Here is a 72,089-nt window from a genome sequence, read left to right as displayed (position 1 = left end):
GATGTCATTTTTGAAGGACTTGGCTCAGGATTCAACTGAGTCCTCTGATCAAGTGTCCTGATGTTAAGTCGTTTTAGTTGTTCTTCAACTGTATTCTCACCTTCACATTTTTCTTAATGATCTCCCTGCTCATCATCACGCGACCCTCGTTCAGGTCGATGCCGGACAGTGGCACGAGTGTCTCCCCGATGACCTCGTCGCGTGAAAACCTGTCGAAGCTGAGCACCATGAAGTGAAGCGACAGCTCGGACACACGGCTCAGAGGCAACCCGTAGAAGCTGAAGGTCTCGTCAAAGGTGGGGTCCAGTGTCTTCCTCAGGACCCTGGTCTTCACTCGGTGCTTCTTTTCTGGCAGCAGGGTCAACTTGATGTAAGGGTCAGAAGTCAGGGACTGGTCGTCGGTGGGGCTCAAGCCGTGGGCTTCCTGGATGGAACAAGCACAACGTTGAAGTTAATTACAGACTGAGTCAGTGAGAAGAGCTTGTTTCATTCACCGAGACATCCCTATCTTCGGAAACTCAAAATTTTTGACCTGCTGAATCTGAGACGTTTCCTAGCCAGACTGGAGAGTATAACACCTAACTTTATAATCTTTTCACCAAAATGTGGTTTATAAGTGTCATCGGAATATTGAATGGTTGAATCTAACATATTTTTATTGAAATATTCTTGTTGTTTAAGCATTATAATATTAAAGATGAAATACCTTGATGTGGACAATAAATGCCTTCTTCTCAGGCTGATACTCCAGGGCAAAGTGCAGTGTTCCCAGTCTCGCCTGCAGCTCCTCTCCCTGGGGCTTTTCCACGGCAGGGGTTGGGGCCTGACTGGAGAGGGCGCTGGCTGGTGACGCAGGCTCCCGGCAATCCATGACTCCGGGTTGAGTGAGTCCAGCGTGCAGAGATGGCTGCTCCAGCTCGGGAGAGCTACGCACCTTCTGGTTGTGGTGGTGAAATGGTTTGGTGGTGAAGTTCCCGTTCAAATCCCGCTTCTCCAGATCGAGATGTAGCGCCGCCCGGGACTCGCTTGGACTTGAGGCTAGTTGTCCATTCCCGGTCAGGTTCGCGGCCACTTGGCAGTTGCCGTTGACATCGGTTTTGCATGCGTTGCCAGCCGCCATAGCGGCAAACTTCTTCTTGCTGCTCAGGCTCTCTGGGTAGATGTCAACACCTTTCAGCATGTGGACGAACTTGTACGATGGTGTCTTCTGGGATTTGGTGTTTTTACGTTGGCAGCAAATCCATGCGAACGCAGAGACGGTGAAGACGAGACCAAAGACGCTCACCACTGCAACGCTCACTGGTGTTGCCACTGGATCGAGACAGAGAGACGTAGGAGGTCAGCGAAAAACATTCTCCATCTTTCACGATCTAGTTTCACATGAAAAGTCTCGGTCTGACCTGGGGAAAGTGAGGTCCTAGGCCACATACGGCCCCTTGACAGTTTTTATGTGGCCCTCAAGAGGTTAAAGATCATGTAAAAACAAAATTATTTGGTATTATTTCTATTATTCATTGCCTTTCTCTTAATATGACTTTATGGTTTATGATTAACTGGCTTTCACATTTTTGGGAGTATTTATAGCCCCTCATAAATATTTAAGGGAATATAAACAATCATTTGGAGAAAAAGGGATTTCAAAACAGATTTTTCTCAGTTTCTATTTTTAACTAATGTAAAATACAATACATTTTTCCCCCCATATTTCGCTTCATTTCTATCCATAATGCTCCTTCTCCCTACAAAACAACCACTGTATAAAATGTGGAAATTGAATTCACCTCCCCATAGAAATCTGAGAGTTTCTGATAACCCTAGAATATTCTGACCACACCCACATATATTAACTTAAAAGCACCAGAATATTTGTTTTGTACATTATTTTAAAGTTACACTTTAGGTTATGTAACTAAATTCGATTGTTTTTAAAAGATATATGTCAGATGAGTGTCATTAAAGTCTTCAATCCAGTACCTAGACCCCACCCATGTGTGATGCGTGGAGCCTCCATTAATTTAGTTATTTATTTAAATATTTGAGTATTCATAAATATCATGGTGAGGTCCATTTAAACCGATTCAAGATGGTGATATTCTCCTGTTGTTTCATGCTGTCCTTGACACAAGAGAGGAAGTCTAATTACATATAACATATTATGCGACATAAGATCATTATAACGTATGTAACATACCCAGCTGAGCTCCATCCTCCGTCATTGGAGCCATGGTCGCTGTCCCTGGTGCTGAAATAGAGGAGCCGCTTCGCTGTCCGAAGATTCTGGATGATGCTGGATCTCTCTGGATGCTGAAGGTTAAGCTTGTCGGTCGACTTTGATTCTCCTCAATAATTCAGGTGCGACTGAATAATTCAGGTACAGCTGTGGAGCTGGCGAGGTTAAGATGCTCTCTGTCTCTGAGGCGGCGACACCCTGTTCTCTCAGTCCTGCTGCCCCCTCCTCCTCATCTCTCTTTCTCTCTCTACTCCCATCCCCCCATCCCATCAGCACCGCCCTTTCTTACAGTGCTGACTTCATCGCCGCTGACGCAGAAGTGACGACTGCTGGAACACAACAACTCTCCTGTCAATCACTGGACTAGAGCTCCACCACAATTTCCCATTTATGTATATCTGTGTCAAATAATAGTCTTGACGATAAATCCTGCTTCTCAAAACAACAAACCCTCCTCCCTCTTATCCTTTTTTTTTAACCTTTTCTTTTCTTCCTGTGGTGGTGTAGTGCTGCTTAGGTCACATACAACCCTTCATATGTACCATCCATGTAAGGGCGATGCAAACACAGAACTCATACACAACATACGAAAAACTATAATGTTTATTTCTTTTGGACTGAAATCTGGTGCTGACCTTCATCTCCTAGGGTAGTATTCCACAACCAACAGGCCAAGTAACAGGCTGCGATGTATTTTATTAACATATTCTTTTACAACTTTCAATTCTATTTATTTCTGTCCTACAGGTTTTTTATTTTGGAAAAAAAAAACAAGATTGACAAGACATATCAAGACACTTTTACAGCAGCGATCCCCAAACCTTTTTTGCACCAAGGACTGGTTTCGGAGTTTGACAGCACTCTAACAGCCCGGTCTAACATGCTTTCAGTCAGATCAAAGTTTGAGCATGCGTTTCAGCTCTGACAGCAATATTGCTATAGTAACGCTATGGTTAGCCATTACCACTGTGACTGGCCCGGGGATTGGGGTCCCTTGTTTTACAGCATCAATTAATCCTTAAAAACTTTGAAAATAATAATTAATTTTGTTACAGAATAAACTAACCAGGGCTCTTTGCGATACAGGATTAGAATTATTTGTTTGTTTTGGCATATTTTTCTTTTTTCCCCTTTTTATTTAAGCCCATCTAAGTACTTGAGTACTTCATTTCCTGCTTAACGGCCCGTGCAAAAAGTCAAGGCATATAATGTGGCCCCTTAAGAAATGAAACTCTCCAGCTCTGGAATAAGAATAAGACATACTGAAGTACTTTTTGGCCACAAAGCTTTTGGTGGTACAATATATGAAGTAAAATGGTGCAATTATTGACCTCGGTTGACTTCCGATCATTACAGCTGAATCAGTTGGATCAATGGAGAAGTTTTGGGACAAATCGTCTTTCATATTTTGGGTAACCAACAATTGTTTAACTTATCTTTGCTGTTATCAGTATTTCAGTATGATATGTTAAGAACTACAAAACTAAAAGCTTCTTTAAATGGTATCTATATCTTTTCCCATAATTATTTTATTATTTGTATTGGTAAATTCATAAACTATTATCTAAAAAAAAGATTTTTGATTTGGGAAAATGATTTTGATGAAATATCTTATCTCCACCTAGTGGCATCATAACAGCATGACTGCACCCTTGGGTGTGTTGTGATCCTGCCTAAACATTTTGTTTAAATCTGAATCATTCTCTGTGTGGAGAACTCTAACAGCTCCCTGAAGAAGTCCCCTTCATCTTAAAACAGTCTATGATCATTCCTGTTCCAAAGAAACCCTCCATCGCTGGACTGCACTGGACTAACATGACTGGAATACCGACTGGCGGCCTTGACATCTGTGGTCCTCAATTCCTTCAAAAGACTGGTGTTGAGCCACATGGCTACTATAACAGGACCCTTGATGGACAGCCTGCAGTTTGCCTATAGTACCAACAGGTCTGTGGAAGATGAAGTCTATCTTTCCCTAAACCACACTGCAGTTGCATAATACATCTGGGTGAAGCCTTGGCCTGGGAGAGAGGTCAGGTGGTCCCCAACCTTCACTGGGTGTTTCGACCGTTAACCACAATGCCCTCTAGTTGGTGGGTCTGCAGTGACTGGCCAAGTCACTGCCCCTCTCCCCCAGGCTTCCAGCTTGTGTCCTCTCTTTTTTCCAGAGCCAACAGGAGGCTCTTTCAGACGCTTCTCCCAGCCTGTGAACTGCTGCTTTCCTTAAGTGGCCTCTCAGTCCAACCTTGGTCAATAGATCCCACACTGATTGAGCTGGGAACCCTCAACATCCCACTTCATCCGTAGCCACCGGCATCTTATGACTCAAGAAACTATATCAGAGTCCTCTTTGTGGATTGTATCTCGACCTCCAACAAGATTATCCCTGGAATTCCCACCCTTAAACTCTCAAAGCTGAAAGTGTTTGATTCCATCTTTCATTTTATCCTCATTTTCTGACAGACAGGAGTCAGCAGGTTAGACAGGGAGATGTTTCCTTAACAATACAAACAGTCACTGCTGGCACCCCTCAGGGATGCGTCCTGTCACCACCGCCCTTCTCCCTCTACCCCAACGACTTCACCTCCCGAAGACACAACGGTCATCAGCCTGGTCCCGGAAAGAGGCGAGTCTCTATATTGGCACTGGCTGGTTGGTTGGTGTAGCAGGAAGATCACTTATTGTAGATCGCTCATGCCGTACAGATACCAAAACCCAACACACACAGGAAACCTTATCAACCTATTAAACTCTGAACAAATTTTAACCATGTAGTGAAACAAATCTAAAGCATATCGAACATACGTTACAAGTTACTGCAATTTGTATTTTTATCACAGTTTGTACAATTTTTGCATTGTTTGTTTATTTTTTAACGGGTTTGTTAATTTTGTCAGAGTTTAACCATTTGTTTCAATAGTTTGTTCCTTTGTTCAGTGAGTTTGCCTTCCCAGCCACAGTAGATAGACCAGGTATGGACACAAATTTAAAACACTCCAAAGAAAGCTCGACAATTTTAGAAGGTTGAGTTTTGTAAGTTGGTTTATTTTGGTCACACAAATACATCTCATTTCATCTTCAAACCCAAGAGGTTTGACACTGATCTTATCAAAGTCTACACAAAGTTTATTGTGTTGATGGTTATGAGGAAATCTACATTTCTCTTCATATATTTACTTTCTGCCGTTGACAAGAAAGTGTGATGACATGGTCGACTGAATGCTCTGCCATTGAAATTGTGGATGTGATGTGAACTGATGACAGTATCAGTTAGAGCTCTGATAAAAACTCCTTAAATTTTTTTATATTTTCTTCAGTAGTGTTGAGTTCAGCCATAGTTTTCTCCAGACGTTCTTCAAAAACAAGGGATAAATTTAGAAAGGAGATCCTCAATTGGTTAGTCCCTTCCAACACGTGCAGGAATCTTGGGTTGTCCTTAAACAGTAGCAGGGTGGCATCAAACAGTCTGATATGTTCCTGGAGGAATCCATTGTGGGTCTTCCATAACCTGAGGTCATTCTGACAGAAAAAAGCGGAAAATCTAACATATACAGATAATTTCAGTGAGAGACACACATGACCACTGATGGCTCGACAACCAAAGGAAGAGATTCCAACAGAGGACTAAACATACAACATCAAAATACTTTCAGTCTCACTAAAACCGTACTATTGTTTTTCTTCGTCAATCAGGACGATCAAGACTTAATACAGAAATTACACAGTACAAATATTTTCGAAACAAAACAAAACATGGATCATTCAAGTATTGTTACTAGTTAGATTGACATGTGTGTGATTATAACGTTCAAGTAAACAAACAAACCTTCATTTCTTTGAGCTTCTCTTCCATTTCTTTCAGTTTCCATCTTGGTTTTTGCTGCAGTAACAAAAATTAACATGAAAACATGTCAAACATAATATTAGGCATATGTACCTGAGTGGACGTTGAGGATACCACCGAAGCCACGGTCAACAGAATGAACATGACCACAACATGTCTGCTGTGGCCTGAAGGTGCTGCTGCCATCGCTGCTGATAATCAAGTTTGAATCCGTGTGCAGGAGACTTGACAAGTAGCTGGTGCTGAGTGACAGTCCAATGATGAGCCTCGGCCTTTTATACGTTCCAACCACAATTCTTTCACTTTCACTATTCAAAAGACGAAACAAATACCTGAAATGGGTGTTGGTCCATCAGAAATTGTGATGACAAACACACACACACACAACTCCTCACTGGAGAGACGTGGAGGAGGAATTCTGAAGATACGTTGCTCACTCAAATGGCCCCTCTCACGTAGAGCAACAGTGCTTCTACTCTGGAACTCTCCTGGATCCTGAGCTTCTGAACTCCTGGACTCACATCTAGCTATGCGAGACATTCCTAAAGCAGAAGTAGAGGGTGAACCTTTTGCACTTTCATTTACTTTGAACACCTAAAGAAGGTGTGGAAGTGTATCGGAAACAAAAGTAAAAGAGTAAACAATTCGATTATTATTTAATTAAAGTGAATCACCAAGAATCTGGTTCTTTGACATTTTGCTTTTATCTTATTATAGAAATAGAATAGAATAGAATAGAAAAGCTTTATTCATCCCCAGAGGGGAAACACACTTTCACAACAGCGCAGTTGGAAAAAGATAAAGTGCAAGGAAAGAAATAATAAAAGAGATAATACAAAATAAAATAAAAACGATCTTAAAAATATACAAATTATTTACAAAATTAGAAATTGACACTATTAACAAAATAAAATAGAATAAAAATAAAATAAAATAGAAATAAAAACGAAAAAAAATAAAATAAAAAACACACGAGAAGAAAAACACACTACGGATTAGCATCAGGATATTTAAAGTAGAGAGTTAAATATCCTTACACCAGTTGGGATGAAGGACCTTCTATAACGCTCCGTCCTACACTGGGGGTGCCTGAGCCTGCCACTGAAGGAGCTGGCCAGCTCCTCCACGGTCAGGTGCAGTGGGTGAAGAGCGTTGTCCCTGATGGAGGATAGTCTGGAGAGTGTCCTCCTCTCTCCCACCTCCTCCACCGAGTCCAGCGAGCGGCCCAGGACAGAGCCGGCCCTCGTGACCAGCCTGTTCAGTCTCTTCCTGTCCCGGTCCGTGCTGCCTGCTCCCCAGCAGACCACAGCGTAGTGGATAGCAGAGGCTACCACAGAGTCATAAAAGGTCCTTAAAAGTGGTCTGCACACTCCGAAGGACCTCAGTCTCCCCAGGAGGTGGAGGCGACTTCGGCCCTTCTTATACACGGCGTTGATGTGTGTGGACCAGTTCAGTTTATTGTTGAGGTGAACACCCAGGTATTTGAAGCTGTCCACCAGCTCAATGTCCGAGCCCTGGATGCTCACCGGTTGATGTGGTGGAGACTTTTTCCTGAAGTCAATCACCATCTCCCTTGTCTTACCGGTGTTTAAGCAGAGGTAGTTGCTCTCACACCAGTCAACAAAGTCCTTGATGACTGACCTGTACTCCAGCTCGCCCCCCCCAGACACGCAGCCCACAATGGCCGAGTCGTCAGAAAACTTCTGGAGGTGACAGCTGCTGGAGTCATAGGTAAAGTCCGCCGTGTAGAGGGAAAAAAGGAAAGGTGACAGCACTGTCCCTTGAGGCACCCCGGTGCTGCAGATGGTCACCTCAGACCTGCAGTCCTGCAGCCTCACATACTGCGGCCTGTTGGTGAGGTAGTCCATCGTCCATGCTGCCAGCTGTGTCCCAACTCCTGCGTCCTCCATCTTCTTCCTTAGCAGCGCCGGCTGGATGGTGTTGAAAGCACTTGAGAAGTCAAAAAACATGACTCTCACAGTGCTACCGGCGGCTTCCAGATGAGACAGTGCCCGGTGCTGCAGGTAGATGACGGCGTCGTCCACCCCCATCTTTGGCCTGTAGGCGAACTGCAGCGGATCAAACGCAGAGCTCACCGTCGTGCGTAGCTCGCGGAGTACCAGCCTCTCCAAGGTCTTCATCAGATGGGAGGTCAGGGCGACTGGTCTGAAGTGGCTCGGCTCCTTCGCGTGTACCGCCTTGGGAACCGGAACCACACAAGAGGTCTTCCACTGGAATGGGACCTTCTCCAGTTTGAGGCTCAGGTTGAAGATGTGTGTGACCAACTCACAAAGTTGATCAGCACAGTCCCTGAGCAGTCTGGGGCTGAGTCCATCTGGTCCAGCAGCTTTCCTGATCTTCAGTCGCCTTAATTCTCTCCTCACCTGTTCAGATGTAACAGAGAGAGGTGGCTGTGGGGGGTTGGGCAGCTGAGGCAGTAGGGCTTGTTGGGGGGGAGAAAGGTGGCTTGGAGGTGAGAACAGTTGGGGGGAGGGGGCTGAAGCAGGGGAAAAACAGCTTTGTGAAGAGTGGGGGGCAGAGGTGGAGGGGGGAGGGGGGCCCTGATCAAACCGGTTGAAATACTGGTTCAGTTCAGTGGCCCATCTTTGGTCTCCCCCTGCTGTGGCTCTGGCTCCACTCTGGCCATGACCTGAGATGTTCTTCAGGCCTTTCCACACATCCCTTGTGTTGCCCTGCGCCAGTTGCTCCTCCAGTTTCCTCTTGTATTCGTCCTTGGCCATCCTGATCGCCTTCTTGAGCTCTCGCTGGACCTCTTTAAGCTCCTCTCTGCTCCCTGAAGCAAACACCCTCTTCTTCTTGTTCAGCAGAACTTGAAGTTGAGGGGTTCCAAGATGGCGCCGCACGAGCAGCAGCTGGTTACAACAGCTCCCTCTTTCTTCTTACTTTTTATTACACTTTTTCCTTTTTTTTGGCGTCTTTTTAATTTTTTCTTTAGAGTGGTCGGATCTTGTTGCCGTTGTGCACAAAACGAGACCACTTTTACAACTTTTGCATACGGTTTTCTGCTATTTTCGTCACTTTTGGGAACTCCGTCGGCAGACACGCTCAGCGGGTCTATTGTTTACACAAGGGATCAGCTGTTGGGGTTGCGCAACACCGCTCTCTCTCTCAGCGCGGATTCAGATTGCTAAAAGTAGCTAACATTATTGAAATTATACGTTTTTAATATGTATTCAATGTGGGAAAATGTAATTGAAATTGAACTTATATAAATTTTGAGGTGAGTCTTTCTCCCTTTCAGCACACTTACACATACATTATGTAAATCTCCCTTACTTTCTATATAATACATATGATTACATTGTTTAAAGAAACTCGATGTGTAAAGTTTTATTGGTCTCTTCTGACCCATTTCCCTGGACCTGGGGGTCAACATGTCTTTAAGACACACAAACGATGATGTGGGTTACTGAGAGTGTATACACTGAGAGAGAAAGTGTTTTCAACTGAATTTAACCTCATCTTGTGAACCTGATGAGGTCTCACATCCATCAGGGTCGGTGTACGATGCAACTTGGTTTAGTTGGTTTGCGAAGTGAGAAATGAAGTTCCGTTCCACTACGACTACTGTTTCCTCACAATTACCACAATCTATTATACACTTAGTAACGGAGATCTCCATGATTTTAGGATTGGTTTGTTGTAAGGTGCGTAAATAAGGCAGAAGAAAATATAAATGTGTCCGATTTTAATAAAAGGATACCATATTATATAATTAACGACAAATTCAATAATTGATAGCTTATATAACCCTTAGGTTATCTCTGGGTCATGGTGACCCAATGGCAATTACCACCACTCTCTTAATCTACTGTAAGGAAATGACAACTTTACTGTAATCAATAGTCTAGATTTAACACACATTTCAAATAGTCACTTGATTAACTGATAATCTTACATATTTAATTAATATTAAATAATCATTGTCTTGCATTGCATTCACTCACTGTAACAACTCACAGGCCAGGGCCCCAAAGCTTGCACACACACAGAAAGATTAAACAATCCCAGATTCCCAGCAATTCTGTGGACACCTGTTTGAGAACTCACACTGAAAGACACAACAGGCCAGCAAGTCGCTGGGAACAGATTCTCTCTAGAAGACAACAACCTTTGGTAAGTTTCCATGACGACCACGTGCGACGGCCATCTTAGAATCAAGTGTTTACAGTTACTGACCAATCCTACATGTACAATTGACTAGAGGCGTTAACCTGAATATTCTACTATAAAGATCCACCATTTTGTGAGATCTTTGCGTTCTGGCATTTGAAGACGTCGATAGATCTCTCTGCTTGCTAGCGCCCGTGTTCACGTAAGTTTGTCTCTGACTTTTGCATAATTCACTAAAGGAGCACTTTTCTTAAACTTATCCATGTGTCTGTCCTTCATTTTCCACCACCACGTACGAGACTGGGGAGGGGTCGGTTCACCGGAACACAAAATCCCCACACTACTTCCCCCTTTTTCTTGCCTTTGCCATGTGTCAACATCTTCCAAATGTTAAGTTATTAGTTGTGTCCTTGGGCCTTTTAGTTTATTCGTGTCAGTTGGTTTTGTGATCGCCTTTATGTTGAATACTTGGCCACTTACCTGGCCCTCCAGAGTTCACAGAGGACTGTGACCTCCATGTTAGACTCAAACCTCAGGTTCTTGATACGGACTATGCCGAGATTTTATTGTTTCCCACCTTCCAGGACCTTTAGCGGAGTAGGACCTCTTCCCAATCTTTGAAGAGCTTCATCCTTTTTTGATTGAGCAAACCCAGCGACGGAAGCTGTCGGCGCTCTGGGGAACCAGTGTCAGTGTCACGGTCACACCTGCAGGGGGCACAGTTCTTCACTTAATTAGATCTCCATAATGCCTGGCACCTAGTAAGGATAATGTAAGGGGATAATGGGAAGACAGCTCATCCAGCCATTTTAGTAGTTACTGATGCCAAAGGGGATATCATACTCTCCATCCACTTTTCAGAACATGTTTCAAATAGTTCTGCAGGAGTTTTGTTTCATGTGAACCAGGTTTTTGGCACACTGTCAGCAGCTGAAACTATTGCTTCGTAACAAAAAGTTACTGCTGATAGAATAGATGAAGCACAAATATGGTGAGAATCCAGCCCCTGTCCATTCGAACAAACTATATGTCTCGGAGAGTATGAGGTCACAGGTCATTAGTTAGCCTTTGATATCACTACCTACTTGTCACCTGATGCAACGCAGAACTATGTCTGTTGTACAACACAACTTTTAGGTGTTAAAGTAAATGAAAGTGTTCCCAGCCACAGTAGATAGACCAGGTATGGACACACATTTAAAACACTCCAAAGAAAGCTTGACAATTTTAGAAGGTTGAGTTTTGTAAGTTGGTTTATTTTGGTCACACAAATACATCTCATTTCATCTTCAAACCCAAGAGGTTTGACACTGATCTTATCAAAGTCTACACAAAGTTTATTGTGTTGATGGTTATGAGGAAATCTGAATTTCTCTTCATATATTTACTTTCTGCCGTTGACAAGAAAGTGTGATGACATGGTCGACTGAATGCTCTGCCATTGAAATTGTGGATGTGATGTGAACTGATGACAGTATCAGTTAGAGCTCTGATAAAAACTCCTTAATTGTTTTCAGTTTTTCTTCAGTAGTGTTTTGTTCAGCTATAGATTTCTCCAGACGTTCTTCAAGAACAAGGAAATTATTTAGAAAGGAGATCTTCATTTGGTTAATCGCTTCCCACGTGGGCAGGAATCTTGGGTTGTCCTTAAACAGTAGCAGGGTGGCATCAAACAGTCTGATATGTTCCTGGAGGAATCCATTGTGGGTCTTCCATAACCTGAGGTCATTCTGACAGAACAAAGCGTAAAATCTAACATATACAGATAATTTCAGTGAGAGATACACATGACCACTGATGGCTCGACAACCAAAGGAAGAGATACCAAGAGAGGACTAAACATACAACATCAAAATACTTTCAGTCTCACTAAAACCGAACTGGACTTGTTTTTCTTCTTCAATCAGGACAATCAAGACTAAATACAGAAATTAAACAGTACACATATTTTTGAAACAAAACAAGAACATGGATCATTCAAGTATTTTTACTAGTTAGATGTATGTGATTATAACATTGAAGTAAATAAACAAACCTTCGTTTCTTTGAGCATCTCTTCCATTTCTTTCAGTTTCCCCCTTGGTATTTGCTGCAGAAACAAACATTAACATGAAAACATGTCAAACATAATATTAGGCATATGTACCTGAGTGGACGTTGAGGATACTACCGAAGCCACGGTCAACAGAATGAACATGACCACAACATGTCTGCTGTGGCCTGAAGGTGCTGCTGCCATCGCTGCTGATAATCAAGTTTGAATCCGTGTGCAGGAGACTTGACAAGTAGCTGGTGCTGAGTGACGGTCCAATGATGAGCCTCGGCCTTTTATACGTTCCAACCACAATTCTTTCACTTTCACTATTCAAAAGACGAAACAAATACCTGAAATGGGTGCTGGTCCATCAGAAATTGTGATGACAAACACACACACACACAACTCCTCACTGGAGAGACGTGGAGGAGGAATTCTGAAGATACGTTGCTCACTCAAATGGCCCCTCTCACGTAGAGCAACAGTGCTTCTACTCTGGAACTCTCCTGGATCCTGAGCTTCTGAACTCCTGGACTCACATCTAGCTATGCGAGACATTCCTAAAGCAGAAGTAGAGGGTGAACCTTTTGCACTTTCATTTACTTTGAACACCTAAAGAAGGTGTGGAAGTGTATCGGAAACAAAAGTAAAAGAGTAAACAATTCAATTATTATTTAATTAAAGTGAATCACCAAGAATCTGGTTCTTTGACATTTTGCTTTTATCTTATTATGTGCCTTCAGATTGCTAAAAGTAGCTAACATTATTGAAATTATACGTTTTTAATATGTATTCAATGTGGGAAAATGTAATTGAAATTGAACTTATATAAATTTTGAGGTGAGTCTTTCTCCCTTTCAGCACACTTACACATACATTATGTAAATCTCCCTTACTTTCTATATAATACATATGATTACATTGTTTAAAGAAACTCGATGTGTAAAGTTTTATTGGTCTCTTCTGACCCATTTCCCTGGACCTGGGGGTCAACATGTCTTTAAGACACACAAACGATGATGTGGGTTACTGAGAGTGTATACACTGAGAGAGAAAGTGTTTTCAACTGAATCTAACCTCATCTTGTGAACCTGATGAGGTCTCACATCCATCAGGGTCGGTGTACGATGCAACTTGGTTTAGTTGGTTTGCGAAGTGAGAAATGAAGTTCCGTTCCACTACGACTACTGTTTCCTCACAATTACCACAATCTATTATACACTTAGTAACGGAGATCTCCATGATTTTAGGATGTGTTTATTGTAAGGTGCGTAAAGGAAGGCAGGAGAAAATATAAATATGTCCGATTTTAAGAAAAGGATACCATATTATATAATTAAGGAAGAATTCAATAATTTATAGCTTGTATAACCCTTATGTTTTCTCTGGGTCATGGTGACCCAATGGCAATTACCAACACTCTCTTAATCTACTTCCCCCTTACTCTTGCCTTTGCCATGTGTCAACATCTTCCAAATGTTAAGTTATTAGTTGGTGTCCTTGGGCCTTTTAGTTTATTCGTGTCAGTTGGTTTTGTGATCGCCTTTATGTTGAATACTTGGCCACTTACCTGGCCCTCCAGAGTTCACAGAGGACTGTGACCTCCATGTTAGACTCAAACCTCAGGTTTTTGATACGGACTATGCCGAGATCTTATTGTTTCCCACCTTCCAGGACCTTTAGCGGAGTAGGACCTCTTGCCAATCTTTGGAGAGCTTCATCCTTTTTTGATTGAGCAAACCCAGCGACGGAAGCTGTCGGGACTCTGGGGAACCATTGTCAGTGTCAGGGTCACAACTGCAGGGGGCACAGTTCTTCACTTAATTAGATCTCCATAATGCCTGGAACCTAGTAAGGATAATGTAAGGGGATAATGAGAAGACAGCTCATCCAGCCATTTTAGTAGTTAGTGATGCCAAAGGGGATATCATACTCTCCATCCACTTTTCAGAACATGTTTCTTATAGTTCGGCAGGAGTTTTGTTTCATGTGAACCAGGTTTTTGGCACACTGTCAGCAGCTGAAACTATTGCTTCGTAACAAAAAGTTACTGCTGATAGAATAGATGAAGCACAAATATGGTGAGAATCCAGCCCCTGTCCATTCGAACAAACTATATGTCTCGGAGAGTATGAGGTCACAGGTCATAAGTTAGCCTTTGATATCACTACCTACTTGTCACCTGATGCAACGCAGAACTATGTCTGTTGTACAACACAATTTTTAGGTGTTCAAAGTAAATGAAAGTGCAAAAGGTTCACCCTCTACTTCTGCACATACGGCACATAATAAGATATGAACATAAGATTAAACAAAAGGATAATTGACTCTCATTACAAAAATATTGTTTTGAATCTAATGACAACGAGTTTCTTGGTGATTCACTTTGATTAAATAATAATTGAATTGTTTACTCTTTTACTTTTGTTTCCGATACACTTCCACACCTTCTTTAGGTGTTCAAAGTAAAGTGTTTTATTTTGTGTATAGTTAAAGTGAAAGAATTGTGGTTGGAACGTATAAAAGGCCGAGTGACGTCCAGGTCACCGTCACTCAGCACCAGCTACTTGTCAAGTCTCCTGCACACGGATTCAAACTTGATTATCAGCAGCGATGGCAGCAGCACCTTCAGGCCACAGCAGACATGTTGTGGTCATGTTCATTCTGTTGACCGTGGCTTCGGTGGTATCCTCAACGTCCACTCAGGTACATATGCCTAATATTATGTTTGACATGTTTTCATGTTAATTTTTGTTACTGCAGCAAAATCCAAACTGGAATCTGAACGAGAAGCTCCAAAAAATTAAGGTTTGTTTATTAATTACTTACTTACTTCATGTAAACGAAAGTAGTAAAATTACTTGAATGATCCATGTTTGTAGTTTGACTCAAAATATTTGTATTGTGCAACTTCTGATTTTCTTCTTTGTTCTGTCAGGAATTGAAAGGATACGTTCACGAACGTCTCGGACTGTATGATGACCTAATGTTGCTGTGGAAGGACGACACAAAACTCCTGCCTGTGGTAGAAGCATTCAAGCAACTGTTACTACAGGTTAACCTTTTCATGGAAGACCTCTTTGAGGAAGTTGAAGCTGAAATGAAGAGTTCTAAGGAAGATGTGAAAAAAACGTAAGGAGAGCTCTGATAAAAAATCAGAGCTGTAACTGATACTGTCATCAGTTCATATCACATCCACAATTTAAATGGCATTTGGTCGACCATGACATCAAACTTTCTTGTCAACAGAGGAAAGAAAATATATGAAGAGAAATGTTATTTTTTTCAAGAAACATCAGTTTATTTCCCCATAAACATCAACACTTTGGATAACATCAGTGTTCTCTTCTTGGGTTAGAAGATGAAGTGAGATGTACTTGTGTGACCAAAATAAACAACTCAACCTATATTTGTCAAGCTTGCTTTGGAGTGATTTAAACATGTGTCCATGCCTGGTCTATCTACAGTGGCTGAGAAGTGCCAAAAAACTCATGAAACAAATTAACAAACTCTTGAATATAATGAAAAAACTCTGAGTTCTATAAAATTGAGGGCTATAAAATTACAACCCCATCAACCATCACAGTAACGCACTCAAGACTGGCACTACAAAAACCATCTCTATAAGGCAGAATCTTAGTAAAGGTTTTAGAGGGGAGGTCAACTGCTTAACAAAGAAATATAGAGTTTTAAAAAATGTTAGTATACTTGGATTTAATGGTGTACTCAAACCCAAAAAGTAAAACACAACTTAATGATACAACCTTCCTGATACAAATAAGATGTTCTGACATCAGGTCTGCACTCTATGAGTACTTGTTCTAGTTGAAACTTAAATATACTCAAAGGCCAAATAGTAAAGTCTGGTCACTTTTGAACTGACAGGAAAAGAAGGGAACATCATTTTTCCACTTTTTCCTACACAAAAGTTTCTTCTTGATCCCTGATAAAAATTGTCGAGTCAGTTTGATCAAGTTGTGTTGGTCCTGACTGACGAAAACATCATTTTATTTAGTCATAAAACTGAAACTAAGTTGGCTTAAGTGTAGTGCTGATATAGTATGTGAACATACATTTGTAAAAATAGTTGTGGTTATTAGGGGTATATCATGGAGCTGATCATGATTCTGACCATCTATAAATACCAGCTTGATTGTTTTGATCATGTAACTGACTTTCTCACATGCAGTCTTCTAATCCTGCTCTCAATTGACTCACTATAATTTGAACAACTTGCTTCTCTTATCGTTGGCTGTTAATTAACTCACAAGAACTCTTTCATGGAAAACACTATATGTGGCTGTAAATAGACTTTGAACACTTCGGTTGACAGATGGATCACACACCCTTCTTATCCACGCCTTGAAGTTATTTGCTCAGGTTTTTTATTTTAATTTTCTAGGCAGGAATAGCGTTTTTTCTCTTCTGCGTCGGTAAGTTTTTCTTCTAATTTATAAGAACTCTTTCTACTCGTCTGCTCTCCCGATCATACATGCTATTTCATTTTTTATATTCTGTCTACCCACTGCGACAAATTCCAGTTTTTATTATTTTTAGTATTTGCAACACTGGCCATAACAGTTTTCAAGAGTACATTTCTGTGCCGACGGTGAAAGACAGATAAAATTAACAGTAGCAGGAAAAGGCATTCAAAATACAAAACATTTTAACAAACATTTACTGGTTAAGCAAATACTTAGGATAAGTTTAGGTGGTTTATATGCAATTATAAGTTATATTATAATTTAGTTTAATTTTACAATAGGTTTTTTTCACTGTTCTGAGATCTATGTGTGATAAACAGGTGACTTCACCTGAATGAGGAAGCAAAAACGTGATGATCATTGGAGAGATTTGCAGCTGTATAAATGAGAACCTTGACAAGAATCTTCTCTTTCTCAACACTCAGATGGCTTTGTTACGACTCTGTGGCAGATTTTCATTATACCAACAAGTTCTGCTCGTGATTCTGGGATGCATTAATGTTCTGATAGTTCTTTCCTTGGATTGGAATACACCAGGAAAACCAGGTGGACATCTAACTTCATAAATCACATTGTAAACAGATATTTGAAAGAGAAAATATTCTTTAGTAGTTGTGCTACAGTAATACATACATTTAATGTTATTTACAATGATAGAAATGAAACAGTATTTATTTCATATAAGTGAAATCTACTTGATTTTGTGGATTCTTCTTTGTGACAGTGGAGGAGACACAAGAGCTCAGAAAGTCCTTGTTCAGAGATTTCTGTGACAACAACGATCCAACTGTATCTGAAGGGAAACTTAGTATCGACCAGATGAGCAATGAAGACCTGAAGCACTTCCTGGTGGACGACAATCATGAAATCATCTTCTGTTACATCCCAGGGGTAAAGTCTGGTGTCATCATCATCGAGAAAACTCTCAGTGCCGTTTAATTAAAAAACTAGTGTATATTACATAAATAGAAAACTCAAAATCAAAGCAATTACATAACACTTAAATGACAGGATAATGTTTTACTTTATTCTAATATAAGATTAAACGTCACACGGGAAAATAATATTATGGAGGATAAAATAACTTGTGTTATTCGTATTTTATCAGTGATCTACACTATTGATTATAAAATGTGTAGAAAAACGGTGAATATAAAAAACCAAATTTGTAATGTGTAAATCCTGATATCCTGAATTATTAAGAATTGATTTGATCAAATGCTTAAAAAATAATTAGGAAAATAAAACAAATCAAATTTCTGAAAGTTCTATTAAAACAGCCTCTAAATAACTGAATACGTTTGAATATTAAAGGTTAAATAATGATAAATACAGATTGATGCAGTTTGTGTAGGTAGAAACTTGGATTAAAAATGTAAAGCCTTTCACTCATTATCTTATACTTATGACCTAAATTGTTCGCAAGAGGCTTTTCAAGAGGCAGAGGACACACTGGAAAGGGCTGTAGTCCCTCTCAGACTGATGACGTCTCAAACAAACACACAGCAATTTAAATGAATTTCTGAAGGAGACTTGAGCAATAAATTAACTGAACTATTTCACACTGAAGGTGTCGAGCACCAACTGGAAAAGGGTCAAGGTCGTTTTAAACCAGAGCCAGCCATACCCTGACCCCTCGTCCATCGCAGAAGACCTCGTCCACATGCCTGATGAGCTCGTGACGCTCACCAGCAGTTCAAGGGACCAGATGAAGGTTGAGATGTGTGATGGATATGGAAGTATATCAGTGCCGTCAGAATATCAAATAGTTGAATGTAACATTTCAAATGAATTTTTCTATTGATGTGTTGTTCTTTTTTTAAGCATTTTTAAAACATGTTTATCAATACTATATCAAAAGTGTTTTTGTTGTTTTTTAATATATATATATATTTTTTAATCTTATATTTTCAAAATGAGCTTTTTTTTAACACATGGAGTTTGATATTCTAATTACAATAATTGAAAAATTAAATAAAAAATGTATTCTTAGCCCCAAAAATTTAATTTACAAATGTTGGTATAATAGTGCTGCCGAACTATTTTTAAGATTGAATTAAAAATGCTACAGAATTTAAAATAAAATAATAAGAACGATTGGAATTAGAATATTTAACTTGATACTTATTTATGTTATAATTCCAATCATTCAAAAATATATATTTTTAAATCAATACTTTTTAACTTATAGCCTTTTTACTTTAGTCGTTACCTTTAGACCTCCCTGGCATAAGCAGTGGTTGGGTCATTCACCTTGACCCAGAGACAACACAAGGGTTAAAAATAAAAAGTTAACTTAAAATGTTAAATTCAACCATTTAAAATGCTGTTGTCACAGATATACTTGATGTAACTATCAAGTGTAAAATATCTGACCTCCTCATGTGATTGCAGATAAAGTTGAAGCACTACACCAAGTTCATGTTTGTCCAGAATCCTCTTGTACGTCTCGTCTCTGTGTACCGGGAGAAGTTTCTTAAGCCCAACGGTGACTTTCACCAAAGGTTTGGCAAGAAGATCCTGCGTCTGTATGGCAGATGGATAAACCCTCCCCAAACACTAGAGGACTCAGTCAATCTTGGCATCAGGCCTTCGTTCTACAACTTCATTCGGTACCTGCTGGACCCCCGGACCGAGAGAAACGTTCCCTTGGAGCCCCACTGGAGGCAGATGCACCAGCTCTGTCACCCGTGTCACATTCAGTGAGTTCTTGAAGTCTCTCAGCATCAACAGACTCGCTGACGTGTGTCCTCCTCTCTGCTCAGCTACGACTTCGTGGGTCACCAGGAGACCCTCCGGGAAGATGCAGAACATCTGTTGAGAATACTCAACCTGGGAGATGAGGCCAAATTTCCGCTGCCCAACGTCACCCCCCCACGACTCTCAGTCATGGAGTGGTACGAGACGATGTCCGTGGAGGAGAGGAGGAGTCTGTACAGGCTGTATGAACATGACTTCACACTGTTTGGATACACACTACCAGAGGCCTTTTTGAAGGATGAGGTCAATTACAGTTAAGTGTTTACAACATTGACTGTTGTATAGAAAGTTGTATATCATGCCGTAATTATCCTTTATTTGATACTTTATGATGACATTTGTATTAAACAGAAGTCTCATCTGATTAAACATCATTAAAAAGTAAAATATTGAACGGTTTGTGGGTCAGAGTGAGTTTTTACAAGCAAATTCCATGAGCTCTCTTAGTGGAAGCTGAGATGTGCCACATATTATTACTTATTACTTCATGTGTGGGAAAACAGCACAGGGAGTACACAAGTCTGTTTTTGGGTAACTTCATGTCATAAATTTTACAAGAAGTCCAGACTGAACAGCAGAAATTAGCTGGCAAATGAATGGCTTGTAAGACCGGAAATAAGATAATAATAATAATAATAGCGAACTAACAGCTCTGTGCTTCAGAATGGTTTCAGACAGGCATTCATACTCTGTGTAGTAAAATGTGTGTTTTTAAACCAGATCTGATACTACTATTCATTGTTTAAAACAGAAATGATCAAAGACAACACACAGTTTTACAAATGCCTCATTTTACATCACTTTGTGAACACACAACATCAAGTGTTTCCTTGTGTATCGCGGGTGTTAGGTTGCAGGACTGAAGAAGACATGTATTTTCTAATTTACAAACATTTTAGACATTGTAAATGTACAGTAAACAGAGTAGGAATATAACTGTATTCACCATTGAAGTCTGTGATGAAACTTTAATGATGATGAATTTGAGTTGCAGTAATGATGAAGATGTTTACCGCACAGTTAATTCTAGCTTTGTTGAGCCGTTTCATCAGCCGATGGTGTATCTTTGGCTCTAAAAGGGTGATATGCAGCGCTTCACGAGCCATCATGCCAACAGCACTCAAGATACAGAACTGTTAGGGGTTTTTGTGTTTCCATGAACAGACCCCTCCCCAGCCTCGTACGTGGTGATGGAATGAAGGACAGACACATGGATGAGTTTAAGAAAAATGCTCGTTTAGTGAATTATGCAAAAGTCAGAGACAAACTTACGTGAACACGGGCGCTAGCAAGCAGAGAGATCTATCGCAGACGTCTTCGAATGCCAGAACGCAAAGATCAGACAAAATGGTGGATCTTTATAGTAGAATATTCAGGTTAACGCCTCTAGTCAAATGTGAATGTAGGATTGGTCAGTAAGTGTAAACATTTGATTCTAAGATGGCCGGTCGCACGTGATCGTAGTGGAAATTTACCAAAAGTTGTTGTTTTCAAGAATCTGTTCCCAGCGACTTGTGTCCTTCAGAGTGAATTCTCAAACAGGTGTCCAGACGTCCTGGAATCTGGGATTGTTTAATCTTTCTGTGTGTGCAAGGCTTTGTGACCTCGGCCTTTGAGTTGTGAACCTGAGTTTAGTTTAAGTGAATGCAATGCAAGAATAGGATTATTTAATATGAATTAAATATGTAAGATTATCAGTTAATCAAGTGACTATTTGAAATGTGTGTTAAATCTAGGTGATTGATTACAGTAAAGTTGTCATTTCCTTACACTCCCCCTGATTGCATCATGAACTAATGATGCAATAAAACAAAGACAAGTCTGATTTCAAAATAATGATCGCGAATCTGATTATAAACTAAACATGCCAAACTATCATCCGTATAGTGCCACACAAAGATTACATATGGTGAGAAAGCAACAGAGGAAACACAGATTCATTTAATGGAAACAATTACACATTATGAGCATTTCTCTCAAATCACAAAAAAAAAGAAAAAATCCCAAAAAAAATTAATAATAATAATAATTCCAAATTATGCTATGAATTAAAACTGAAGAAATAGAATGCCAAATCATCAAAAAACATATTCACAATAACTAACTCAAATCTAATAAGTCTATTTTGAAGTAGAGATTTTGATAAAATATATATTGATATGGAGCCAGTATCCACTGCTTTGAAAAACCTCTTTAACGAGGTAAAAAGAAAGCAGCAGCCCCGTTGTCGGCGACTTGGATGTGGGCTCTTCGTGTGAGGTGTTGTTGACGTACTCCCCCGTCAACAGTGCATCATTGAACTCGTCCTGCAACATAGGAAAGACATGAACAGCATCGCATTCTTTGGACAAATGAGAAACAATACATCTTTAAATCATGCTTTTTATTTAGAATGGACTCGTACTACTTCATGCAGACAAAATTAACCCCTTCCTATTTACTACCCAAGTCAGAGAGATAGTAAAACACAGTCGTACCTTATTCTCGAGCTGTTTTCTACACCAAAAACTTAAACTAATTGAATGCAATCTGGACAGAGCTCCCTTCAGCAGTGTTGATCGACAGAACCGTGCAACAAGAATCACCAAACACGTAACAAACCTATTATCCAGCTAAGTATCTATCTAAGTCCTCCCCCTGAGGGACAAATAGAACAACCTAATTTATTTGTATTTAAAAAATGTTTTCTTGAATAACTTTATATCCAAATCTATTGTCAAATCATTTAATTAATCATAATACTCTTTGTATTAACTCTCTTAAATTAGATTAATTAATTATTAATTTAATTAAATTAAAATATATGACATTATTAGCTAAAAAAAAATATTCTAAGCTTTGTTTAATCTTTATTATTCCTCTTAGATTTGGTTTGAAAGTCTATTGCTAAAGTAAATGGATAATATCAAAATAAAAAAGTGACCATTTCTGCATCCGTTTATTTATTCAATTTTGTTTTTTCTATATTAGCATTTCTATTGTTGGATTTCCGGACCTAAGTTTAACCAATTAATAAAAGACTAACTAAGACTTAATTTATGAATAATTAAAAAAATTAAAAATTAAAAATTAAAAATTAAAAAATTAAAAATCTACTCTATAAAATATTTTTTCCGATTATAATTATAATGATTCATTCTTTTCTTCTCCTTTGTTAGATATAGAACTCCACTAAAATTTGTAACCTTATTTTCCATTATTAACCAATTCAATTTAATTTAATTTTAAGTGTCTTATCGTTACAACCAATTTATTATCTTTATTTTAAAGTTCCCCAAAGAACTGTTAAACTCTAGTATTTCAAATTGGTATTTATTTTAGGTTTATTCAGGTTCATTTTGTCATGCGGATGAAGACTAGTAATTTTCAATGCTTATGTAATTCAATTCCTTCAATAAATTACACTTGCTAGTCCATATTTTAATTTAGAACTCAACTTGTTTATTTTCCATCAATCTCTTGCTCTAGTTCTTATTTTTTGATCAACTTAGATTAAAGGTAGATTTACCTTTAACAAAGTTAATTTAAAGATTGATATGATTCTGTAGTTTCTAAATAGATTATTTACTATTTTCTTTCCTGAAGGCATCATTTATTAATTTATTCTTACATTTTCCAGAGTCAATTTCTTTTCCCTGCTTTATATTTTTTGTTAATGTTTATAGTTGCCTTAGAATGTTAGAAGCAGCTTTAGAAACATATTTCCATTTCTTATTGAACTTTTTCAATTAATCAATTTCAGTTTTTAATTCCAAGTTTCACTTTTCATATTGTCTATTGTATTATTGGCTGCTATTGATGTAGATAAAATATTTTATTTTAATTTATTAAAAAATTATATATATCAATTCTGAAAATATGTTTTAATCATAACAATATGTGCTCTGTTATTTGAAATTTCCTCCAATGTTTGGACAATTTCCTTTCTGATTGTCCTTTTAAATATATAACACCAATATGTTCCTTCTTTTAGCATTAAGTAAAGTCTTATTAATTTTAGGGAAGTTGTATTTATCTCAAATCATGATTTCTTGTGTTTGGTAATTTAAACATCTTAACTATTTCACCACATGTCCAAAGAGCAGTTTCCTAAAACTACATTTGTTCATATATATATTTAAAAGTATGCTAGTCAAGTTTTTAGCTTTACTCATGCTGGCTCATGTTTCTGTCTCTTCTGAGAAGGAGATCTTTTGATATATTTAAAAGTCTGCAGTGGACAGTGGCTTCTTATTTCTCCCTCACTGGAGCTTCTCAACACCACCTCTGACAGGATAAGATCAGAAGTTATGAGAAGGTCAGTTATGCATCTATTCAGGTGGTGATGAGGATATTGTGTGTGTGTCATGAGTTGTGTATTCATTACTTTGATCTGTGGATGTCTGTTAAAGTTTGTCATGTGTTTTATTTGAATAAACCTTGAAGTTAGCAGAGAGTTCAAATTATCATAATGTTTTGACTTCATGGAGAGAGAGAAACAGAGGCGGGTGTTCGAGATAATTCTTTCACTCTCTCACACACACAGGGAGCAGGTTGTAGCAGAGACACTTTTTTATCTTATTCAATTTAAAATGTAAGTCATGTGTTTGTTTGTTTGTCTCTGAGATCAGTGTGTTATTTGTAATATCTATGTGAATGTCTGAGAGTGTTGTGTGAGTTCAAATCTGTTTATGAATGTTATAGTTAATTAGATCAGGTGTGAGTCAGACCTCTTTGATTATTTACCCACAACAGAAATACAGTATCTATTCTAGATTACTATTTTGCTTATCTTAACTAGTTTCTTTAATTAATATTCACTTCAATGAGATTTCCTCTTGGTCTATAGGTGTTTGGTTTATGCAACTAGAGAGAAGAATATCATATTAATATTTCTCAGTGTTTCTTTTAATTTATCTCTTAATCTATTTTTTTTCTTTGACCTTTCCTCCTACAGTATTTTAGTCTCTATTTTTTCCATTTTCACTATTTTAAGTCTAATTACCAAAGAACAATAACATAAATTTCACTCGCATCAATATGGAGTGGCTTAGTATAGTATAGTCTAATCTCTATAGTATATTCTTTATTGTCTATTCTCTATAGTCTAGTTTCTGGAGGTGACAAGTCAGCAGCCCTAGACAGAGTCACTTTTAATTAGTTTAAATAAAATTCTGCATCAGTCGACCACACACGTTTTCGTTTTTTTTTTTATGGCTGCTTTCATCATAGCTCTGAGTGGAGCAATCAGAGTATGTTATTCTGGGATTAATTTTTTACTGTTACCTCTTAAGATATCATGTCTCTAACAGGCTAGATTTGTATGCTTTTTTCGTGAAATCGCAAACAACTTTGCATTTCTTAATCATGTGTCTCAGGGCCATAGCTTCTCCACCAGCAACCACAGCAGAGCAACGCGAGGGACAGAAGTGTCAGAGAGAGCCTACAGAACACCTTGTTCGTTTGTTAGTTCTGCAGCCTCACCATCAGGACCCACAAAAATGTCACCGCAGACAAGAGTCAAGTTCATGTTTGCGACCAGATCGTGCCATTTGTCTTCATAATCACGTTCATCATCATCCCAGACATAGTTCTTAGTGCTGTGTGGGGGGTCCAAAGGTGGATCATAGGAATGAAGTCTCAAAAGTCTTTTCAAGATCAGGGAAATCAGATGTTCAATCATGTTGAACCAGTACAGCTCCTCCCTCTCTGGAGCAGAAGTTCATTCTTGGTGGAGAGTTGTTGAGGTTGAGTTCTTGTTTATTCAGCTCAGGAAAATTGCTTCAATTGTAGGTGTCACCAATAGGGAACTGGACCAAAGTTCCTGGAGTAAAAGCCAAAGATGCGCCATTGTTGACCAACATTCTTTGTTTGTTTCCATCCCCTCGTCCTCTTCTCCTGCCACACCCATGCACTCCAGCCAGTGGCCAATAGGGAGCTATGATAGGACCCTAGAACTATCATCAACTATCATCTTCTCTATTTTTTAGAGAAGCTCTTTCAAGTCTTTAATTTGAATCTTAATTAGCTGTATCAAGCTAGCTCAAGAGCTCAATAAGAGCACTTTGTTTAACTATTTTATTTATTATGAATTCTCAGAAATCATTGATGTGAGTAACCTACTCATAAGATTTACCATTAAATTAAAAAACAGAGTTTAAAGTTTCTTATTTTCTTCCCTGTCAGGAGCTTTAACTTGTCACCTGTAGTAAAAGTTACTTTTGTCTTAAAAAAGAGGAGGTCAATAAATGAATAGAACAAATTAATAATTATATTAATAATATTAATAATAATGCTAGAAATAATAATAAGTAAAGAAGCGATTAACAAAAAAAAAATTAAATGAAAATATAAAAGATGAAGAATTTAAAAATCTAAATTAAGAACCAAAACTTCAATTAACTAATTAAAATCCATTATAAAATCCGAGATAATAATAAAAATAAAACAAATAGTAAACTAAGATATTAATAATAATAAAAAATAAAAATAAAAATAAAATGGAATAATTTATGACTAATTGTTAAAATAATAAAATGTATTTAAAGTAATAATTGAAAAACTAAGAAAACAGAATAAACTGCAATTGATTCAATTAATCAATAATTAAATAATTACACCAATTGAGTCAGAACAAAAGTCAATTAGGAAGTAAACAAAGAGCAAACCAGCAGGGGGCAGCATAGCAAATACAACACCAAAGATCCGAAATTGAGAGAAGAAGAAGAGAAAACAGGAACTAGATATCAACAAACGTACACACGTGCAAGCAGTCAGTCACACACTTGTTTTAGATAAGCAGTATTAGCAACACAAAACAACCAAGTTACACTCAATGTGACCAATTGTGAGTTGATCAATTGACAATGTGAAATATGAAGAGAGGATGATCAAGATCATTAATACATACAACACTGTGCCAACAATCAATGTCAATTGTGTTATTGTTATTGAACACAGCAGAAGAAGGAGAAAATTGAAATGTGAGTTGGTTTGTTTTTCTTCTTAAACCAATTATACCAGTAATTAACTGTATATATTCATATATACCTCAATTAAGTAATCAAACCCAATAGTGAATAGAATTCAAGATGACGTAAGAATGTGTGTTTAAAGAAGACATGAATACAACGGGAGGGTCGGTGAGGAAAAGAAGGAAGTCTTAAAAGTTCAACCTCCAAGCGAAACCACTCCCACCAACAAGGAAAAACTCTTTCGGAGCTCATTCGTACTTGCAGCAGCTAAAGAGACAAGTCTGCCAAGCAGCAGTTCTTATCAGCAAGAGATAGTGTCCAAAGACACACGAACCTGGACTCTCAGCTGAGTCACAGAAAGTCAGAGATCTCACACAAATGAATGATAATTTTTACAAGTACTGCAGCGAGAAAAAATTATTCAAAAGATACAAACATACAGACACAGACAATTTTAACAGAACAATATGTCATGACAATACGACGACAACAGTATTTTACCAAAACAGGCCAGAGAGACACACTATGCTACGTGGAACGAGACTCTTGACCAGCCTGTCGTGTCTAAAGTGTCGAAATCAGATTGGAGAGCCTCTCGATCCGTAATCAGTTTCAAAACACCCTGGATAGGAGACCGCTCAACTCATCCATTCTATTTCAACCCCCGTCGAACTAACTCTAAACTATTCATCAATGAGACTTTATCCATCACCGTGATTGTTCGGAAAAATTAACTAGCCCTAACTATACTGCCAAATACCTGTGGAGCCCCTCGACACAGAAACACAATGAGATCTAACTGGCCTACACACCGGCTGGCAGAGTCTTCAGACCAGGATATTGGGAGAGACCCGCTCAAATCCCACACATCCCCAAATTAATGATAGCTACTTGGCTTACTGAAAAAGTATGTCTACTATAATCACCCATTGGCCAAGCATCCTAACTAGTTTAAGAATCTGGAAAAACGTCAGATGCCCTGTAGAGGGAGCCAGCTACACTCCACCCCTACTCAGAATTCTCAAGGGTTACCAGGTCGTGTAACCGTCTCCTCTGCCTATCAATTCAACTTAAATTCTAATCAACGTTTTTTTCCTTTTTTCAACGATGCTTCTTCTTCCCAGGACACGATAATGTCGTCTACACTTAATACAACAACAAACAACAACTGACCATGCAATACCTCAAAAAACGAGCATCAGATTATAAAAGCACTATTGAGAAATATAATCTAAATTTGTGACAGAACCAGAGACTTACGTTTATTCTTCCAGGCAACCAAAACTAATATAAAATATATATGTAATCTTTTCCTAACCAAATATAAACTTAATTTTAGATTATAGATTATAAAATCCATGTAGAAAATAAGATAAAATCTTTCTCACCTTATTCTTGAAGTAAGGTATAGTTGCCGGCCTGGTTGCCTGGAGAACAATCAGCTCAGAGTTCGTCTCGGAACCGAAAAAGGCCTTCAAACCATCAGTCCACGCCAAGGGTCACGTGCACCAAGTTGTTAGGGGTTTTTGTGTTTCCATGAACAGACCCCTCCCCAGCCTCGTACGTGGTGATGGAATGAAGGACAGACACATGGATGAGTTTAAGAAAAATGCTCGTTTAGTGAATTATGCAAAAGTCAGAGACAAACTTACGTGAACACGGGCGCTAGCAAGCAGAGAGATCTATCGCAGACGTCTTCGAATGCCAGAACGCAAAGATCAGACAAAATGGTGGATCTTTATAGTAGAATATTCAGGTTAACGCCTCTAGTCAAATGTGAATGTAGGATTGGTCAGTAAGTGTAAACATTTGATTCTAAGATGGCCGGTCGCACGTGATCGTAGTGGAAATTTACCAAAAGTTGTTGTTTTCAAGAATCTGTTCCCAGCGACTTGTGTCCTTCAGAGTGAATTCTCAAACAGGTGTCCAGACGTCCTGGAATCTGGGATTGTTTAATCTTTCTGTGTGTGCAAGGCTTTGTGACCTCGGCCTTTGAGTTGTGAACCTGAGTTTAGTTTAAGTGAATGCAATGCAAGAATAGGATTATTTAATATGAATTAAATATGTAAGATTATCAGTTAATCAAGTGACTATTTGAAATGTGTGTTAAATCTAGGTGATTGATTACAGTAAAGTTGTCATTTCCTTACAGAACTCATGCTCCGATAAGTCGCCGCTGTCTGTTAGCGAATAGCATGCCGTCCATATTAATACAACCTACTATAGAGTAGCTCTTACCTGACCTGGATCTTTTTAATTCTGTTTATTAAAGTGAATATGTAACATATTTCACAAACTCCCTTCTGAGGCAGAAACTTAACCAGACTGTGTGAACAGTCTTCTGCTGCAACCAGGGACTAGTGTTGAGCTTTGGCCATAGAAAAGTCCCCAAAACACCCTCACCTGGAATCATGTGAAGATCACACGTGACTGGACAGGGAGAGTCAACGACCATCTCTGTTGATCAATACCATCACCGGGCCAAGCACCCTGATTCCAAACACACATTAATCCCAACTCATCCCATTGTTGTGCCTAGCAATACCTTCTCTTTAGGGCTGAAGAGGTCTCTTGTATACTAGTCAAAAATGAAGTAATTGTTGCAAAGAATGTGTATAAAAATTATAACTAAATATTACATATTGTTTCTTTAAGCTACATCTGTTTGAGTTCATCACAGTTGACTGAATCACCTTTAAACCAAACAGCAGAAGATGTTTATTTTAGCAGCTGGAATATCGAGATACAACGTTTTAGTCAAACCTTTTTTTTCTTGTTAGTGCGCAGCAGTGATACCGATCACCATGTACGGACACTGATTCTGTGACTCGTCTTCTCCGGAGTGTAACATGATGAACATGAATACAAGCTCAAGAAGTAAATTAAAGATTATAAGGGTAAAAGTTCATGTTCCTTCTTCGCATCTACATCCAGGACAGCGAGGCTGAAGAATCTCCACAATCACAAAAGGAAGCAGTTATTTTTTAACGTTTTATTACAAAAAACACAACAACATCGCAATGGTTTGGAATCAGAGTTGAAGGTGGTGGTGGTTGTGTGTTCGTTCAGGTCCACTTCAGTACTGCACTGCCCTAACATTTGGCCGACATCCGCCAGACCCTTAAAGTGACCCCTCTGTTGACCTCAGTATCACGTCGCTCAAGTGTCCTACCTGTGTGCGGTCCAGAGCGTCTGTGGATTCACTGCGTACCAGTGGAGGACGCGAGTGTTCACGAGTTGTTGATGATTATAAGTGCGACTGGTTTCAGTGTGTCGAGGTGCTCCGTCGTCTCCTGGCTAGTTGGGACATATGATCTCTGACCAGTGACACGAAGGACGTCCAGAAACGTTGAGGACACAGAACGATGTCAATATGGCTTTTTTTTAGCGTCCACATAAGTGGACTCTTTGAGACACTGTATTTACACATGTACATCAGAACTTCTCAGACATAAATATATTAACTTCATATCTTTGTCCGTCTGAACTTTTTTTGGTCACAATGTGCAAAAGGTTCATATGGAGCTCTCTTCACAGCGAGCCAGCGGGGCGGGCGACTTGAAGGAAGGGAATTTGGCGAGTTCCTCTTCCAGTCCTTTGAGTCCGGCTGATAGCCCGTCGCTCAGCTCCTCGTCCACGTCCCCTCCACTCCCTGAATCCCTGCCTCCCCCCTTCAGCCTCCCCCCGTCCCTCTCCATAGTCCGTCCATCCGGCGTGTCGGCAGCGAATGTGAACTTGCTGCCGTTTGACCTGGAGTACGAGATGCTGCCGTTGCTCGGGTTGTCGTGGTGACCTCCGCCATTGCCCTGGCTGCTAAGTAAAGTGGTGGAGGTGTTGGCGGTTCCATTCCGCTTCTCCATCAGCCGGAATCCGTCCGACATCAGACTGGCACTGCTGGGCGACTGGGGTGTGGCCGTAGAGCCCAGCAGTTCCCGGCCCTTCTCTGACGACAGCGAGTTGTCAGGCAGTTGTCTGGAGATGCTCCTCTGGCGCTTCAGAAGGTACAACACCAAGACTCCGAACAACACGCCACTGATGAAGCACAGGATGTAGACGGCCAGAACGTGTCGACCCCTGCCTTCACCAACCGCCCCTCCTGAATGTGGGTCCTCCAGGGTCAGCTGGTAGGCGGCCCTTCGACAGGGGGAGGAGTCTCGAACTCCTACTGTTGTTTCCTGTTTGGAAAAAAGTTCAGAATTACTGTTGAACATTATTGTTTCATAAAACTTTAATGGAAGTATATCATTGCCACCTGAATATTGAATTTTTAATGTTTGTGTTTATTTTATTTCAAGTATTGAATGTTATTTTCTAAACGTTATAGTTTCAGCTAATCACGTGACGCACAAATGATCATGTGATGATATAGAAGCACATGATGAGATCATTATACCAATATTTTTATGTTGAATATAAAATAATTCGAAACTTAATTCCTAACTTAGGGTGTAAAGGTTTTTATTATTATTTAATTAATGAATTAAAAAAACAACAACCTTTAAATATAGCAATTTTTTTAATTTAATAATTCAACAAAGCAATTCCATGGTTCCAAAAAGAAACTAAAATGTTTACAGTTTCAACATTTAAAATGTTAAATCCTACTTCATTCTGTTGGCACTGATATAACTCCATACCTCATCACTACAGCATATTAGACTCGACCCAATCAAGCTTAGACAAAGCGTACCTGGCAGGTACAGGTGTACATTCCCAGGGTCTCCGTGGCGACCGTCACCTCCAGGTCAGAGTGATGCTGGCGAGTGTGGCGGTGGGGGGGGTGGTCCCAGCTGCAGGATCTTGCCGTCAGCTGCACGCAGCGAAGCAGCAGGCGGAGCCCTATGGTGGCACGAAGCTCTCTGATTGGTGGAGAGCAGCGACCTATGGGAGTTGATAAGGGAACAGGTGAGTCCAGGACACAACTGATGCCAGAGTGAACACTGAAACGTGTGTTACCTTCATCATTGTCACACTCTCTGAGAGCTTTGTCGACCACGTCACCTGGACCTGGACTAAACACACAAAGAGGGATAATTGTTAAGTCAACACTTTCATTCCCATCACCTTGATAAAACCCCCCAAAATGAACCGTTATTAGACAATTAATGTGAACATGAAAGGATTCTGAGCGTCAAAGACTGATGAAGGAGACACATACTCCTGCTCTGTGGATGTGCAGCCGGTCCTGGAGTTCCACACACAGCCCAGTCCTCGTGCTTTAGCACAAACCTTACACGAGGAAAACAGCACACAACCCACAGCCTGAACCTGGGCCAGTGACTGAGGACTTCCGACTATAGCGCCATCCTGTGGACAAAGAGAGGAAGTTTGTTTTTGTTGAGTGTGTTCAAATTCACCATTAATACAAATTTTACACTTTCAGTAATTTTTACGAAGAGTATGGACAATTACATGTCCAGAAATGTATTTGTCAACTAATATATTAATTTTAAATGTGTAGTATTAATATGAAACCAATCATATAGAAAAGTATTTTAATACTTTTTATTTTGTGCTTATGATCCATTTAACTTATGCATGCTCTTGTTTTGTTTTCAAAATAAATAGACAAATTGAAGTAATCGTATATTGTTTTTTGACCTAACTAAATTGTATATAAAATCAAATAATACACAAAAGATAAAATGGTATTCAATAATACATTTGTGCCACTTAGTGCTTAATTAATTCAGTATTTATTTTGCATTTTAAGCTGTTTTATTTATAAGACCTTATATGATAGTATATTTTACTTCCTGTCTTGTTTATTTTGGCTATACAGCCCCTTACAACAGTCTCCATATATAATGTGACCCCTTTGGAAATTGAATTAATCACCCTGAGATAAAATATACAATATAAATCCTCTAATGATTTTTTTTTAAATTAAATGAAAAAAGGCATCCGTTTTGTAGAACAAATCATCTCCTTACAAAGAGAAAAATGCAATTTTATTTTACACATGAATAAAAAAATGTGTTTAGCCCAACATTATGATGAATTAGTATATGTAAATATGGATTTAAATAGAAAGCATGAGGAATGGTGTGCACCTGGTACAGGACAATGTTGTTCACCGGCTCCTCGGATGAGAACAGAGGAATTTCCTGCAGGAGTGTTGCATTCTGACCCACTACTGCCACCCGGTGGAGTTCACCTCGATCTGCAATACATAAATTAGATTTATTAAAATAATTTTAGTAAGTAAGTAAGAAGAAAATGTACTTTTTTAAGGTAAATTCATGTATTCATGACTTCCAAACAAATCAACTGTAGAAGATCTTACCCGTCCCAAGATGCAGCAGCGACCCCTTCTGCCCATCATGTGCTTGGGTCACAGCCAACTTGGTGTATGTAATTCCTTTCCGCACCAGAAGGGGCGCTGCGGTCACACTAGTTTCCATCAGTGGATGGTCCCGCACAAAGGTCAGCACTTTATCTGGGAGTTTTAAGGAGGACTCGAACCCCTCTGCCTTCTTAGCATTGTTGAGACACTGAAACAACAAGTGGAGTCAACAACAGTCCAATAGGCCACAGCGGCACTGGTTTGGTACCTGGCCGGGTCTTGGTGTTGGGATGGGCTCAGGGTTGATCCAGTTCTGGCAGGTTTTCTTCAGCTCCTTGAAAGGGCCGTCCATCACCTTGCTGATGTCCGAGAGACTGAAGACACACACTGCCGACAACTCCTCGCGTTCCCTAGTACAAGGTCATAACTATTTTATTCATACTATTATTGCTTTATTATATTTAATTCTTGTTATTATTTATACATTTTATTTATTTATAACTGTTTTGTTTTTTTTTGTTCTCTTTCTTCTTCTTAGTTTTAATATGTGTACGGTATGTCTTAACATAATGTGTATGTATGTTTTACATTTTTTGTGAACCTAAATCTCCAAAATGTGAGAAGGATGAAAGCAGATCAATCAATAAATAAACAAATGTGTGTTACTGACCACTGGGAGGTGAAGAGTCCGTAGAAGTGTGTGCTGTAGGGATCTCCTGGTGTCAGCTGTATCGTGTAGACGTCAGTCAGGATGTTGTAGCGTTGACCACTGGGCTTGTCCTCGCACACCAGCTGAGCCTTCAGGAAGGTGGTCCAGCGACGCTGAAGGGTCTTCATCCCGCCCACGTCCGACTGAGACAAACACTGGTTAGTCTGGGAGCAGGTATCAGGACAGATGTTATCTACGAGTATCTATGAGGGAACTTACCCTGCAGACCCGGGCCACCCTGGGAACTTTGACCTTGGTGAACAAATCGTATTCTTTCGCCACTTCGGTGAAGAAAAAGTAGATCTTGTCATCGTCACCGGTTGGGTTGTTGTCCAGTGACTGCTGGATGAAGGCTGAGCTAACAAACTCGGGATCTGGTTCACATAAACACACGTATTATTCGACAAAGAAAAAACACAAATCTGGCCAAAATGCAACTTCATTTATGGATCAAAAACTTTGTGATGTTCATGTTTTAGCTAATTGTTCGTCTTGTTTAGAATATGGATATGATTTTTCAGTGGAATCAGAATATTGAATGGTTTATTTTTTTTCAAATGATGAAATGTTTTTCCAATAATTAGAAAGGTCGAAATTTGTTTTTAATATATATATTATATATAATATAGAATGTGACCCCTTAGTATCTAAATATTATATATATATATATATATATATATATATATATATATATATAATAACTTGAAAATTAATAATTAAATTTAAAAAGATTAAAATAGGTCAACAAACAATTTTCAAATTTATACACATGAAGTTTGATTTCTAATTCCAATAATACAAAAATAGATTTTCTAAATATAACACATTTTTTTCATCCATAGCATTTTCAATTCAATATAAAATATTTGGTATGATTGTGACACCAGACAATACCAAGAGTACCAAGCTACTTGATCATGAGACTCTACATCTTCACGTGACCATATAATTGGACATGTTTGGCTAAATATCCTATGTGTAAAAAACAATTCATTGTTTTTGAAAATATTATAGTTTTTTTGAATTCAATAAAAGTAAATTAAAAATCAGTTATAAAACTATATAATTATTAATGAATAACATTAATACATTTTGGAACGATCTTCCTCTCTCTTTGCGGTTGATGGATCTACTGACAGAAAGATCTCAAGACGTTTTTATTCGTGCAGACTTTTCCTTGATTTTCTGGAACTCTTGTGTTGTTCTTGGCTTTATCTTGACCTTAAGTGTAAATTTTATTGAGTATTGTTTTTTGATTGTTGAAGCGTTTTTGTGACCCTGGTCTGGAAAAGCGCTCTATAAATAAAAATGACTTACTTACTTACATAAATATATGTTTTGTGGACAACTGTGCATCTAAAATGTGTTGTTCTCACCACTAAGCCAGTTGATTGATTGCTCAGTGCGGATGCGCTCCGGCTCTGGACCGGTCGCCCGAGAGATGTCAAAGTGTGTCCCCAGAAAGTTACTTGTTGCTGCTGTGTACAGGGTTCCACCTGAAACACAACCCTGGGATTAGAAAGTCACTCATTCTTTCACTCCCCACATGGCAACAACAAAGGTTCAATTGATGAAGTCTCCGTGGCGACAGACCTGCCATCACTGCAGTGTAATGCTGACTTGGCTCGAAAGGACACTTCCCCTTCCCTGTCTCCATGTTCACGCCTCCTTCATCAGTTCTCTCCAAAGTAAAGGAGGAAAGGTCCTGAGGGATCGAGACGAATTAAGAAGATAGTTAGGTAGGGACTTGCACCGCCATGGCAACACAGGAAATGTCGGGAGCCAATAGCTGCGTGTGTGTGTGTGTGTATGTGTGTGTGTGTGTGTGTGTGTGTGTGTGTGTGTGTGTGTGTGTGGTGGGGGGGGGGGGGGGGGTGCGTGTATGCACTTACAAGAAAGGCACACTGTGGATCAAAGGCGTATGTTCCACACACATACACTCTTCCATCACCAAGAAACTCCAGCAGGCGGATGTAGTTGTTACAGTCCACCTGCAGGGGGAGACAGAACATCAATAATGAAGATGAGTACTTCATGACTCACCAAGTTATGAATGTAGACAATAAAAAGCCTTTTCGATCGTCCATAACTAATTCACCTCAAAACAAGATAATAAAAAAAACAAAGCAAACTTCTAATAACGTTATGTCAAATTGACAGATTAAATGGTGGAGTCACGTCTCAGTTTCAGTGTCTTCCTCTGCTTCCTGTCTCTTTTCGTTTCTGCCACTTCCTCCTCCGGACTCCCTCTTTCATCAGTTCTTCATCGCTGGGTCCCAGTGGAACAGGAAAGTGCTCTTATGCTATTCATGTAAAATAGGTCACAGCTAATTACCTTCCTTGATGTTAAAACACTGACCTCCTTTGTTTACATCTGATTTGACCCAATTTGTCTCAACTTCAGGCGGGTTTTTATACATTTTTCTGGTTCAGATTTGCGATCCTCAGAGAAGATATTGTGACTGTGCGACTGACATTTTGTCAGAAGTCACTACAGTTGGTTGAATTGTTACTGGAGCAAAAACAAATGTTAACACGCTCTAATTAATCGCTTTCTATGGACCCAAAGCCAACATATGTGACAGACACACAAACACGCTCACTTGGCAGGATTCCCAGAATTCCCCATTACAACTTCACGTAGTCAAAAGTGTGCGTCCTTGCCGCCACGGCAAATGTAACTCACAGCTGTTTCATTAAATTTCACACAAATCTAATTCTGAACTTTATAGTGGTGTTAGGGAGCCCTCACACTGGCCCCACGGTACCGTGCCACAGCCCTTTTTAAAGCCCTTGAGCAAAGGATATTCAATCAGTCTGCATTAAGCACTAAACCCATGGACACGTACTTTGTTAGAGCTCAGGCAAAAATGATCAAGTTTGAAACATTTGCTCTTATCATGTTTGTTGTTCGAGGAAGCTTCTGCAACCTGCTGTTCCATTGAGCCTAATGCTATCGCTAACATTCATATGCCCAAAATAACAACAAACATTTCAACATTTCATCAGCAGAGGTTATTTTACTTTTTAAAGAGTGATTAAAGGAATAGTTTTTGCTGCACAAGTTTGCAATTGTCCAACATTTTACCCTGGCTACCCAGGGTCATGGGTCACTAGCATTTGTAGACATTTTAATTTGGCAACAAACAGTTGTTTCATATCCTTGCTACTGAAATGTCTCTTTTGAATGAGACAACATCATGTGACAACACATAGTCATGCCTAACCTAAGACAACATGCAAAACTCACAACTGCGTCCAGCCTCACCTTTGTTTTTCCTTTAGCCACACACGACCGCCTCTTCTCTTCAGGCACACTCCAAATTATCTAAAACACAAATTGAGTCATTTTTACTGTCACAGAGAAACAACAAGGTAAGGGTAAGGTTAAATGTTGAGGTTAGAGTTAGGGGTGGTCTCTTGTGATTGCACCTTTCTAGGCGGGATGCTGAGTTTGTTGGTGTCCACTGACAAGATGGCATCTCTTGCTCCGATGAGGAGCACACCCGTGCTGCGGTCCAGAAGGAAAGTGCTGAAGTTGGACACATCCCCGAATCTGTCAGGACCCAGAATGTCATCTGTGCAAAAGAGACCAGACAGAGGTTGAATGTGGGGTATGTTTATATTCCCGTAGAGATACAAGATCTTCAGAGAGACAAGAAGGGAGAGGAGCGACCCACAATTGACCCGACACTCTCACACAATCGGCACTGTGGAATAATCCTGTAATCCCATTCAGAAAGGATTCCTTCAGTCTTTAGAACACACCGACACACAACAGAGCATAACACTTTTGTGTGGAGAGTTGATGTCGAAAATAAAGTGAGAACTATGATTGTGTTCATGTGGTCCAACTATTTTCAATCTTACACATTTTTATACATGTATGCATTTATGCAAACTGCTTCCAAGTTACATTTTTCTGCTGATTTTGCTAGTGGAAGTAAACGGAGCCATACTTAGTCAGTGATATCAAGGGTCAAGACGGTGCAATATAAGATATCAAAGTTCACTATGTGGTGTATTATTGGCCCTCAACAAATTAAAACAGTTTTTTTCAAAGAACCGTTGATTATCTAGATAGGTCATGTGTGGATGGGTGTGTGTCTGGAAAACCTCTAGAGTGTAGGTGTCAAACTCATGGCCTGGAGGCCAAATTTTGCCACAGTTGGAGGGTTGGTTTAAAATCAAAGTAGATCAATGTTTTCTTTGATTTGGTGACATAATATGCTAATGTTTAAGATAAGATAAGGGATAGAGATAATTAATGCCAACATTTATACGGAAACCTCGCGTTACAGTTAAAGAAGGAATTTGATGGTATTTGATACTCACATAAAGATTGTTTGTTAAAGACCAAGAGTGCTAAATATGTAATTACTTGCGTGATTGAGTTAGATCCTCCTGCTCTAAAGAAAGCTGACCGAGTGAGGACCACCCATTCTAGCCAATGCTAACACATCTGTTACAATAACACCAACTATCATGTGTTCATAAATGTGTGCCAAGATGCTGTTGACACACACATTCAACACCAAGTTGAGGAACTTCGACCGGTCATTAGTCCATCCCTACCCACTCACATAACAATAATCATGATGAAAGTATCTTCACTATTGCACGCTGGACTCGCGCTTTGTCTCTGGTCAGTGGCCTGAATGCTCTGGTTCACTTTTGGGACGTTGATGTTGACGGTAACGTTGTCCTCATTTTTGTCTCACTGACCTCATACTAGCATAACTCTTCAACAAAATCCTCCTCCTCTCTCCCCGTGGCCCTCAATCACCCCAAGACAAGCAGAAGATGTGAGTGCTGGTGACACTGGCCGGAGGCGAGGGGGAGCAGGCGCGTCCTTGTAGGCTTGTTCACACTGGTTGTGTAGGACATGACACACACAAACACACACACGGACAATCACACCACCTGCTGTACTTCCTGATGTAGAGAGATGACTCCTGAAGCGGCGCCATCTGCGCTTCGCACACAGAGTCGCTAACGTTATCACGCTAATCAAATATTTGTCTTCCTGCTCACAAAGACCCATGCAGACACTACATCATCATTTACTCAGAATCGTATTAAGTGTCAGTCAACCTGATGCAACAGGGACAATTTTTAAAGCAACAAACTTCCTGTGTTAAACAAAATAAGGAACTAACAGACGGTTGCCTCCAGTCATTAAACTCTAACTCTAATTCATGCCCAGCTGTGGACCTTCAGCTGCAACTGTTGTTGCAGAACTTAAATGAGAGACATGCTCAGATCCAGTGACACATCCTCATAGTCTAGCTATCCATCAACCTGACATCGTAGACATGATAAATTAGGATCAATACTTTGGTCAGTTTATTCTGTGGCTTAAACCTTTGCATTGTTCTACAATTCTATTTTATTTAAAGTACCAAATTATAACCAAGTTATCTCAATATACAAGAGTTTAAATAAGTAATAAGTACATTAAAACAGGTTCCAGCCAGTCACAATCATTGGCTAAAATCTTTTTATCAGGTAGAAATCTCAAGGACAACCAGACTCACTGCCATTATGCACATGAATACCTGTTAACTAACAAACAACAAACGCTGAACAGTTATACCTGTTTTTCTCCTCAAGCTACACAAAATTTAATTTTTCCTACAATATTTTTTTAAATATATTTTTTAAATCTTCAGGGCCAACTCAGTTTTGTGTAAGACACATGTGACCTTCCAAAAATCATTTTCCCACCTCAACTAATATTCTCTAAGACGCTTTTTCATTAGTAGATAAATTCTTATTCACCGTAACAAAGATGCAGATGCAACAAGCTGCACTCCATTTAAGATATAATCCAGATATAAATGTATTTCATTTGATATTTAAATATGATTTTGATTCACATTTATACAAAACTTTAATGACTCGCTAAGCTAAAAAGTCAACCTATTTCTGAAAGTTCCTTCAATTTATATAACATATGGTAAATATAACAGAATCAATTGTTTTAAAACTGTATAAGACCTTTTCTTCTGCAATGGTTTTTTTATACTCTCTGTGATGTTATTCAAAGAAACAGTGTCTTTGTAATAGACATAACATTAGCCTGACAGGTTGATAAGTCTTTCATCAAGAAACATCATCGTTTTTCAACTAAACATTTTTATGAACATGTTGACTAGTTTATAAAATTAAATTAAAACTACATCTTAACATTTGGTTGAAAGTATACAGGAAATTAATTTAGAATTACAACAAAACACTTAAATGTTTTTTTTATACATTTTGACACATTTTTGTATTTTCAAGAGTTCATAAAATAGAGCACACACAAAACTCCACCTGCCTGAATTGTGAAAGGAAGTGTTAAAACTTAACTTTACATGAGGTTTTTACAGCATTTAATGCAGAAGCATTTATTCAGACAAGTAAGATACACTTGTCCACCTGACAGTGAATCTACTTGCATGAAATATTTGAGTCTCGTCTTGACTTTGAAGACTATTTTTACAGTTTCTCCTGGTTCCCTTTAGATAAAGAAATGAAAAATAAACAAGAGTTTTCCACAAACCGTGACGCAGGAAAGCTGGCAAGCCGTCAAAATAAAAGCCGAGAAGTACATTCTAAAAAAGCCACACAGCACAAGTATAAATGAATCAGGAGTCTTAAAATATAAACTCTTCTCCCCTGTCATGAATCATTCATCCATCATCCATTAAACATGAGTGACGGCAGCGGGGGGAGGGCCGGATATGCGTGTGCGTGTGTGTGTGCATGCATGTGTGTGTGTCCACTAAAGTTTCAATAAAAATATTTTTGCTTAAGGAGATCATTCTCAGGTCTATGTCTGCAGGGCACTGTGGCAGTTAGACCAACCAGGAAGTGATAAATTATACACCTTTCCCTCAAACCTGCCAATCAAAACTGACAGAATGGAGTGGATACATGCACACACAACAAAACTCTCACATACTTACTTGCACCAGCAGATCCATGTGTGGCAACATCCTGCTCAACAGTGGAACATATAGGGACTATAACTAGAGGTGTGTATTGCCAAGAATGTGACGTTACGATACGGATCAGAATATATCACAATATTTTCTGATACTGTAGGAACTGTACTGTAGTATTGTAAGTACTAATTCTGCTGTTTCAGAACTTACAGACCACATGACTCTTGACAAAGTCTTAATTGCTTTCATTTGTTTAGAAACCATATGTTCGCTTTCAAAGCTGCTAAAGTCCACTGTATCCTCTCGTCCTCAGTCATCGCTGTGATCTTGCAGGATTTTTCTTTTCTTTAGCAGCAGAGGATTGAATGACTGCTGCTCCCTAGAGACCAGGAGTTTAATTGCAACACAAAAAAGGAACAACGGATACAAATATTTGAATGTTAATTGTAAAATAAAAAATAACCTGTGTTTATATTAACACAAATACAAACCATAAAAGCTTACAGTATGCAAGCTCAGTAGAACTCACACAAAATATGCAACACAATTAGCGGGCAATAATGATGCAAATGAGAAAATTCCTTGGTTGGAGTCCTCCTTCCGCACCTCAAAATCTCCCCTCCCACTCCATTTTCCACTTCCACAGTCCCCACTCCTCCCCTCGCTCCCTCCTCAGGGTTGGGGTGCTGGCTCAGGGTGATAAGCTGCAGCTCTACTAATCACATTTGCCCTGAATTCCTTCAAGCACTTGGATTAGCGAGTGTGTTGACGTGTTGCTCTGTGTGAGTGTTTAGTGTGTGTGTGTTTTCCCCTGAATGAATCATTGATAAGTACACCGAACACAGGAGTGTATTTGAATATCTGATTTTGTGATGAAGATCTGCAGACCAAAAGCTACTTGTTGTCTCCAGACTGTGTGTCAAGTAAATTAAGAAAAAAGTAACTGAAGGTCTTCTACTTCCTGTCCAGCATATCATCGTCGGTTTCATTAGGCACTAAGAGAGGTCAAAGGTCAAGCTGAGAGTAGTTAAAGAGAGCTCCAGGGTAAGTGCATAGAAGCACTCTAATAATGGTGACATTCACCAAAAACTTGAGCACTTTAGACACACACACGTGCACACTCTCAAATGTGAAAAGTTTGAATCATTAAAAGAAGCCATACTAGTGTGCACACCACAGACAACCACAGACACCAGGTGACCCCACATTCTCCCCAAACCTCGTCTGCTTCAGAGACCACGCCTCAACAATTCAGACTTAATTTTTGTTTGCGGCCCCGAACATCTTGATCCCACATTAAGTGACTTTATAGATGGTTATACATGTGGCTTTAACGTCTCTCCTTCCTGAAAAACAAACAATATTTGTCTTTTGATGGGAAAAAAAATGTTTTAATGATAAAAAGTGGAATACTAGTCAATTGTTTCAAGATTAAAGATGGGCGGACTGAAAATAACCATGAAGACTTGACAAGAGTAGTATAATCATGGGTTTTTTACTAAATTCAATTTTATCTATTTTTTTGGTAACTTCATTTTTTTTACATCACCCACTGAGGGAAACAAACAACATAGTTCTATAAAAGATTGGCTCAGTGTGACTTGAAGGTTTGGCATCAAGAACCGATTCCAATTAAGAACCAGTTCCAGATTTATATTTAATATTTAACATATTTATATTTATTTTTGTATTTTTTATATATTTTTTTATTTATAGTTTGTGAGACAGAACAAGTCATATAAGATGTTTGTGGTGAGATATTCTTTTTAATGATAATAATGATGAACAATTCAACAGCAATGTATCAATTTTAAACAATAAATATGCAAATATTGACTGATTTCACTTATATTTCTCCCTATATAGATCCTTCTATTTGATTTAAGTTAGCTATGGTTAAAGTGATATTTCACCCAAAATTCAATCATTACTCATTTTCTACTCATCCCATGTCGACTAAGGGTTGGGACTATTATCTAGACTAAGTAATCTGTTTTTTTTTAGAGTTATAAACAAAAATCTATTTTCATTTTAATGAAGCCACTGATGCTTAGGTTCATCTTCTTCCAAAAGGATGCTTAAAAACATCCAGAAACCTCCATACTGCCGCCAGTGACGTCCATCTTGTATTGAAGCCTCGACAAGAAGATTTGTTTTAGAAAATAAATGAACAAGTCTATATTTTAAGCTCTTTTGTGGCAGACTATTAAAGAATAACAAGTGCTATAAACCCTAAGTACTCGTATTTTTTTGCAAAAAGTGTTGACAACGTGCTTTCAGTTGTCCAAATATAAGCTGAGGTTTTACTTCTTGAGTGTAAGGTTTTTTCCAATTGCATAATGCTTTTAATTTTAAGTGTGTAAGCATTAGCAATCCAAAAAAACTAAATTATTTATCCCTTGTGTTGTCTCTGGCTCAAGGTGAACAACCTCCCTTGCTTCCATTAATACACATGCAGTGGTGTTTACAATAATATTTGTCAATAGAAATGAATAGAATTTCTTTAAACCAGAATTAAATTACGAGCAATTAACAACAGCAGAGAGTGACAGGCCTTCAGTTGACTATTAAAGCTGACACAAATTCAGAGCATCCATCTGTTTTACTGAGCAACAATCTGAAAGACTTCATCACTGTTTTCAAACATACATCTTAAAAAACACCCAGCCTCATCGTATTAACTTTAGATCTTAATAGCCAAAAACGTGAAAAAATGATTCAGACACTTTCAGATGAGACGCTGATGAATAAGTAAAACCAGACGGTTGTGTTTCATCCCTGAGTGTACGAGGTGCGGCGCAGAGGAGGACGACCAAAATAAGAAATCATTGAATGATAATTAAAATATAATAAAATAATTGTTCTACTTAAACTTGACTTAAGTGGAATCGTGAAGATATTTCAAAGCACACACTCACACACACAAACACACACACACACAGTATAAGGCTCTAATGATGTATCATTGTTACATCCTTCCTAGAGGGGGAGGGGCCCTGAGGGGGCACACACAAGTCGTACACGTGTGTGTTCCGGGTAATGAAAAATGCAGTAGTCTGGAGTGTGAGACAGGGTCAACCGGGCCAGCTCTGTCACACATGATCTTTAATTCAAAAGCACACACACGGCCAATTTATTGTCACAACGACATCATTCTACACTCTTCAGTTGATGATATGAATTTTAGAAACCAAAAGATGTAATTCAATGAAAAGCTTGAATCATTGCATAGATCATTTTTTCTTACTCTCACAAAAATCTCTATATCCTCAGCAAATATTGTCCCTGGTCAAAAGACACTAATATCTAAGTTAACACTGAAACATTTTTGTTTAGTTATGCAGATAATGAGGAAGAGTAAGTAGGTCAGTTAGTAATTTATATTTGCGCTTTCCTCAGACCAGGGTCATAAAGCAAGCAACAGCCTAGAAGGATTTCTCTCCTCTGGAGGAAGTGGACAAAAGATGGTTAAGAAAACTGCATTACACAACTAAAAGCCACCAATGCTTTGAGGAAGGTATTGCAAAAATGATTTAGCAAAAAATGGAAGAAAAGAAAAAGGCATGACAGAAACAACATACTGGTGTTTTGACTCACTGAAACATCCACACAGAAAACACCATCTTGATAATAGTGTACCTTTGTTTGCATTTATTTTTTTCATTGTGTGTGAAAAAAGTGCCTGTTCATTCATATCGTATGTAAATTCTTCTCTAGAATTAATGTGGATCAAAAAAAGTTTTTTGTTGTTAATAAAGGTAGCACTCAAAGGTTAAAGGAAGTCAGGTTGGGACAATACCTTAATTTCATTAACTTTCATTTATTGTGGTCTTTTTTTCTTCTCATAAAGCACATTGACCTGCCTTTGGGTATGAAATCTGCTTCATATATAACCAGCCTTGTTGTAGGGTTGTCGGTTCACGCTGTGAAAGCCAGTCTTGTGACGATTAAGAATTAACTATTGATGAGAACAACAGAAGACATAACCAGCTAGAAAAGGACACGGCTTGTATAGAAACTGTCATAACATGGAGAACCAACAAGTTTGAACCTCTAAAGGAAGTCAGTCAGATATTAGGTAAAGTTTCTATCATTGACATAGAAGTCTTTGCGTGATGTTAGTCATCTGACTTGGTTTCTGGTTCCTAAATTCTAATCATCACGTGTGGTTTGTCTGGTGGAGTGTTTCAGAAAAATGTTGTTACAATATAGAAAGCGGTTTTGCAGAGGAAGAGCAAAAGGGAACATGCAAAAGACATCAGGTTTTGCACACTTCCTGTCTGTCAACAGGGTATATGTTGCCTTCCTGAATTAGAAATTTTGTCTCACACTTCATTTTATGTACGATGTTAAAAAGAACAAAAATTTGTTAATGCAAAGGTCACCAAAGCATGTGCGCATTTAAGGACCACTGACTGCATCAAATTCCCAAAATGGTCATAATGGAGCTCTTTCTGTCAAAATGTTTTTTTAATTTAATACACACAATATGACAATATGATTTAATAAGACTAATATTACTAATGTCCAGGTTATACTAATCCCATGATACGATAAACTAATCTCACAATAGAACATATTTCCATCGTTTTGTGTAATACAATGAATTTTTTTGTGATTGTTCCACTCTTTTGGTTGAATGAATAAAAATGAGAGCCAAAAAATGTATAAACATCAGCTTTAAAAGCCTCATCCTCAGTCTATTATACAAAATATAAATCATAAAAGAACTATGATTAAAAAAATAATATTTGAAAGACAAAACATGTTTGGATTCAAAACATTCCTTTTGTACAGTATAATATCGTGAACAAAAATGTATATCAATAAATATTGGTGTATAATTTTTTTTCTCACAACACTACTATTCGGGCCCTCAGTCATCAAAAATGTTGGTGACAACTGTGTTAGACTAGGTGTTTGTCAGTAAAGAATATTCTATACATCTCTTGGGGGCTATTTGATACCCCCCTGAACACGGAGATTTGTTGTTGTTGGTCAAAGGACCAAAAGACCAAAGCCAAACCAAACACAATCAATAGTCAGTTTTGTACAATATAAGCCCTCTAATATGCTAACATGACAACTACATTGATGATATTGGGATTATTTTAATACCTTTAAAACATAACTTGTTACATTCATTTAAATTTAATGTATTTTAAAGCAGCTTTATTGATTTTTTGAATCAGCAAAAACCCACGCTACTGAAAGAGTGTCATTAATCATGTTGGCGGGTTACGCTGTTCTTTTATCTCCAACAATTTGTACTAACACACAGAAGACACTGATAAATGCTCCAAATCTTTAGTTACATTTGCATGAATGAGTGTGTGCGCTTGGGTTCAGAGGTCATTTCCCACGATGGCTTCAACGTTCTTTTGCTCGGAGTGTCGAGAGGAAAGGGGCGGGGCTTTCCTTCCTGAGCAAACACAATGGACACTCACAGGAACAATCTTATTTATGTAAGAAAAGAGTGTTACTACTACAACTATTATGATTAATGTCCACACGAGTGCAACTTGAACCAGGTGGCTGTTGATTGACAGACACATGATCTGACACTTTCAGCCTACAATGCAAAGCTAGCTGTAACTTAATTCGATCTGACTTTGTGGGAAACTTCAAACAAACATTTTCACACGGACACCTGCTTGACTTTATCTCAGATGAACTGGAGGACACAACAAGCAACGTAAGAATTTGTTCTCAAAGATTTCAAAGCTTGTGGCTACGTCGATTCCCACAACTATCTTCCACTGATATGTTGAATTTAGGAAATGAAAAGCTCACTTTTCTTTTTTGTTCCACGTTTTTTACTATAACCTTCGAATCAAAAAAGTGTTGCAGACAGTTGTACATGTCAAGATAAAGCATCAGGAATTAATTTGAAAAAATGTTTCCATTGGTCACAGATCAACTTTAAATTTCATAATGTTAACTTGAGACCAGTAAAATCTATCGACTACCTTTAATCACTTCAGCTTAAACCATGCGTATCAAACCCGTCCAGAGACGGTGCAGGTTTTGGATCCAGTCAAGCACATAAAGTTGAACCAATCAGGTGTCTGAAGACAGTAATCAGTTGTTGTCAGTCAGGTGCTGCTTGTTTAAGCTCACACCTGATTGGTTAACTCATGTGTGCTCCACCGGTTGGTACAAAAACCTGTACTTTCTCTGGGCCTTTTCTGGACGGGTTTGACACACCTGCCATAAACAAATCAATGAAGTTTGTATATTGTCTAGAATATTCTGCCACATTATGTCACTATATTAAACATTAGGTCATTTTGCCATTTGTTCCAAAAAATCAAGCTCGCTTACTAGTGAAAGAAAGATGTTTTTTTTAAATTAAAGGGCACCTTATGTGAAAATCCAACTCTCCTGACTTATTTACATGTTCTAAATGTTGAAGTCGTCCTCTTCAAAATGCAGTAGGTCATTCATCATGACGTTGGTCCGTTTTAAAGTTACTACTTAATAAAGTTCTCTCCCGTCTGAAATCTCGCCAAATGGGATTTTTGTTTAAATTAAACATTCTGATGTCACACTGGTGGAAATGTCCTCCCTTAGAAGACCTAAATCAGTTAAGTACTTACATGTTAATCTTGAAAATAAGTGTTTTTGTAATGTGTATATTAAGCAGCAAACCTTTTTATTATTCATTTTTAATTGTACAAAACGGGAGTTTCAGGGCTGGGTTTGGAATTGACATGAGTCCTTGAATGCAACTCGTGTTTCTGTGACCAATCAGAGCACAGTGGGCGTGGTTGCTTGGACGAGACTTCACCTCAACCAAAATGGAGCATTTTAAGTGGGCGGAGCTTAAGCGTATTTTCCAATGTAAATATCTTTATTAAATGAGAGTTTTGTGCAAAAAGAAACATACTGATGAGTAAAATAGAGGTCCTAGAACAATTAAATCATCACATTAGGTGCCCTTTTAAAGAAAAATTTAAATTAACAACATTACATGACAAAGGCAACCAAAAGTATGTTGCGGAAAATAAAATAAATAATTTGGAAAAAAAAAAAAAAAGAGTTAAATTCTAAATTTTGGTAATGACTGATATAATAGTTTTTGATAAAACACTTATTTCATTTCTTTGAGATTGATTTTGTACTACTACAGTATGTCCTTTACCGAAAATAATGCAGTGGAAATTAGGTGTGTGTATTGGCAAGAATCTGTTGATACGTTACGTATCATGATACAGGGGCGATTATACAATATATTGCGATATTTTGATACTGTAGAAATAATGATATAAGTAGTAGTAGTAGTAGTAGATACTACGTAGCAACATAAGAAAGCATTACAAGTGTATGGACATTTCGTCACAACAACCTCCCTGGCTTCAATAAATACATATGCAGTGGTGGAGGTCGTTCACTTGTACCCAAAAGCAACACAAAGAATTTAAAGAAAATCACATTTTGTTTACAGGCCACCTAAGATAACACAAGGGTCAATCGAGACCTCACATTAGAGGTCAGCAGAGTCCAATTTGTAGATCCCTAACATAGAAGACAGAAACAGAAAACAATAATCAGATGGTAATGTGTCATAGTGATCTGTGCATGATTCACTAGAGGTGTGTATAAACATACTAACATATAAATGCCAGATTCTTCAGTCTGACCTAGACAAAGACCTAGAGGTAGAATGTATAAAGTTCAGAAACGTCCATCAGGCAGGGAAGAGGAAATAATAATGCAAAGGACCTCTTCACTTTCTCCTGCCGTTAAACTCGTTGAACCTGTTTTACAACACCAGAGTCTCCGCCTGTTTGCATTGTATTTGTGTGTTAAACTAGGTCAACTTTAATCATCCTGTTTTTCATTTCCTGATGGATATCACTTCCTGATATTTAGAAAATCCTAAAGAAGCAAGCATGATCTGTATCTAAAATGAGTCACAGCCAGCATTTAAATAAATTGATAAAAAAGAAAGGCTTCTACATTTGATTAAAAACATCAACCGAGGGTAAAATAATATTGACTCTGAATTTCCCTTTTCAGCCTTTCTCTGCAAAAAACATGTTCTTTATTGACGTAACGCTCCCCGGAGCAACTGATCTGATGACATCAGCACAAACTAGTGTGACTCTTCGAACTCCTGCTCTCCAGTCTATATAAAAAGCATCCAAACTTTATAAAGAATTGAAAGAGCGTCAGAACGACCTGGTCTGCCATCACAAGAGCAGCGGTGTGTGTGACAGCACCATCTATTTACCACATCTATTATACACAAGCCATGTCTGCGGATACTCTCCTCTCAGCAAAGTCACTTTTCTCCCCGACAATATTTTTCTCATCGGTCAGTAGCGGTGGAGGTCATTCTGCTCCTGCCTGACACACAGATTTATCTTGGGTCGCGCCGATGTTGAGTAAACCAGGAGGGGGCAACAGAGAAAAAATAACTCATCTACCCAAACACACCAGCATGCATTTCCCATCCTTCTCCTCTGCCAACCTCTTTCTTTTGGAGTAAACAGAAAACATCCTTCATTTATTCTCTCTGATCTCCATTTGAAATGGGAGCTGAAGACAAATCTCTGATGAAATAACACTAATAAAGTTATTATGAACAAGTGGATCCAGCAATACTTTTTTTAAACCCAATTAACAGAACATTCAACCCAAGCGACTGAACAACTACACTCAGCAGAATCAAGCTCACAATCTTGTCTTTGTCAGCGTTTACCACACCGATCCATGTTTCCTTATCTCTTCTGTCAAAACACGATTCTGAGTTATTTAAATAGTGTTTTGAAATGTGTATTACCTTTCCTTCTCAATTAAATGCAGGCCAATACGGTACATCAAACAAAACAAAACCAAAATAATGTAGACCTACTTTGGAATGTGTTCGTCTGCACATAGAATTTTGTGAACGTCACAGACTATATTGTTGTCAACATCAACGAAACCTTGAGATCCATCCTTGAATAGATTTAGTCACAAGGCGTCCACCATCGCTTTATTGACAGGTGATTGAACACTGGAGATTGTAATCCATTTTCTTTTGATTCTTGTTGAGCTGCCTGTTGTCTAATGCCTAAACTCGATTTATGATTAAAAAGCTGCTTGTGTATCTGTTTTTAAAAGGCAAGTAAGTGACTTTCTAAAACATTTTGCTGCCAAATTGATATTATTTCTTTCAAGTGTGTTTTTGAAAATAACAGTGTACTTTTTTTTGCTAAAAGTGTTTTTTTGTTCATACCCGTTCAAACCTCGGCTCCTTCAAATTATACTTTCTTGTGTAAATGAGCGACAATTAACATTTTCCAAAACTGGGCCGGGACAGTCAGCTATTTTATTTTAGTTTATTAGTTTTAATGCAAATAATTGAAACCTTAAACACATATTTTTACCTTGACATGAACCAGTGCACACATAGACTTAAGAAAAACACAGACACTAATAAGTCACTTGTTAGGCTAATGAAAAATCTTAATCTTGACAAAGGAGCTGCTCATGTGATCTGCTGGACCCCCCACCCGCTAAACCCTCTAACTGCCCAAGAACATCAGAAGTGCCACAAACTACCACCCAAACCGGCACTGGGAGGCTGAGAGTGTGTTCAATAATGATGTTAACATTTGAAGAAGTGGCTAAAAACTAAAGTAATGGAATTATTTAGGTGCAACTCTGACTTGGTTGTTTTGAATTATTACACACATCTTCACACATAAGTGTTTCACTTAGATGAAGGGAGACAGAGATGAAGCAAGAAAACGTATGAGTGTGTGAATGTCAGATTAGAAAAGTAGCTCTGTAGCTTTTGAGATATACCATCAATCCACAGGCATTGATGTGTATGATGGCAAATAAAAGTCATGATATAGACGAATCGGTCACTCTAACAACAATCTGATGTAGTTATATTTTATCATTTCCTTGGATTATACCTGGGTTTTTAGCTACAATGGAGATTCAAATTGTTTACCACCAGGGAGGTTTTTTCCTAATCCAGAAAGTGGAACATCTTATTGTAGGATTTACCTACTAAAGTGAACACAAATGTAAAATATTTTGAATGGGACAACAGCTGTAACATAGATGTTGAATAGAGTAAACATATCCATGTATTTGTATTTATGTGTAAAATAAGAAAGGAAGTTCAGAATAATATTAATTTTCAAGCGGTGAAATTAACTTCAATCAATTTAAAACAATCACAATGTACGGTGAAGGACATGAGATTTCTCCCTGTTATCGTTTTTGTACATTAGTTTGGCTTTGTGTCCCATCATGCATGATTTTCTTTGTACTCTGAATGATTTTCACTTCCTGTTTTCTTGTCATTTCACAAAGTATAAAAACAAACCAAAGAAGTTGATTTTTAGGCTGAATGTAAGAATAATTATAACAAAAGGAGGAATATTAGATGCTTTTTGGCAAGAGGAAACATTTCAAGATCTTCTTCTGTCTTTTTCCAAACACAAGACGGAACAATTAATACTTAAATCACACGTCGGCATGGTCAGATGAATACACGCTGTGTTAGTGAGCTTGTTAGTGGATGTAACACCTTCAAATTCCCTCTTAACCCCCTCCCCCCTCCACTTACAAGCCCATATGTTTGCACGATAAGAACCCCTAATACATTAATCCACAGTGGCACACACACTCACATATGTGCACCCACATTCAAACCTTAGTAGATTACATTTTAAACAAGACTCTTAGATTCTGAATGATGCTGAGTGATGAACATTTTGTCGCATGACATACGTGCGTCACTCAAAGCTGCATTTGAATTTAACTGCTGAATTTTCTTTCAATAAATAAAATTGATTGATTGATTGATTGATTGAAAAGACTCTGAATATGTACAAAGAAAACTGGCAAAGAAAACAAGTGGAAAAAATCTCTGCAGTTGATACTCAAACTGACTTAAACTAAGATCCACTTGACGATGTCACACTCTGTTGGTCACATGACAAACCTCTTTTAAGCATGGAGATTTTCATGAAATATTGTGTTTACCTTGAAGTCATCTTAAGATTCAATTTAATTTTAATCGTGCAATTTTCCAATTTGTACCTATTTATTAAACAAAATGGCCTTGGCGATTTCCTTAAAATTACATTTCAAAACATATATTCAATTTAATTTCAATTCTGTTTTAAGTGTCAAATTGTAACAGTTATCTCAAGACACTATACAGTTTAAAGAACACTTAATAAAAGAGGAAAAAACACGTCCAATGAGCAACAGTTTCAAGGAAAGACTTTCTTTTAACGGGCAGAAACCTCAAGGAGAACCAGACTCATAATATTAACTATGTATAGAATCATTCCTAGAAAAACAACACATCCAATATGGATGAGTATTAAAAAACTACTCCTATTTTTTGTAACAAAAAGCTTGTATTTAAGAACAAAAATAATCCTGTTAATCTTAAAATAACATGTATGCAGGGAAGAGAGGTCGAGGAATCAATGCCTCCTGCAATTCATGACATTGGATGTGTGTGTGTTTGTGTGTGTTCCAGTGATTTGGGTCTGTTCCTGCCACTCGGCCTGCAGCTGCATCAATCTAATCTAGTGCACTAATGTGATTCAGTCCAGAGTGGACACAAGAGGTCCCTTACATAAAAGCACTTAAACTGATGAGATCCATGATGTCATGTGAGGCTGCACATGGCTCAACAATGTCACAAATAAGTTTGTGTCACTGAAAAGGAAATGTAGAACCAAGCGATGGTGACTTTATTTTAGACGTTCTTCAGTGTGGGATTTGAAGCAGGTTAATGTTGTCAAACACAAACACGATAAAACGCGGGCTAGTTCTATTGTTATTTAAAGTGAGAAGATGGAAGTATTGTGTCTGTTTCACTAAAACGAGTATATTCCCTCCTGACCCCACCCCCATGCACACACACACGCACACATGCACACACACAAAAAAACTGAGCTGACACCTCAATTATGATAATACACATCAGTATTCATGTTTTATGTTCTCAGCGACACAAAGTGTGGGACTGCAGCAGCAGGAAAGTAAAAGCAGGACAGAAACACACCCATGTGTGCACAGCACATGTTCTCATGACCACTTCTGCACATGAGACACGTCTAAAGTACAAAGACTGAATGAACAAAATAACAAAGGTTTCTTTGTGTTGTTACCAGAAGACCAGTCAACTGTTTTTAAACAACTCAACAATTTAAAACACACCTTCACACACTGTAAGTCACAAACTGATAGAATGATAAATGAAAAATAAAAACTGTAAAATGGTTCTTGTGACATTAAGGAAGTCTGATGTTGTCAGAGTTGAAAGAAGTGATTATTGATAATGATGAAAGACCGATTAGTGGTTAGTTTCATTGACATGCGGGAGATAACCTACACATTTTAACCTCTGCAGTCTAGACTTTATATGCCATAGTGCAAATTCCATATGATATAATCAAGATCTTACATTAGCCTATATATGTATACCACATTATAATGTACAATTATTTCTTATAATGACATCAAGAATATTCCAAACAAATATTTAGTGACTTGAGATTTTTTATTTTATATTATTAAATTCAACATGTTATTACTTTTCTATTTCTGTTTCTATTTCCTTAATTCACATCTTAAATATTTGTTTTAATAAAACACCACAAACTTACAGGTGTTTTAAGGCAATTGTTCTAAAATATTCTGTCTGTAATTATTAAAGACATTATTAACAATAGAAACATTTTAGCATGTTTAAAAATGTTCATAACTATAGAAATCTGCTATTTAACCAGAAAAACGATGGTAAGGAAGCCCTCCCAATCAAGGAACTTTAAAAGCTGATGGACTGTATCCTCTCGCCCTCAGTCATCGCTGGGAGCTGCACGATTTCATTGTTCCTAACCACTGCTGCCACCAAGTGAACGGAAGTTTAATTGCAACAAAGAATGTACAAATAGCTATAATATTTGAGCTTAGAGCATTTTTTAAGTTGTATGTTTATAGAAGCAACTACATAGCAGCAAGAATGCCCGAAACAGCAAGTCAGCATCAGTTCACACACCAAGACCTCTTGAAAAAGTGTGGAGCTCCACTCTCATATTCTCAGCAGCTCTCTGATAAAATCCCTGCCGTTTCCTACTCGTCCTCCCTCACCCACCACCAACTCCCAGCCCCCTGTAATTACCACCTCAGACTCCAATTAAAAGACACCACAATAAAGAGCATGGAGGAGAGACTGAAGGAGGGACAGCATGAGACACAAGGGGGGGGGCTTTAATGAGAGGTTGATCTGAGCAAAGACACACACACACACACACACACACACACACACACACACACACACACACACACAGTTTCAAACAAAAATGAGCGAGTCTTCCATCGTTGATGTAGAGGAACATGTGCTTTATTAATAGAAGTTGTGTTTTACATGAATGTGTCAACAGCTCTTACTTCCTGATAGTCCATTTCCAGTCAAAACATTTCATCATCGCACAATTCATAATAAGACCTGATGAAAGACAGTAGAAGTGGCAACATGGAGGGAGAGACAAAGCAGAAATGATACGTTGCTTTTCGTTTGGTGAGCACAAACAATCGCACAAAAGCAGGAGACACTATCAATCAATACACACAAAGTAGAAAACAGCAGGAAGGCCCTTAATGTCAAGCGGTTTGTGTGTGTGCTTAAGTGTGTGTGCAAGAAATACACTGCGTGGTTTTGTGCCAAACAGGGACTGCCAAAAGACACACACACGAAAGAGGCTTCATTGACTTGGCTGCCAAGCAAAGAATGAGAAGAACACAGACCTCAGGAATAACTCGGAAACAGAAACCAACCCGACACACACGAGATGGCAGCTACACTGGTGTGTGTGTCTCTCGAGCAGTAGCCACTAACGATGATTTTATGACCGGGTGTGTTCAGTAATAACAGGAGTAGCCAGAACACCTTTTCAAACCAGCTGTGTGTGAGTGCATGTGTGTGATTCAAGTGTTAATTTAAAACAGCAAACAGTTTGCAGGTGGACGAGTCAGACAAGAACGGCCAGTTGTGATGAAAGAATGTGTGTCGTCAAAAAGAGGATTGTGAGTTTCCGAGCCTCAGCCTTTTTTTACTTTCCTCTTGACAAAAGAATCCAAACAATGCTGCAGAAGTTTATGACCTTAAGCACATTTCAATAAAAATACTATTGTAATGACGGATATGTATGTAAATTGAACCACAATAAACTTTAAATCTCAATGCAGCCCATTTATATATTCTTCTGTTTTAATGTTTAGCTGTAACTTTATTCTTAAGCAGCATTTTTTGTTTTCCAGTTTTAAAATGTGTAACTTGTAAATCTTTTATTAGAAAAAGAAAGTTCTTAACCTTTTCCGCAATGTTTTTTACTTAAATTTTTTTTTAATTTCTCTGTACACCTTGTAAGCCCTTGATTTAGTTCCATTATTCCTTTCCTTCTTCTTATATCTACAGAATGACCTCCACAAGATAAACTTTTGTCAGTATTTATTCAAACTTCAAATCTCATCTCAACCGAAAAATCCAAATTAAATATCTTCTGCAGAGAGATGCGGAAAAAAGAAAAGTATTGTGCTCAGCATTCCGACGAGGACTTCTGTGCCGCTCCTGGGGAAATTGACGATTCCAAACTGATAGAAATCTGTATGTAAAGCGTCTGATTTCAGTGATGTTACAAGTAGAAATTAAAAATATACCTCCACATCTAGATTGGATTTTGAGTGTAAGGGAACGTCTGGAAACATTCGTTGTGTTTGGGAGCAAAAAGATCCCCATGGCGGTTAAGATCAGCGTGTTTTCCTTCCAGCTGGTTTCTGCTGACATGCATGATCTACAAACATTGACTCAGTTTTATTCATGCTGACAATTTTTCACCAAAATGCTATCACTCAAACATGAAGCACTCGCATCTTTGCCTCTGGATGATTGGTTTGCAAATTGACTTTCATGCATTCCTAATATACTTGAGATAATTACTCGTGCAATAACATTTTGCAAAAGCGACTCTGCCAATAATGAAAGTGAAGATGACATCCAATGAAAGATGAAGGTGCATGTTTTCATCGTTGATTTGTGATTATATGCATAATTAAAATCTTTACAAGTAATTGTTGCAAATTAAATATTACGTGTGATGCTACACAACTGTGGTCTCCACCATATAAAGATCTTATTAAAGCTGGTATTCCTTAGGGTTTTCCCTTTTTCTCAAACAATTCTGTCTAGACTTTAGAAGCGGTAGGTGACACAATTAATGTAGTATTCTTCTGTCTTCAATATTATTGTAATTACTTGTTTTAAATTGTTTACAAAAATATAACAGTTGGAGGTTGAGAGCAAAAAACACACTGGACTAACAAAGGTCAGCTTCCTGTCCACTTGACTGGATAAGCCCGGTGAACTGTGACCTCTTGAACCTGATCTCTAGGATTTCACGAACAAAACACATATCATTTTACCTTTTGTCTCCAGCTGCCAGATGGTGTGAGTATATTTTGTAGGACAACTGGAAATCTTTGTTAATATTAAATGTTAAAGTAAACTAATACTTTCTTCTTGTTGAAATCAACTTACATTTCTAAATGTAAAGAAACAGATTTAAGATTTTGTTTTGTTTTCAGGTTGAGTGATGCTGTTCACTTGTTAAAGTCATTTTCCATCTTGGAAGATTCTATCACACGGTCAGCCAAGACTGTGCAGCGTGCATTTAATGCAATATTTGTAAAACACCTTTGAATTTGGCTCCAACTATTTAAAGAGGAAAGCTGCTTATGCATCAACATCAGAAAAGACGCCTGAGAAAGTTTGTAAAAAACTCAAACCCCAAGAAGTCTGTTAGGACAGTTGTGAAACCGAGATTCCTCAGATGACGGTTTGGGACGACCAATTCACTCTCAAACACACAAGGACTGATTCTTGGGAGTATTACTTTGAGATTTTTCCCATATATGTGATTGTGTTTAAACACAACTGGTCCAGGTCATCTATTGGCGTCACACTGCGTGGGTGCATATTTGTGCCCTTTGAACCCTGGCCCAGTTAGTCGCCTTCTCTGATAGGGGAAGACTGTGTGGGTGACTCCATGAGCGCATCTGATTGTAATGTAAAACCGAATCTTATAGAAAACTTGGCTATGTCACAAAGTCAAGCAGCGCAACTTGATTGAACTTTTTGACCCACGCAGAGATGTGGCGTTTCATAAATCATTCATGTTTGGTGGTTCAGCTGACTGGAGTCAGCTGAAGTCACAAGACAAGAAACGTCCTGGTTTTTCATCAAGCTAAAGGCTATGAGATTCACATGAGCATTATTTTTATTCACCGCTAAACAACGGTTTGTGTCACATGTTGTGAGGTTTCTCATAAGCTTCAAGACAACATCTTCTAGATTTTCTTGAGAAACTCTATCGCAAAGACAATTTCTCAACTACCCATATGAAACATAGTATATGTCAATGAGTTGTCACACAGTCAGAAGTAGCACACTAAACATGGGTCAAACCAGAAACTTCTCTCCCTTTTATTCTTCCCTTTTCCCCTGTTGGCCAACGGGTTCAACAAAGACAAAGAGATTCTTTGTTAGCATCCAGGCACTTATTTGTGACTTTATTTCACTCTTTCAACCAATTTGGTCACATTTTTGTGAGAAGTCATCAAAGCAAGCAGAATTTCAAACGTCGGCAGAACAATGTGAAAAATAAAGTAAAAAACAGATTTACAGTATGTGTTGAAGAAACAAATGAACTGGACAGATCTGGGAATTTATGTATTAGTTTTTTTTACCCACTTTTTAATCAATTTAATGCATATTCAAACGTTTGAAAAAGAAACGTAATCAGCACTCTTGGAGAACAACATTTTTATTTTCTAGCAATATATTATTTTATCTTAAGCATTTCAAAATCATCAACAACAAATCATATCTCCTCAACAAAATGATGTTCTGTATTAGTTCTGTAGTATTCTGATTTCTAACAGAATATTATGCATTACCTCTCTTCTACTGTAACAAATCTAACGTAGTAAACTCTTCGGAATAAACTCTTGTGTCTTCTGTCAATTATATAAGAATATAAATAATGCATAAAGAAAAATATTTTATATTCCTCTAGTCTATTCCTCAAAATAATGTCTCTGAGCTAATGCAGCAAATGTGAATAATGCCTGAACAAAAAGAAAAAGAGAGGTGGAGTATTGTTTATGGAATTATTTCAGCCTGAACAAAATCAGGCTTCAATAATGACCTAGAAAAAATACAATACAGAGTTCAGGGGTTCGAACCACCTTTCTAGAGATCAAGAGTGGCGTTCTCTACCAAATGAGCCACCTGTCTAGTGACATTAGCAAATCGTATGGGATAAATTAAAGATGGATATGTGTGTCTACTGTCGATACAAAGGTCTGTCATATGAATATTTAGAACAAATGAAGTAGTAATATAAAGTAAACTCAAAAACCTGTTGGAGGATATTATAAATATGGTCACCCTAATTATTTTCCTTATATTGTTTTTGAGATTTTTTTTTTTCCTTTACACAAAATGTGGTGAATTGACAAAAAAACACTTTTTGTTTTCTAGTAGCTGGGCAAGCTGTATTTCTGTTTATTCATCCTGATGTAGTACAAGGGAAACAAAAGTCTGCTGCCGCCCACCTCTCAACATCACATAGTAAACCCTCAACACTCTCTGTCTGCCTTTTATTTTTTTCAAAAGAAACCACCATCCACGCCCACACGCACAGTTCACCACCAGCACAACAATAAATCTTCCATCGTCGGTAAAGTGGGAGATGCTTAAAACGCTTAAGCTTCTGTTGACTACAAACATTGGAAAGTACAGTTTTGGTTGCTTTACAAGACGGTGCAGTGGTTCGGTGCACAGACACTGGGTGGCCTGCGGAGGGTAAATGTAAGATACTCTGCAAGTTTAAAGATGGTTGTGTTTCCTTTACAGTAAATGGAACCTGATCCTTGTGGTTGAACTGCTGTTAGCCAACCACACACGCCCCCATCACCATCCTTCCTCCCCACCCGCCATGTGCCAACCGCCTAATGAGTTTCATGTGAGTAGCATTACATTCAAACTGGGCTGGGTGGAGTCAGAACCCACCACACGCACGCTGCTGCAATTTAAAAATGGTTTTAGATTTAGCATAACTCAATATATTTGACGTATTTCAAGTTGAGTTGAAGAAAATGTTTTTTCAAACATGTTTTCAGTAAAGTAGCCAAAATCAAAGACATAAATACGTCTAAGAAATTGACTGGACAAGCTGAGAAAAACACGTTTTTTTAGTCATTAACGACCGACCGACAACAGGTGATACCTGTGGGATATCATCTGATTTTTGCAAAACCATTGGGGGAGTACAAAAGGTTGTGGTTCATAGAGTTTTGAATTGAGGCTGGCTAGGACAGGAAGTCACATACACACCCAGTCAGAAAACTGACTTTTAAAGGATTCAAAAACATATTTACAGCCTGCTTAAAAAAAACAGCTTGGGTCTCGAGCACTAATCTCACTAGCAACACAGACTGTTAGGAGAGGGACTTTTGTTTTCGAACAATTCTCTTTTTCATTATTTTCTTTGTCAGTTTTATTCTTTGTATAATCAGGGCGTGGTTGACTTGACAGTGTTCATTACCCACAGTAGCTTCTACTGAATGGATGCTGTTTCATCACCCAAACATATATCCGACTGCTTGAACACCACCTCTTGACCTGAGTCAAGCAAAAATTAAAAGGTGTATTTCAAAGATGGTCACGACGGCAGAATGGCTTCATAAGAGTGGTTCTGTAGAGGTGTGATTTCACAGATACTATGTATCTTCCCGAACATCTTGTAGTGCGTTATACCTATAAACCAGTAACCATGCCCTAAACAGCTTTTCACAGTCGAGTTTGTGGGCCTAGCAAAATGTCAATAATCAAAACTCTACGGAAGAATTAAGATAATTAAAAGATTGTCTTTCCATTTTTGGAAGTTCTTAACGTTCTTCTGTTATTGGAACTCATTGGGACATATAAATGTTGACATTATTAATGTCGGCCCCATAGCTTAACGTTAATCTTATCCATAATAGATCACAAAATGTACTTTAATCAACTGAGGGCTACATTAAAAGGCATAATGGGAACTATGCCGTTTTTTTTCACTACACAGCTTCAGCTCTACTTTACGCCACATTAATCTGGTTGATCTAGAGAGTAGCTAATCTGATAGCTACTCTCTGGGGGCCGGGCCGTAACGACACAGTGACGCAAAATTTGACGACATTAGTGTACTTTTCAGGCACACAACTTTGCTGGCCGACATATTATACTCCTTCTCGCATTGTTTCTTAAAAAATGGCGAGATTTTTAATCGTGTTGGGAGTCAGTTGCTAACTCTGACTCACTCTCTGACCATTAGTGGCGAGCCTTCGGTCAATGTCCCCTTTTTACTACTGTCCTGGCCCTGTTCGGACCAAAATGGAGAAGGTACTAAAATAGTATCTGTATCTGCAAGTGGAAAAGGGACAATATTTGGCCCTGGGGCCTAAGTTTGACAAATTTGCTCTCAGTAAAAAATAGAACCAGTTAAAAGTAGTCAGTAGACACGCTGGAACAGTGTGACAGGTGGGAAGCCATCTAGTTTAATTCACCACAGTGAGGCGAGTGAGACAATTACGTAAGCACACAAAAATAAAAGTGACGCGCAGAATAACAGAATAAGATGCTACATGTCCCTGTCTCGACTTTATGGGACATAGAACTAGAGCGGCTCCCTCTCGCTTCTCCTCCGCTGGTGCTCTCTGGCTCTGACTCTGACTAGATTTGTTGCGAAGCCAGCGAGCCACAGGCCTCCATTGCGTAATCACTCAGGGACATCTCACAGACTCAGCATTCATCAGAGGAACCAGGGACAAGCCAGACCCACGTCAGTGTCAGAGTGAAAGGGTTAATGAGTGCAGAGTGTGGACACGGAGGAGCACATTCTCATTCAGCAGACCTGCAGACTCATGGTCCGCACTGAAACATGAAATGTTTCCTCCTCGCTGCACTGTAAACACTGTCACATGGTGCAGAGGGAGAAAGAGAAAACATCGCAGCTGGAGGAGAGGAAAGAAAAATCAGACAAATTTAATCTGGACTGAGGCAAGAAGCTTTGGAAGATCCATTTAATAATAGAGTCACATGAAGGGTAAGAGAGGTTTTATAGAGGTAAACTTTTACTTGCAGTTTGTGATGTCCTACATTTTAATGACGTTTCACTTTGACTATCTTTTGTACTTTGTTCTCCGTCATTTAACAGCCTCACTATTTAAAATATATTTTCACATCTACGTCATGTTGTTGTTTTTCCATCTGCAGGCGCAACTGTACAAGTCAGTAACTCCTTCTCCCCCAATTCCTTTTCAACAACAGCCAAGACGAGTGTTCACCAACAATGTTTGGACTGAAAATATATTTAAACTGGTTGTGTTTTCTCTGATTGAAACATGCAGGACCTCTACAACAGGGGTCTCCAACCTTTTTTTTAACAGCGGAACCGTTTATTGTTTGCGTTGATGTTACAGACTGACCTTCAGATAAAAACAAAATAGCACCACCAGTGGGTCCCAGACCTATATATAATATGGTCTTTTTACAAAAGAAATACCTTCAGTAATAGTCAATTGCACATAAATGAAACAAATGATATTTCTCTTTCTGTGCAGCCTAGGAACACATTGTTCACTGACCACTGCCGGACCACAGCCTGGTGGTTGGGGCCCGCTGATCGACGTGATTGACTGCACTTACTGGAGTGCAGATTCAGAACAACATATTGCCATATGCACAGTATATCAAATGCTGAAGGATGACTAGAGTCGATTGTCTGAATTGTTTTGGTGATAGGATTCGATTTGTGACACAATAGGTCATCTAACCCGGACTAAAAATTAGAAACAAGACCATATATGGTAAACAAGACGATGAATACTTCCTTGTGGGTTGTAAGTTCAAGTCATGGCACATGACGTGTTCCACTCATTCATGAAGACTTCAGATCTCCAAAACATGTCCAAAAATATAACACCATTGCTCCTGATAATTGCCTTGTTATCGGGTTGCTGTGATGGATGTTCAACTGTCTGTTCTTCCCAGAAAACAGGAAGCCTGATGAATCCCTGCCAGTGACCCCGGCAGTCTAAACAAAGAGGGTTCTTGTTTGAGAGATTCTTAGAAGCTCCAGAGCCACATCTGGGCTCTGTCCTCGAGTCTCCACAGTTTGATCTGAATCAAATACTTAGAGGATGATGAACTTGAAAACACCTGAGGTTCTTTACTCTACACTTCCTGTGCACAGATGCTGCACTTGTTGTTCACGAAAACATGTGCAGCACCTGCTACCATGGTCACCCAGCATCTCCAGACTCTTTGGCTCAGCGCCCGAGTGCGTAAAACACACGCGTGGAATAGAAACACAGAGGAAACGTTTACTCTTTCTGCACATTTCAGTCAAAATGAGAATGAGTTAACTCGTAACGCAGAAGTATTGAAGGGCGAGTGAAAAAAATCAGTTGGTTTAGCATCATAAATGGATGCGTAAAACTGTTCGTATGATTGAAAACATTCATGCCGGTGAACTCACCTGAGGTTCCGCTCAGACTCGCCGCTCGAGAAGCTCCGCAGAGCAGACAGAACACCGGCAGCAGCAGCAACATCGAGCCCGGCTCCGTGCACATGACTCGGCTCCTGCGCGGGTCCAGGCGGGGGTGCTGGTGCTGGAGGTCCGCTCCGTGGAGAAACTGTAACCCAAGTCACCGGTTCACAGGCGGAACATCGCGTCCCCTGTTGGGTTCAGATCCAACAGAGAAGCCACGACAACGATAAAGAGAGTCCGCTTGGTTCTGTCATAGGGTTCCTGTCGCGGCACAAAGCGCACAGGAGTCAGCGTGACGGGCTGTATCATCCAGCCGAGACACACGACAACAAAGTGTCTCACGCACGAGGGTCCACTGCGCACAAACTGGAAGAAAGTAATCCAAAGTAGCGTCCGTGTGTGTGGAGGAATAATCCTTGTGTTCCTGCTCTCTGTGCTCCGGTGTCACGAACTCAACCCTGCGCCGGTTCTGCGCTGGTCTTCATGGTTCGACCAGGACAGCGAGGACTCTAATGCAAGAGAAGTATCGTTGCTGTTAGCGTGGTACCGTTCAGGACGGGCTCAAGAGAGCGCGCGCGGTGCCGCTGGGACTGGAGCTCAGGACTGAGGAGCGCGCGGTCACCGGATCTAGAAGGTTGATCTCTGGCCCCGCCCCCAGTACCACAGGTACATCACATCACCAACTGCTTACATTGTTGTTGTCATTATTAGTAGTTGTTTTAGTAGTTGACCTATGGAGTGAGATCATACTGCAGGGAAGTGATAAGTGTTATAATGTCAAAATTCACCAGTAAAAGAAAAATCGAAACCAAGGCTTTTACTGAAAAAGGTAGAGAGAATTTGTTTATCCTCAATTGGACAAAGCTATTTAATGGTCAAGTGATATATCACACACAATTCAAATTTCACTCATTTTCTATTCACTCATGTCGACTAAGGGTTGGAAGAATTTTCTGAGAATTTTAGTTCTTAACAGTTTCTCATGTAGGGGCTTCAACACAACAGTGACATTACAGACGGGCAGTATGGACGAATTGGTTTAGAACTTTTATTCAGGATTCAATGACCTTGCCACAAGGGTTAACTTTGTTCAAATTTCTTTTTGTCTTAGAATATTTTTTATTAATTTATATTTTTTATTATAGGTTTATTGGTTTTAATTTGGTTCAATTGGTATTCACTCTTCTCCACTCCTCTCAAACAGGACTTTCATCAGGAAATGCATCTACCACTCTATTATACCGCCATCAATTATAAATGAATAAATTGATGTATTTGCATTAGTTGCAAACCATATTGATAAAGAGATGTGCATTTAAAGTCATCTTAAACTTATATTTAATATTTAATCCAGCTGTCAATCATTTGCTGTGCTCATGGGTAGGCCTTTGAAAGGTGACTACAAAGTAGCTGTGAGGTCGAGGGCTTTTTGGCTAATCCACTGTGAGGATATGAACCTGCCAAGTTGTTATTTATGCAGATGAACTCGTCATTTGTGACGAAAACAGATCTTTTTTAGGAAGGTTTTGAGTGACAATGTTGGCTGCATGTTCATCAGAGCATCGTCACAACTCGAACTAAATTGTTATTTCCCGCTCTTTATTTTTCATGCCAGAGGGCTTATGGGAGCCCGATTTCACAGTGGGCGGGAGTCAAGACATGTACCCTGGGTCCGGGACAATGGGAGGGGTCACCAAGGCGCCTGGATTAAAGGATTGACTAGAAGTGGAGGGGGTGTAGTGGGGAGAAGGGGGTCAGAGGTGAGTGAGCGATGATAAAGACGAACGAGGAGTGAAGAAGAGGGTCCTTAAGCGAGCTGATTACACTCACACTGAGCGTGTCGCCTCTCCAGCCAATGGCCAATCACCAACAATCCTCACTAATGTCTTCATCCTGTCAGTCAGAGGTGGGGACTGTGGGACCCCAATGGCTCCAGGAGGAGAGGACCCCCATATTCCAAAGCCACACACTAAAGGTCAAGGTCAAACGTTGATTTGACTCCTGTTGTTTTCTATGACAGCGCCATTTATTTGACTTAGAAATGATGAACGCTGTGTCAGCCTCATATGAAAGAGCTTAGTCAGCACCCCCTAACGGCCAGGTGGAGTAAGTTGATCCGCTCCACCAAATCCTGTTAGAGGACTACGAGTTAATCGATGTGTAATTTGTAAATATGTAATCTTGGAGATTACATTGATTAATTACTATCATATTCTGCTGTCAGATCCTGCCTGAGCCATCAGTACTGTTACACATTCAATAACTGGAATTTAGTTTTCTTAGAACGGATATAGTAAAATCGTATCATCGTTTTAAAAGTGCAAAAATATGGGCATAGTTTTATTTTGGATTTTTCTCTTTTTAGTTTTCTCTATCACTAAATATACAGTATATTCTGCCCAAAACAGCAGAAGATAAATGCACTGATGTTGGTTTAGATTCCACTTCAGAGGTTTAACAAGATGGGTGTTCCCAATTCATGGCTGGTTTAAATGGCAATAGATGCAAAGTCGTTTTTTTACTTCATAAAACAACTTTCTGTAAGCATTGGACATCAATTCACATTGTAATCAGAAAAACAACGACAAATAAATCTTGTGCATTCACTAACAATTCAAACATTCCTCACTATAATTCTGGTAAGATTGACAGACAAAAGAGGCAGCAGATCTCAACACATATTTACATAAATTACATGTATACATTGGAATAATTAAGGAGCCCGGTGTTAAAGGGATTGTCACGGCTGCTTATCTGTCCCCACACATTAATATGCAGACCTTGGTGGAAGGAAGCTGCAGCCCGTGACCCTGCACATGTCAGCCTCATGTATGTATGTATGTGTTAATGTATACATTTCTATGTGTGTGCAAGCTTGACAACTTCAAATGGGATGACAGACTTCATATCATTCTCTGTTTTTAATAATAGTTTTTGATGCTCAAGCAGACATAATGCTTCCACTAGTGTGTATGTGTGTCAAATGGATGACAGAAAAGGAAATCAGACCGAGAAGAGAAAGGAAACAGACAAGTAACCTCCTCGAGCATTTGGTCATGTCACATAAACAACCTCACACGAGAGACAGTGACCTTGTCCTTGGACATATGTGTGGCCAGAACAGCTGTGAGTCAAACCAGGAAATATAAAACATCTTTCCCATTGAAAGCCATTACTTCTTTATTGAATTGGAAGTTACAGTATTTCCACTGTCATTTGGCAGGAGAATACTTTACTAGTGTGGAGTTAAGCAAAGGTCAGGTATCTTTATTATTCCTCTGCCTTTCCATTAACCTACAAAGACGCACCGGACAACTCACAGGAAGATTCTCGGGCATCTTAAACCTCTAACCGGAGCTTCATGTGCAGCAGTTGGAGATATGAGTTGCTTCCTTCTCTCGTCACTGGTGCTGAAAAAGGTGCGCTTAAAAATTCACACACATCAAAAAAATCTAGAATGTTCCTCCCACATAGACACACATCTGCTCCTTCTTTAATGTAAACATGTTTAATGTATGTCATGTTAGAATTTGACCTAATTATGATGGAGTCGTCTGATACAAGCCGGGAGTAAAGAACCCCTAATCCTTTTAACCCGCTCCCACTGGCAGAGTAAGAGGAGGAGGAGGGAGAGGGAAGGAAGGAGGGAAGAGGGAAGGAGGGAGGGAAGTCAACGTGGATTCCTTTGAAAGTGTCACTGGTAAAAGACACAATATCACCATGGAATGGTGCAAATGTTGGTGCCTTGCTTCTTGAACTGCAGGGGATGACAATGGTTTCGATTTTGTGACCAGTATTAGCACACAAATATGAATGCTTAATGGAGGAACATTGCAGGGTCAAACATGTACACAGATTTATTGTAAGGATCAAAAAATATTTACTACATAGTCAAGCAAATGAGTAAATTCTATACATGTAATATGTATTTATATTTATATATGTGTGTGTGCAGTAGACAGGTGAAGTTTTATTGAACTTAAATTAATTTAAAGTGTAAAATCAGTATATCAAGACACTTAAATAACACAATATAAGAAAAGTAGTGGGTAAACACAGGCAGAAACCTCATGCAGAACCAGACTCAGTGTGAACGTTCTTCTGGGTGGAGAGAGAATGAGGGAAGACATTTAGTTGTTGTTATTCATGAGACTAACTAATTTATACTTTGGAGTAATTACCAGAGTGAATCCCACACGAGCATGAGGAGAACACACAAACTCTTCACAGAAAGCTTAAAGTAATTAGCAAACCCTCTTGCAGTGAATATGTGGCACCAATCGCTATGCACCTGTGCCATTGAAAAAAAGTTAAAAAAAAGTGTACTAATTACATCAAATGTTCTCATTAAGCATATGCAGGTCGTCTTAATAAATGGTTTTCTGTTATTGCTTAGTCAGAAGCGTTGTAAAATGCGTCCATACTGCAGACATTTCGTAGAAGTGCATCGCTAATACGACGCAGTGATATTGAATGGTCAAATTCTTGGAGATGAGCACTTTGTAGTGATGGCCCTGTGCTGTTATAAAGTTGTCACTTTTGAGTTCAAGAGGAAGTGGTTATTTATTGATGTGTCTGTAATCAATATGAACACGAAGTTAATGTTTAGCTGTCCTTTTATGGATGATCAATATTAATGGGAAGGCAGTGTTGAAAGTATGCCGAGGGCTGGAGAGCACACAAGATAACATGATGGAAAAGATGGATATGTAAAAGATGAGCAGGAAGTGATGAAAGAAGGTTAAAATAATCATTGATGGACATTAAATCCACTTTTTTGATTTTTGTTCATATTAATGTATTTCAAAGACTTTAACAGACATTGAAGAAAAGGAATTTGTTGGCAGTGTTTGGTGGAGAAAGACCTTTAAGATAATTACAATATAACAGGTCTCCAAAAATAAAAATGACCACAATCAAAATCAAACAATTAAGTAAATATACTTTTTATTTGCGCAACCTTAAGAGCTAAACGATTTAAGCTCTTGGTGTGAGTGGGTTTTATACCCCTTCTCTGGATCATACACACGTTTTGCTGGTTGAGAAATGAAGACATTTATTGATCGCACCCTTTATGAGATGCCACTGCTCAATTTAAAGGTCAGACGTATCTTTGTTTACATCTGTGTGGGTCAATCAGCTTCCTTATGTACGTGATGAACCACCTTTAAGAGGCTCTCCAGTAAACAAGACTTTTGTGCTCTTTAATTCAGAGTCACCACGTCACAAGATGTTTACATGTGTTACTGGTGCAGATTTTGGCCATCGCATCTCAATAAACAGATTTGGCCTCTGAACCCTGTGAGATGATCCTTGGGTGTGTAATTCTTGATCCTTCAGCATCTGCTTTCCTTCGAAGCTGAGATTTTCTTCACACCAGTCCTCTGCTTCTAAATTAAAACAATCAACATCTGACAGTGTCTGTTATTGATCAGATGATGATTGTGTATCCATGAAGGAGGTTTACTTTGTTCAAACAAGCTCTTTGAGAAAAGAGTCAATGGGAACCAATATATATTTAATGAGTATAAACTTTCCATTTATTTGTTTACCACAGTGTGTAAAACAGCTTTTAACAGCACATGGAGAGATGATCAATTACTGCTAGTCCTACAGAAAGTTGAGGAAAAATACCTATATAGCTGTTAATTTAAATGTATTTGGTCAGTAAAAGACATATAGATGCACAAGCATACACGTTACAATCTGTTGCAGATCCCTTTTTCTCTATTCTTTCAGCTTAATTTTGTTTAAATAAATAATTAAAATGTACTACAGAGATAAAGACTCATGACTGATTTATACTGTTGGACGATGTCACCATCTTCTCTTCCCCTCAAAACTCTCCCTGAGGGCAGTCTTGGACTAATATTACACACAATCTGTATTTTGACTTATATCCAACTTTATAAAACATACTACCATGTTTAATCTTAAACTGTCACTTAATTGTTTTTTTTATTAACATGGTCACTAATTAGTTAACATGTATTCTCTAATTTTTACAGGACACAATGATATATTATGTATTATTTTTTATCATATGTCAATACACTGATACAAATACAAGTGGGAGTTTATCTAACTTTAGCGTCATGTCAATTAAATAAGTGTATTATGTTATTCAAAAGAGAAAAGTTCATTGATGATTTAAGGATAGACTTGACCTCACCAAGAAGCTACTATACACCTGCTAAGCAAATGTACCTGCTGCATGTTTGTAGATGGGACCAATATCATACATTTCCTTAAAGAAGTTCTACACTTACTGTACATTCATGTTTGTAGTTGAACCATTAGGTGCTCTTTAAGTCAGCGGCACTCATGGTTAAAGGTGTCTTGACCGACTAATTTGTCATTGATTGGAAAAAGGAGTCCAATATCAGGGATCGTCAAAAGACTTTATCAAAGGGGATTAAACAACATTCCATTGAATGTACTGTATGTTGTTACATTATTGGGTCATCCAACAACCAGCTACAAATCATTGGTCATGACACAACTCGTATCCCCACAATCATGGCTTAAGATCAATGAAAACGAAAAGACAGAATGAGGATCTTAGTGACTGTCAATGTTTATCCTCCAAATCGAAGCCATGACAGCCTGCAGCCTTGGGGAATATAAAAGAGGAGTATGATGGCTTTTTCACACTTCAAACATCTGCAGACGGATCAGTTGAGCGACTCCTCCAGCAGAGCGGTGATTCGTGAACGAGTGAGAAGTAAAAATATTAAATCAATGAATTTTGAGACTCAGAAGTTGGACTCTGCTCTCAGGTTAATCTTAGATGAATTTGAAAAAGTACATTTTTATTTCTGACACAAACATTTTTAATCCGACTCAAGGTTTATTTCAAAAATGTAAAATTTTAGATGTAAAACATCAGTTTAATAAAAAAGATTGACAGGTTCAGAATCATGAAATTCTTTTTTGTCTCCAGGCCTGGCCCACACAATGCCTGATCGGGTCTGTAAGGTCAGTCAAAGAAAACATAGTAATTTCCTACCAACACTTCTGATATATTGCCAAAGGTCGGAGAAAATCTATAACTTTCTCGCACATGAGAAGATCAACACAGAGAAAAAAGGAACCTTGCATCAAAACACCCTGAAGCTAAATTTTCAAAAGAAAAAAAAATACCAGGCAGTGATTTTCAACCAAAATTCCTATTGAAAGACCTAGAAAAAAGCTAGTACAGTGAATACCTCTGCCAAGGAGCTCACTTCACATGAATTTATAAAAAACACAGCAAACAATCGAATGAATAAAACAACTTCTTTGAATCAACTGCAACATTTCTGCAGTGTGAAAGGGATGGATTATTGTTTATCAATACAATAGTACAATATCACTGTGTTTCTATTCTACTGATGCAACACATCTTTGGTCTTCGTATTTCTGTGGTTCTCAAAGTAGAGTAGGAACCATCTCAAAGACGAAGATTCAACCTGAGCCGTGGTGAAAGAAGGGGGCAGGTGGATGAGAGGAGACAGTGGCGGTCTTGGCTGTTTCCCCTACGACAAAATGACAAAATAACTGTCAGACATGATCAAGTCACAAGAGCCCAGCACTTCCTCTCCTTCAAGTGTGTTTCTCTTTATTGCAAAAAAAAGAAAATACATGTTTGCTTTCACTTCCACCATTTTGGCATCATTTTAGCCAAAAGTAAAAAAAAACACCTTATCCACCACTTTTATTAAGTTTATTCCATTAAACAATATTTCAATAACAGCTAAACGTTTGGGTTATTCAGAGACAAACTTGCAATGAGAACATTGCAAGTTTAATTTCCTGCCCTTGAACCATGTTGTCATCTAATTCAAGATTTAGAACCAAACGCTCAGTGGAAAATTGTATTCATGATCATTTTGGTCTCTGCTCTAATGTGAACATCTCTCCTGTCACTGCTATTAAATCATCATTATTATCATCTTACGTATCACATGTTCATCTCATTAATCTTAATATCACTCCAAAGATCTCATTCATTTCCTTGTTATGTGTTTTCACCGCTTTTATTACAATCATCACTTGATGTGATAACGTCTGACCGAACATGGATGTCAGGAGCACTGTTACATCAGCTTATCAATATTACAAGTACTTATATTAGGTTTTAAATAAGCACAGTTGGAAATTCATGTTTTAAAAATGCATTCCATTGACCCCCTGCACTCATTTTCATTTCTCACACCCATCGTCTAAAAATGAATTCAGATTTTTCTTTTTTCCCTCTCCATGGATGAGGGTCTCTGGGTCTTTTGTTCATCCACCCGCTCATATGGCCTCTCCTCAGGTTACCATAGCGACGGGCTATACACACACGCACACACATACTTGCACGCACACTTGTACACATACACACTGTTGCTCCAGGAGATGGCGAAGAGAACGGGATGTGGTGAGGCTGTGAGCTCAGAATCATTGGAAGAGGATGAATGAATGGAATGATGGATGAGTTGGGATGAACAGTGATTGCAGAAGGAAAGACAGAGATGTGAGAAGAATATTTAAGACTTTATAATGCTTGGATAATATCAGAATAATACGATAGATCTTCACCTTATATACAGCTTGAGCTAAAATGTTGATTCTGTTATTCATAATTATTCGTAATTCAATTTTAGATGACACTTTGTTGGCATTTCAAGCAAACCTAATATTTCCAGAACATTCATAAAAGAAAGAGTGCCACGTATCTTTTGCCAGTTTGCCAATGATATATTTTCTGAGTTTGTTCCTCTTTATGTTTGTTACATCCTTTTATATTCTGTCTTATATTTTCTCTTATGTTCATCTAAGTTTTATATTAGTCTGAACTAGTATTACAAAGAAGTCAATCAGGGGCCAGGGCTGCCTGGATGTTTATACTTCTGAATGAGCGCATTTATCAAGATGTTTTAATACATTTTTTAATTAATTATTAATTATTTATGAACTTAAATTTTTTAATGAAATACTTAACAAGTATATTGTTGATGTAATATGTAAAATGAAATCAGGAAGTATTATTTGTCATTTTCCGCTTTTATTTTGGGTTTTTTTTTTTTTCTACTTCCTGTTCGACTCTGTCAGCTTTCCTAATGTAAAGACATATAGTTCTAATGCTGTGTGCCGTATCAGTTTCCATGCTGTTATAATGGTCCTTATGCATTCTCCGTCCATTGTTCCCTCGTGTTGATTGTTCAGAGCTTGAAATTTATTTCTGTAAGCTTCTTTAGCCTCGTGCTTTCTCTTTTGCCTTTCCTAATTCTAGTGGTCTGTATTATTCTGTTCTCTCTGTTCCATGAGCATAATCTGCAGTTGTGTGTATATTGTTTAAATGTGTGTTCTCATTGTTCCTTTGTTTGTTTCAAACTTCCTCTCTTTCGATATGTGTGTTTTTCTCCCATTCCACGACTCCTTGGTACTCCTTATAATCATCTGCTATTAGTGTTATTTAAAGGATTCATTTTTACTCTTGTTGTTAAAGTCTCTCTGAAACCTTTACAAAATAACTTGTTTTTCGAATAAATTGATTTACTTGTGTTATCTTGTCATATTGTGCATTAGTCCAAAATTATAAACCATTCTTTGAGGACAAAATATTAACATTTCCCTGCATTTTGTTTATCCCAAGCCTTTTCTTATTGAAGAAATTGTATTAAATGTGTCAGTTTGATCTGAGATGATTACATAAGAGTTGTTTTTCTGGAATAAGGTCATAATTATTTCATGAAGTCAGTGAACATACCAATGTGCACTCTTCTGCAGCTGACACAGGGTCGCTAACGTCCTAAAAATACATATATATTTTTTCAATTAATCATTACTTAATTTGGTCATTTAATAGGCACAGCATACAATGAAGCATATGCTGTATTTATTATGAAAACTTATTTAAACAGACTGCTGGGATTATGATAGAATAAATGGATCGTAACTGGTAACACAATCACAAACAAACTAGAAAAACAACACAATGTAGCCTGGGGTAATAAAGCCCTATTCAAACAAACAAAACAAGCTGAGAAGAAGATGAATCTCAGCATCCTCCTCCTCCCAGTATGCTAGTCCTCCCCCCGGGTGTCTGTGTTTGCCGGAGGAGTGGAAACCC

At 38.5% G+C, this 72,089-nt stretch overlaps 3 protein-coding genes and 2 long non-coding RNA genes across 5 annotated transcripts in view; 1 reads left to right on the top strand and 4 right to left on the bottom strand.

Annotated features, from left to right (window-relative positions):
• Positions 1-2,466, bottom strand: part of syt4 (synaptotagmin IV) — a 4,905-nt gene extending 2,439 nt beyond the window's left edge. The window contains exons 1-3 of the mRNA XM_087790034.1: positions 2,192-2,466; positions 707-1,311; positions 101-424 (exon numbers count right to left, since the gene is read on the bottom strand). Of these exons, the coding sequence (XP_087646160.1) occupies positions 101-424; positions 707-1,311; positions 2,192-2,225 (963 nt within the window). The 5' untranslated portion in view covers positions 2,226-2,466. The remainder of the gene's footprint in view (positions 1-100; positions 425-706; positions 1,312-2,191) is intronic.
• A 2,803-nt stretch (positions 2,467-5,269) lies between these two features.
• LOC148082773 (uncharacterized) lies at positions 5,270-6,309 on the bottom strand. Its single transcript, XR_015710845.1, has 3 exons — positions 6,168-6,309; positions 6,057-6,110; positions 5,270-5,749 (listed from the first exon to the last, which is right to left on the bottom strand). It is a non-coding gene; the product is annotated as an uncharacterized LOC148082773 (long non-coding RNA).
• A 5,282-nt stretch (positions 6,310-11,591) lies between these two features.
• LOC148082772 (uncharacterized) lies at positions 11,592-12,489 on the bottom strand. Its single transcript, XR_015710844.1, has 3 exons — positions 12,355-12,489; positions 12,244-12,297; positions 11,592-11,938 (listed from the first exon to the last, which is right to left on the bottom strand). It is a non-coding gene; the product is annotated as an uncharacterized LOC148082772 (long non-coding RNA).
• A 301-nt stretch (positions 12,490-12,790) lies between these two features.
• On the top strand, positions 12,791-19,745 carry LOC148082771 (carbohydrate sulfotransferase 12-like). Its single transcript, XM_087790231.1, has 5 exons — positions 12,791-12,821; positions 17,452-17,618; positions 18,298-18,441; positions 19,122-19,429; positions 19,493-19,745. Exons 1-5 carry the CDS (start codon positions 12,791-12,793, stop codon positions 19,743-19,745), a joined length of 903 nt encoding a protein of 300 aa, XP_087646357.1.
• A 9,672-nt stretch (positions 19,746-29,417) lies between these two features.
• On the bottom strand, positions 29,418-62,581 carry sema4f (sema domain, immunoglobulin domain (Ig), transmembrane domain (TM) and short cytoplasmic domain, (semaphorin) 4F). Its single transcript, XM_087790027.1, has 15 exons — positions 61,979-62,581; positions 36,868-37,013; positions 36,704-36,763; positions 35,328-35,426; positions 35,029-35,140; positions 34,812-34,931; positions 33,655-33,809; positions 33,397-33,578; positions 32,995-33,136; positions 32,727-32,934; positions 32,494-32,603; positions 31,599-31,747; positions 31,397-31,452; positions 31,131-31,321; positions 29,418-30,615 (listed from the first exon to the last, which is right to left on the bottom strand). Exons 1-15 carry the CDS (start codon positions 62,070-62,072, stop codon positions 29,956-29,958), a joined length of 2,484 nt encoding a protein of 827 aa, XP_087646153.1. The 5' UTR covers positions 62,073-62,581; the 3' UTR covers positions 29,418-29,955.
• Between the last annotated feature and the right edge of the window lie 9,508 nt (positions 62,582-72,089).

The sequence above is a fragment of the Callionymus lyra genome, chromosome 4, assembly GCF_982586985.1.
Source record: "Callionymus lyra chromosome 4, fCalLyr1.hap1.1, whole genome shotgun sequence".
NCBI classification, from domain to species: Eukaryota; Metazoa; Chordata; class Actinopteri; order Syngnathiformes; family Callionymidae; genus Callionymus; species Callionymus lyra.
The sequence above is the reverse complement of the archived record's forward strand: the minus strand, read 5'-3'. Positions and strand labels throughout refer to the sequence as shown.

Coding starts and splice junctions, on each gene's coding strand:
- sema4f (XM_087790027.1), bottom strand. CDS start 62,072: ATGTGCACGGAGCCGGGCTCGATGTTGCTGCTGCTGCCGGTGTTCTGT. Junction 35,427..36,703: donor TGGCTAAAGGAAAAACAAAG/GTGAGGCTGGAC, acceptor CTCCCCCTGCAG/GTGGACTGTAACAACTACAT. Junction 31,453..31,598: donor TGCACATCCACAGAGCAGGA/GTATGTGTCTCC, acceptor TTGTGTGTTTAG/TCCAGGTCCAGGTGACGTGG.
- LOC148082771 (XM_087790231.1), top strand. CDS start 12,791: ATGCGAGACATTCCTAAAGCAGAAGTAGAGG. Junction 12,822..17,451: donor TCCTAAAGCAGAAGTAGAGG/GTGAACCTTTTG, acceptor TCTTTGTGACAG/TGGAGGAGACACAAGAGCTC. Junction 19,430..19,492: donor TGTCACCCGTGTCACATTCA/GTGAGTTCTTGA, acceptor CTCTCTGCTCAG/CTACGACTTCGTGGGTCACC.